The sequence below is a fragment of the Anabrus simplex genome, chromosome 6 (genome assembly GCF_040414725.1).
Source record: "Anabrus simplex isolate iqAnaSimp1 chromosome 6, ASM4041472v1, whole genome shotgun sequence".
NCBI lineage: Eukaryota > Metazoa > Arthropoda > Insecta > Orthoptera > Tettigoniidae > Anabrus > Anabrus simplex.
In genome coordinates this window covers 106,239,788-106,311,876 of record NC_090270.1, presented here as the reverse complement: position 1 = coordinate 106,311,876, position 72,089 = coordinate 106,239,788, and positions in this window count along the sequence as shown.

Sequence of the window (72,089 nt, the reverse complement as noted above, 5' to 3'; positions counted from 1 at the left end):
GAAACAACGTGAACCGTGTATATGAGCCTTAGAAGGTTGGCCATCTTGATACATAATTGAAAAAGAATAGATATCTCGCGTCGTTGTCATTTTATTAATCGCTGAAGTCAGCCAATCAGATAGCTTCGCGGGCGACTTCAGATGGGCTCTGCGAGGCTGTGTTGCTATATCTGCATGTGGTTTATGAGCGCCAATAGAAAAATAAACTTCTCTAGGGGAGGGATTTGAACAAGGACCTCCCTGTTGATAGGCTTGGCCCATAGAAACCACGCTACAGTGGCATTGGCTGAAACCTACGGTGTGTTAGTGTTTGATGCTCATTTCTCGGCATGGCACTCAAGCCCGACTAAGCCACGTGCAGAATTGGCAACACCGCCTCGTACAGCCCATTTAAATTCGCCCGCTTAACGATCTGACTTGCTAACTTCAGCAGCCGACAAAACGACAACGGCGGAAGATATCGACGTAATTTTTTCAAATTACTTATGAGTAAATACAGTAGAGACAATACGCGACAGTCTCCGAGATATCGAGGGGACAGTGATTAGAGCTCTGTCTAGCGGAGTGACCTGGAGTTACTGATTCTGCCATAAGAGCACGTGTATTTGTTAGTGAAGTTTTTGGCGTTATTTATGCGTTTGCATTAAGTTGACATAAGTAAATAGTAGCGTGTGTCATTCCTTTATATCTCCTCTCGATATGACTGGAAGGATATGTGCTGTGTTTGGCTCCAACAACTACGAAGTGCAGAAGGTTTCGCGTTCTTTCTTCTGTTACCCCAGTTGCAATGAAATGTAAGTAAATATTGTGTTTACATATATATTCTTCCAGCTAAAAAGAGATTTTATATTACTTCCTAAACTTCTGACATGCGCGACACATATTTTAACTGGCTTAAAATATAATCAGCTTATTTTATTGTATAGTGCAGCAGTTAACCATCAATACCGATGTCGATGTGTTTTTGTAGGTGTAATCTGTGAGTTTTGATTTAATTCAGATAAAATCATATGCGTATATATGTGGCTGGTTGTGTTCCAAGTTACCCCATTTGGAGTGCCGTAATGCGTTGTCAAGCACTGAAGAAAATATGGGTGACTTAAGAAATGTACATATTTTGTTGAAACAATATGATGATATAAATTTGCTATACACTAATGTAATGGCAAATATTGCTTATAGGAAAATTTTGAATGTTTTTTAGGCTAAATTTATTGATTTTCTTTCTATTAGTAGGCTTCAAATTAAGAGGAAAATTGTCCAGCTCTTAAATGTTAATTCATTGAATCATGTGCGTAAGGAATGTGCCGATATTTTTATTGACAAGTGTCTTAATGTATGTTACAATGTTTTTTAAATGAGTAAAAAGACAAATCTAGCCATGAAAGTTCAGGCAGGTATGCTAAAGCTAAAAAAGTAATGCATACGTACACAGCAGTCCATTTCACATCTTGATTATATGTCTAATTTTAGTCTTTAAATAATAACCTGTTAAATAATTCTTCATTCATTTATCCAGAATTGCTTTAGCAACGTTGAAGTTAGTATCTTAATAACACTTTCTTTCTAGACGTACTTTATTTATCCATTTCCGCATTCCCATTGATATTTGAAAGAGCGAATTTTCATGTCACGTCACTAGGAACGCCACTTGCGAATTGTCTCCCAGTTTAACAAGGCTAAATCCGGAAGTGTCACATATTGTCTCTACTGTATTTGTTATAAGTATGACCAACGCTGTAACACTCATATACTCAGTTCACGTTGTTTCCGACCACTAAACACGGAATGGAATCGAATGATGGGCTAGATACTCAATCACCAATTAAATGCAAGAGAAGGGTGTCGAATAGTGCTGATTACAAACGTAACAAAATAAAGATAGCTAAAGTGAAAGGGTAAACTGCCTTTAAAAGATGAAGCAGCTTTAAATTTTTATGCTCTTTGTAGTGGCACAATAATGAATACATTTATAAATTTTGATATATCTGTCTTCCCCTTAGTTCCCTTTTTGATATGCAGTTAATAGAATTGGCTTGTACGTTACATGAATTTAAATGGTTAGCGTGCTGGCCTTTGGTCATAGGGGTCCCGGATTCGATTCCCGGCAGGGTCGGGAATTTTAACCTTAATTGGTTAATTTCCATGGCACGGGAGCTGGGTGTATGTGTCGTCTTCATAATCATTTCATCCTCATCACGATGCGCAGGTCGCCTACGGGAGTCAAATCAAAAGACCTGCATCTGGCGAGCCGAACTTGTCCTCGGACACTCCCGGCACTAAAAGCCATACGCCATTTCCATTTCATTCGCCTGCATTAATAAGTTCACTGTGCTAGTGCCTTAACGTCAGACTAACACATCGAAGGTTTTCGGCGACGCAAGAATGCGAAAGGGCTTCGACTGGGAAGCTAGCATCCGTGGCCTTAACAGCCCCAACACATGCCTGACGTGAAAACGGGAAACCACGGAAAACCATCTTGAGGGATGCCGACGGTGAGATTCTCAACCACTCTCTCCTGAATGCAAGCTCACTACAGTGTTCAAACAGACTGCAGAAATGACCTGGATTCATGAATTATAAATAACAATCACTTTTACAGCTAGAGTTAGGAATTTTATGTACTGCACCTTAATGCTTTGTTACTATTAAAATATTCAAATTGACTTGTCTTACAAGGAAAACATGAGATAATCAGTTTTAACTGTGTTTTAGTTGCCTCTTTTTTCAATTTTTCTAAATGCCAGCACCTCAACTCTATGTCAGCACCTTTTAGCACTCTCTTCCACCTCATGTATTTGTTCCTTTGCCACGTTTTTATTCCCATAAAAATCCAACAAAGGAAATCGAACGTCCGTGGCTTAATGTACTTTTCTCTCGTTGATTGCTTTATAAATGGACAAACTCTCTTAGTCTGTATGTTTTTGTTAGACGTTACGGGTTTCAACGTGGTATCACATTACTTAAGCTTCCGCGCAGATATGTTAGGCGAAAGCTTTCAGATTAATTTGAGATTCAAAAGGCAAAAGTCAACAAATCAGTTTGCATTTTATCGCACTGCAGTTAGGCGAAACCTTTCGAACAGGAAGAAAAGGGGGAAGGTGAAGTCAAATAGACCAATTAGCAATCCCACCACTGCTTAGTGAGGAACGAATTTAAACGGTTGTAATTTTTGAGTCCTTTTTGTGTCGGTGAGACGTATAGCAAATTGTAAAAATAGTAATAATAATAATAATAATAATAATAATAATAATAATAATAATAATAATAATAATAATAATAATAATAATAATAATAATAAATAACTGTGAGTTGGAACTGCTGTTAGCAGCCTTTTTAATGCGAATTTATGTCCGAATTGGTTTTGGTACAGTTTGTAATGAGTACTTACCTTTTAAATTTGCCCTTTTTTCACGTTTTAAAACTAAATTATTGCAACTTTCGTACCTTTTTATGAGCCAAATTTTGCACCTAAAATTTCTAGCTCTAGTTATAACTGAAGTAACAAGTTTACACAATATCTTTAAAGGTGCGTTGCGAGGTACTCTTTCCGAGAAATTAACTACACAGATATATAATACTGTCGTGGAGAAATTAAAATAGTTTTTCTTTTAGAACTGTGCTAATGGGTCTGAAGTCATTTCTACAGTCATAGATTCGTTGTGATCGATGGCATGGTTTGTTTGAAAATACAAGGAAATCGAACGTGTTTTCATCGGTCATTATTAACGCAAACACAAATTCATAATTAATTCCCGTAAAGAAACATTTTGTGTACGAATTGTAGCCTCGACCGTCTGAATAATATACTTGTTAGCCGCACGAAAACGGCGATCACTTCTATAGGCAGTGCTGATATTGTGACAATTACGTTATCTGACCTTCATTCATACAATTTATAATTCAGTCAGTATGGCTTTTATGTTTGAGCTTATCACTAATCCAATTGCACGTAACTGAATTGTTCTTAATTTTAGAATAAGCAAACTCCTGACCTTATTCCGAGGTAAGCAGCTCGTGTCACCACACCCCTATTCATGGTGAGCTGATGTAACATTTTAACATTATCTTTGTTTATTTCGTAACTTAATTAATTAATCACTATATTAGCTGCCTCAGTGGATCAGTGGTAGAGTGTCGGTCTTCCGATCCCAAGATAGCGGATTCACACCCGACAGAGGAAGTTAGATTTTTGAAGGGCCGAAATAAAGTCCATTCCATGTCGTACGATGTCACCATGTGAAATATCTCTGGTGACACATTTGGTCCCCCTGTGGGTGGGGGCGGTGGAATAACACCCACGGTATTCCCTGCCTGTCGTAAGAGGCGATTAAAAGGGGCTCCAGGGGCTCTGAACTTTGGAGCGCGGGTTGGCGTCCACGGAGCCCTTAGCTGAGTCCTGTCATTGCTTCCACTTACTTGTGCCAGGCTCCTCACTTTTATCTATCCTATCCGACCTCCCTTGGTCAACTCTTGTTCTTTTCAGACCCAGACGCTATTAGGTTTGCGAAGGCCAGGGAGTCTTTCATTTTCATGCCCTTGGCCCTTGTCTTCCTTTGGCCGATATCTTCATTTTTCGAAGTGTCGGACCCCTTCCATTATTTCACTCTGATTAGTGTTATAAAGAGGATGGTTGCCTAGTTGTACTTCCTCTTAAAACAATAATCACCACCACCACCTGACACATTTGGTGTTTACCCTACAAAATTCCTTAAAACTCAGCCATAGACAGCCCAAGAAAATTTGGTTTACTCTGTCATCCAGTAGGCCTAGAATAAAACAGGACGTCGAAATTAACGAGCAGACAGCCGGCTGGCGTCAAATTAAGATGTCTGCACCCGCTAGCTGAGGAGGTGGTGGTGGTGATTATTGTTTTAAGATGATGTATGGTATCTGAGGCCATGCGGTTATTATATATATATTGTACCAGGAACCGCCAGCGGTCTGGAACATAATTTATTTCAGCATGAGGTACTGCGAAATAAACAAAGTCACAGCTGGAACTTTCGAGAGAGAGCGAGTAACTACGTCCCGAGCTTCACGCAAGGAAGTGACATTACTATGACGCGCCGATCACGTGTACAGCGCGTGATGGCATGGAAAGTAATGGTATAAAAGGACAGGGATTCGCCAAGTAAGTCAGTTCATAACTCGCAGCTGAAGGAACAACACGATGTTGTACGCGAGTGACTACGCTGAGGTTCGAACATAGCCGCTACGAGTGAGGTTCGCCGGTAAGAACTCTGCCGTAATTGTCGTCAAAAGACTTGTATTCAAAGTGCTACTTTTGGACTTACAAATTTTTCGAAAATTAAAATACGAACTTAGTTTTCACGAACTACTAGGACTATTTCGAGAATGTGTGACAGTAAATTAAACTGTGGTATAATGTTTTTAAACTTCAACTCAGTCGAAAGCAAGTGTGTGGAACTTGTACTCCCACCAGATTTATCTTTAACTTGGAACATTTGTAATTTAAAAGCGGGTGCATATTAACGCAATTTTCCAGTGAAATACATAAATACTTAGTCTTTTAAAGCAAGTAACGCAATGAAAGTGTTTAAAGATTGGTATTTAATACAAGTGTGATTAACTCTAAACAGCCTTAAAGCATTCGTCTCGGGTGAACAAGACATTGCCGCATTAGACGACTTCTTCAAAACACTGTAGCTATTTGAACATACAAACATGCATGTGTTTAGAACACTTCTACTGTTGTAAATATACCTTTTCTTCGCGTGTCATACCAATGATTATATTAGAACTGTGTTTTTCCTCTGAACAGTTATTCCGATAAATGAGCTTTCGTAATTTTGCTGCTAGTGTTAAGAACAGTGAACAAGTGCACATAACAAAATACCGTGCATACATTTGTGAAGTGCAAATACGACTTATTTTGAATGGGACACTACCAAGCAATCACAGTCAGTTGAATTTTCTCGTGCTCGCTACACTACACAGTGACGCGCGAAATCCTGACGAGTGCCTATTTCTCGTAATTATCATATCTGCCTGCCGCTACACAAGCTGATTCTCGAGTCGACGTGGGACGTGTCAACAAGGGAATGGAACTGCAGTATCAACATGGGATATGGAACGTGGTGCTATGGTGATGACTTGACGACACCGGCTGCCTATGGTGACAACTTGCTGTTCGCTGACCAGAAGCTGTCTACATTCCAGTCCTGAGTTCCAGTAAAAACAGGTGATATGAAGTGTATTTTAAACCACTTTCAAAACAAGTGCATAAAATTCCACAAAACAAACTTTCTTCTTGCCAAGTGGAATAGTAAAATCAGTGACTTCGTTTAGCAGCTTTACGAACAATTATTACAACGCTCATTGGAAACTAGACTTTTACTAAATTCTAGTTTGCGTTATTTTCGAAGTGTAAAATTTTTCACACGTATAAAAACTTTTAGGGAGAACTTCACAAACTTTGAAAGTGAAAGAGTATTTATTTTAAAGTGAAATTCATTATTTAAAAAGACTGTATGAAACAAGTAATATTTATTATTTAAAAAGACTGTAGGAAACAAGTGAAATTTATTATTTAAAAAGACTGCAGGGGAACAATTCAGTATTTGGAATTTTGAATTTGATCTTCTGGTGACAGACATTCATTTCAGTTAGTTTATGGTGACTTACGTAAAAACAAATTATTTTCAAAACCTCAAGATAAAGGCAATCTTTTGTGGATATCATGTTTTTAAATCAGGCAAACATTGCATTACGAAAATTTTGTAAAATAACTTACTTTAATGTTTAAATAATTTGCCAACGAAACAAATATTTCGTGAAATGGAGCAGAAATAATACAGTAGGAAACATTGCCCATAAATACATGATAGTGAATAAAAAGAGCTTTAAGCCCACCTATTATTTTGCTCTGCGTACGCCTCTCTGTACCTGCTCCATAAGAGCCGTCCACCCCTACGTAAAGATTCTCATGCCCAGATCCCTAATCATTTCCCGGTACAATATATATACATTCGTTTAGCCCCTTAAGGAGCACGTGGAACCATTAAATAGCACTGGTATTCTTCATCTTCTTGTTCTTCTTATCTTCCCAAAACTTCCTCATCCTTTCACTATGCGCCTGCCGTCTTTCTTGTGTCCATGAGTTTTTGAGTTTCAAGCTTTTCTCAGATGGATTCTTGGGTGCAAATTTATGACTGTTGATCTTTTGTCTGTATGTACTCCTTGTGGTTGCCATTGGATCAACGTCGACTTCTGCGAGGTCCTTTTGTGCATCCACTAGCCAGCGAACTTTGGTTTGTCGGTTTTCATTGATAATAAGAAATATTTTCTTAGTCAGTCGTGAGTCATCCATTCGTGCTAAATGTCCATAAAATTTCATACGCCGTTTGCGTGCGACTGAAGTGAATCACTCAGTTAATGCATAGAGTTCTCCGAGCTTTTTTGCATCCATATACCCTCTTGAAACTTGGGCCCGAATATCTTCCTCAGTACCTGTCGTTCAATTTTCTCAATGTCCTTGATGTTAATGGTAAGTGCTGATGTCTCAGTTGCGTAGACTGCCTCAAGGAGGACAACAGTGTGGTAGTGTCGCAGTTTGGCTTTTGTGGATATTGATTTCTTATTGTAGAAGTTCCAGGTGATTAGATATGCTTTACGTAGTTTTTCTGCGCGCATTTTTTTGGCTGCTTTTTCATTGCCTGAATCACGAATAATTTCACCCAAGAACTGGAACTGTTTGACTTGCAAAATGTTGCCATATTTGGTCGCTAGTGATGTTAGGTGTGTGCACTTGGAGTCCATGTATTGCGTTTTTTCATAAGAGATGTGGAGACCACTTTTGATTGCAATCTCGTGAGGCTTATTGTTATTATTGTACCGGGCGGTACACCTCCACGTCGCTAATTTAAAATTTGCGCCAGTTGAAACTCCTCTGCTGGAGGAAGTCTGAACTTTATCTACGGTATTAATTTTCTACTTTCTCAGAAGGTGTCACTACCTGGAAATTTTGAAGTTTTTGAACTGTGTCATTTTCGACGTATTTTTGTTTTGCTTGTAGTAAGAAGTGTGAACTTTCTCTTCTAGAGGACACTACTGAAGATCAACAATAGTGCACCCTAGTGCGGAGTGAAAGAATTGTTCTTTTGGAGAAAATTTAATTTCAAAAGTTTGTTCTTTGCTAAATTTCTTTCAGTCATTGTTTAAGTTGGCAATATTAACCCTTTCTTTCCCCTTGTTTTGAATTTAGCCAATCCCGAATTTCTTGAATTAATTTTCCACCAATTATGTGTTTCTTCTTCATATTGTGTAGGGGTTTTCTTGGTTAGCCAATAAAGTTTTTGTGGGAGGGTGTTCTCATTCCCCAAACGCCTCGAACTTTCCGCGAGAGTATATAAACTGCTGATTTTAGGGTCTCCGGGCCACTTCTGTTCCATCTTTCTGTGTGTAAAGTACATAGCAGGGGGCGGGAAGCGCCTCTTTCTCCGGCAGCGGTCAACAACAAGGTAATGGCCGATTAATTACTTCTTTTCTTGCTTGCTCAGCAGTTTAACTCTCGGGGCGGGTCCGAAGTTTTTCCATTATGTAACCTTCCTTAAAATGTAAAGAAACTTGTATCTATTCTATCTTTTAAACTACATATTGGGATAGAGAGTGCTTAACCCTCTCGAGCTCCCACTCATATTGTTTTGAGGTGAACTTATTTTTTTTCTCAACCTATTCTTCTTTAACTTAATGTAAATTGTTTCCTTCTTAAGTCACCTCTTTAGTATGGGATTAGCCCTTGTATTAACGGCCTAGTGCCAAGTAGGTTTTAAACACAGCGTATTAGGAGCGCAAGTTCGCCTCCTCTCAAATTGTTATTTTAGAGGTCATGTAATTAATCTTTTCTCACTTAATAGACCTCAGTAGGTTGGGTATTTTACCCCTGTGTCTATGTCCAGAGAGGACAACTTGAAGGTGGAGTTTGGTGTGGCCTTTTGAGATGTTTAAAGTTTGAGAGCGAGCGGCTCTTTCTTGAAAATTGAGTGTTGTATGCCTCGAGGAGGCTTTTCTGTGTAATTTGGAGCAAGTGCTCCTGAGCATGAATGGGGTTTTCTGCCCCTCTGTTAATACTTATTTTGAAGTAAGGTTGGGCTGATTGCCCAAGCATTGTGAAGTTCGGGGCCCGAAGCCCAAAACTTGTAAATACTATTGCTGCTCTTTGTTGCCTTGCTACTCTGTACCTGCCATTCTTGTTATTTCTGAGTTTGAAAAGAAAATATAACCTTGTTAAATTTTAAATTAATTTTACTTTCGTAGCTTGAGACCTGTTCACTACCCCGCACCTTCTTTCACCTCTACCTACCACTAAAATACGGTAACAAGTGGTAGCAGAGCATGGTTGAATGGGTCTCAATTTAGCCTCTTTTGACGGCTAAATATTGTTTTGTTCCGAAGTCTAACAATTTTCCCAGTTGCTGGAATTTTCTGATTTTTTCCAAATTGTTCTGTCATCATGCCCGGCCCTCGCGATGTTCTCCATCTTAACTATTTGCGCAAAGAGGAGTTGATCTATGAGTTAACTATCAGAAATGTGCAATCTGGAGGCACGGTTGCAGTAGACACAAATAAGCTTAGAGAGTCCCTTGATTTGCCCATTTCCATCCCCACCTTGGGAGAGAAAGAAATTGACGACTCTCTTTCCACGATCGTCGAGAATATTACTGGGCTAGCATCTGTAGTTAGTTTTTTTGATGAAAATGATCCTTCTCCTAATCAAATTAAGCGTGTGCAAGCCAGGCTGTTTCATTTTTCAAATAGAGTTAACGATCTGTTGTCTCTAAAGTTGAATGATGTTCAGAAGAAGGAAGCTAGTACGCTGCTTGAAAATATTTCTGAGTTATCTAGCAAGGTCACTCAATTGTTAACTGGGGAGGTTCCTCCCAAAAGCGATCTACCCACCACAGTGAATGTAGGTAGCGAGGAAGAGCCTCCTAAGGGAGAAGTAAATAGGAAAACCATCGCTGCTCAAACAACCTCTGCCCCATTGGACGAGTCTGAACGCCGTAACTCATTAAATAATGTACGTTCTGAATTAACTTCCTTGCCACTGAAACCTTTACCTACTATGTCGCCCGGGTTCAGCAGTTTGCCTCATCCATTGGCAATGTTGCTCAGAGGTATCTCTAAGTTTTCCGTTAATACCACCAGTGAAGTAATTTCCTTTTTAAGATTTTTAGTTGAATTTCAGGATCATGCCCTTGTGTTTTCTCTTTCTCCATGTCAAATTTTGCAAATTATCTATCCCTATGCAATTGGCATTCTCTCTGATAAAATAGTAAGAGCCATTGCCGAGCAATCATCTATTGAGGATTTCCACGCCCACTTGCTAGCTAACTTCATCCCGGCTAGGGCCAGGTCCTCCCTTATTCAGAAGTACTATTATCGTGTACAGCGTTTGGATGAAAACTTGGCAGACTTTATCCAAGATATTAAATTCTATACTAGGGTGTTTGCTCTTCATTTTCCTGAAGACCAGATTGTACAGGCTATTGTAGAAGGAATTTCACCATCCTATAGGTCATATTTGTGTTTCGCGGCGTGCCCGCAAACCTTCTCGGAACTTGAAGCATTGGCCGTTTCAGCGGAAGGGGTTAGATACGCCGATTCCTTGCGTGTCGCGAAAGAACCCCCACATTCCTTTAGTAATACTCGGCCTCCACCTCGCCGATCAGTCACTCCTCGTAAATGTTACGCTTGCGGGTCGCCTGACCATCTGCGGAACAAGTGTCCATTGATCAAATCTAGTACGGCAAATAATGGAGCTGGTTCATCACAAGGCTGTTTTAAATGTGGGGCTTTCTCACATATCGCCAAGAATTGCCCAAATTCAAATAGCACCCCCTCCTGCTCAACTTCTGGTGTAAATTCCACCAATGCCAATAATAAAAAACGACTAGTGGTTTCGGCTGAGTCGACTAATCCTTCTTCCCGAGGCTCAGCCCCTGTAAACAGGTCGAAAATTCAGGGAACGATCAGTCTTCAAATTCATCTTTTGAATGCCCTAAAGAGTGTCTTAGGATTGCGGCGGATACCCCCGCACCGGTCCCGTTTCTCAAATTGAGGTAAATAACGAACCTATAACAGCTCTATTAGATTCAGACAGTGTTTGTTCTATTATTTCGGCCGAATGGTATGCAAAATTGAAATCTGTTTGTAAACTACCTGACTATGACTCATCTCCTGTTCAATATGTTTCGGCTAATTCATCCCCATTAGAAATTCTAGGTTCTTTACAGGTCAAAATTCGTATTTTTAAATTTAGATGGAAAATCAAATTGTTTGTGGCCAAGCACTTGTCTTGCCCCATTATATTGGGAGCTGACTTCATTTCTCACACTAGTCTTGTGCTCGATCTCCAGAGTAGGTCGTGCTCTTTCAAATTTGCGTTTAATTGTAAAATCCCATTATTGAAATGTAATTCTGTATCATGTTCATCTATTTCGCCTACCCAGGATGAGATGTTGTTAGACCTTAGACATCTACCTGAGGAGCAGGCTGATAGTATTCGTAAATTATGTCAGTCATTTCCAGAGGTGTTCTCTGATACTCTTGGTGTTACTGACCTTATCGAATACAAAATTGAGGTCACGGATTCGATTCCTGTCCGTTTTCCACCTTATAGGCTATCGCCACCTAAAATGAAGGCTCTGAAAGAAATCATCGATCAGATGTTGAAGGATGGTATTATTAGGCCCTCTAAGTCGGCGTATTCGTCGCCTATTTTTCTAGTCCCGAAACCCCAGGGGGCTTCAGGCCTGTCATTGATTATAGGGCTCTCAATCGGAAGGTGGTGTTACAATCTGTGCCCCTTCCCGACCTTCATTCTTGTTTTTCATGGTTCCGTAAGGCCAAGTTCTTCACCATCTTGGACTTGAATCAAGCCTACAATCAAATTCCTCTAGCCGAAGAGTCTAAACATCTTACAGCGTTTGCCACGGACTGGAATTTATACGAATACAACCGCGTGCCTTTCGGGCTCCCCACGGGAGCAGCTGTACTCACTAGGCTGCTAGATAGGGTCTTCTCCGACATCAAATTCGAGTACTTGTACCACTACTGGGATGATGTCGTCGTATTTTCAGAGACTTTTGAAGAACATCTAGATCATCTGCAAGAAGTTCTCGATCGCCTTCGTAAAGCTGGGTTAACTGTCAAGTTGTCCAAGGTTGCCTTTGCTAAGCCCTCTATGTCATTCCTAGGGCATATTGTGTCACCTGATGGTGTAGCAGTCGATCATTCGAGAACACAGGCCATCCGTGATTTTAAACCCCCTAAGGACATCAAAGGTATCGCCAGGTTCATTGGAATGGTGAATTTCTTCAGGAAGTTCATTCCTAACTTTGCTAATAAAGCGGCGCCCTTGAACCTTCTTCGTAGGAAAGGCATCAAATTCGAGTGGGGACCTTCTCAACAAGCCGCTTTTGAAGATCTTAAATTAGCTCTCTGTAATGCCCCTGTCCTTGCTATGCCTGATTTCTCAAAGAAATTCATTGTCCAAACCGACGCGTCGTCGTCAGCAGTAGCTGCAGTCCTTCTTCAAGAGACTGAACTAGGGAGGCGACCCATCGCCTATGCATCTAGGACCTTGTCGGCTCAAGAAGCCAAGTATTCCATCTATGAGCTCGAAGGTTTGGCAGTCTTATTCGCCTTAGAAAAGTTCCGTCTCTATCTGGAACATGTCAAATTCGACCTGGAGACAGATAATCAAGCCTTAAGCTGGGTCTTAGGTAGGCCGCGTCGTACTGGTCGTATAGCCCGTTGGGCCATCCGTATTTCTGCCTTCCAATTCGATGTCCGGCATATCAGAGGTACCGAAAATGTTGTTGCTGATGGACTCAGCTGAATGTTTTCCAACGACGTTGAGAACCATGAACCGGTCGATAGTTCAACTCCTCCCGAGTCCATGCTATCTGATGTTAATGCCATCTTAACAGATGCTCCCATGCTCTTTAGGGATATCGAGAAATACCAACGTGAAGATCCGACGCTGGCTCCGATAATGGAAACCCTTTCTTCTGGGGAACATGTTGTCCCTTATGTTCTGAGGAATGGTGTTTTATGTTGCCCTTCGAGGCATGATAAGATGATGAAGGTTGTCGTTCCGGCTGTGCTTGTGCCTATGATCTTCAAATACTATCATGAGACCCCATTAGGGGGGCATCTTGGAATCTTTAAAACTCGTGAAAAGATTCGTGAAAGGTTCATCTGGAAGGGTATGCACGGTGAAATCCGTGAACTAGTAAAAACTTGTAAATCTTGTTTGCTCAGTAAACCCACCATGTCCACCAAGGTAGGCCTTTTGTCTTCTCATCAAGCGTCGCGCCCCATGGAACGCCTGTATATTGATTATGTAGGACCCTTCCCCCAGTCTAAGGGAAATGCTAACAAGTTTTTTTTTGTATGCGTAGATGGCTTTACGAGATTTTCCTTGTTATTTCCGACTAAGCTGGCTACCGCTCAGTCCACCATTACCTGCCTAAATTCTATTTTTGCTTCTTTTGGTCCGTGCCAATATATTGTGTCTGATAATGCTGAGGCGTTTACATCAAATCTTTTTCGTAAATTCTGTTTTGACTTGTCCATCTCTCATGTAACTACTTCTGCTTATTACCCTCAACCATCTCTGGCTGAACGGGTTAACCGTAATCTCAGGTCCGCGCTTATTGCCTATCACCATGAAGATCATTCCAGGTGGGACACGTCCCTGCATTGGTTAGCTTTTGCTTTGAATTCGGCGGTTCATGAATCACATAAATTTACTCCAGCCTCTTTGATGTTCATGTTTGTTCCCAACACGCCGCTCTCTAACCTCTGGTCTCTGAGTGACATTCTACCTGAGACAATAGATCCGGACAACATTAAAGATCTGTGGAAGAAGGCTAAAGCCAATCTTAAAGTGTCTCATGAAAAGGTTAGGGAAAGGTATGATCGTGGACGGAGACCCACCCATTTGAAGGTAGGTGACCAAGTAATGGTCAAGAATTTTGTTCCCGCGGGCAAGCTTGCCCCCAGATTCCATGGGCCGTGTGTCATTCTCGATTTCCTTACGCAGGTTACGTTGTTATTGAGTAATCCAGCCACCGAGAGGATATTTAGTGTTCACCTGTCACAGGTGAAACAAGTGTAAATTTTGTGTTAACTTGCTGCATATAATTTAAAAGGAATATGAAGGTTATATATATATTTTTTTGAGTTTCACTTTTAAGGCTTTCTGCCCCTTCTATTATATTTTGTTTCATATGTAAGCATTTTTGTGAAACCTGCCCCGAACCGTTAAACTGCCATCCTGTCCTTCCCACGGCCATTACCACGCTCCCGTCTCCTGCTCCACTACACACAGTGGCTCGCATCTGAAATGAATTTCTGCACGCCGCTGGCCCCTCAACCTCTCCACAAAGCCTGTGCCCTAAAAAAAAATGGTGGTCCAACAAAATTCTGCCGCCTAGCTTTAATGTTTCAGTGCCCCCGCAGCCGCGCGGCGCTGTACCGCTACTGGAATTGAGGAAGGGCCCCCTCTCTTCCAGCGAGGTCGACCAGTGTACGGCGAGCCGGAGCCCTCCTCCCGGCCAAGGCTGATGTGCGGCACACGACCTGCTACTTGCCCGCAGCCTGTATATGTTCACCGCGGGCGCGGCGTGCTTCAACACCACTGCTCCCCTCATAGTGCGGGCGAGCGGTATCTCAGGGTACTTGAGGGGTCCGAGCGGCCTCCTCTGGACACAAGCTGCAACGGCCGGTCTGGCCATCCAATTTAATTAACTACATGGACAATTACTATCAGCAATTACTACACCTGAGAATTCAACAACAATATCTGGTGGACTTAGCAAATTTTTCCTCAACTTTAAAACTAAAGTTTTCCTTCTCAATTCAACCTTCTACAAACATTAAGACAGTACTACACCAGTTACAACAAAAATTTTGAAACTGAATCAAACCACATTAAGAAAATCTTATAAATACTTCTGCAATTAATCTCCATATCAACATCAAAACTTGGACCTTGTTTCCAAACAAATTGCATGTGTCACCCCTGGAGGAACTTTTGGGGGGGGAGGTCTGTACCGGGCGGTACACCTCCACGTCGCTAATTTAAAATTTGCGCCAGTTGAAACTCCTCTGCTGGAGGAAGTCTGAACTTTATCTACGGTATTAATTTTCTACTTTCTCAGAAGATGTCACTACCTGGAAATTTTGGAGTTTTTGAACTGTGTCATTTTCGACGTATTTTTGTTTTGCTTGTAGTAAGAAGTGTGAACTTTCTCTTCTACAGGACACTACTGAATATCAACAATAGTGCACCCTAGTGCGGAGTGAAAGAACTGTTCTTTTGGAGAAAATTTAATTTCAAAAGTTTGTTCTTTGCTAAAATTCTTTCAGTCATTGTTTAAGTTGGCAATATTAACCCTTTCTTTCCCCTTGTTTTGAATTTAGCCAATCCGAATTTCTTGAATTAATTTTCCACCAATTATGTGTTTCTTCTTCAAATTGTGTAGGGGTTTTCTTGGTTAGCCAATAAAGTTTTTGTGGGAGGGTGTTCTCATTCCCCAAACGCCTCGAACTTTCCGCGAGAGTATATAAACTGCTGATTTTAGGGTCTCCGGGCCACTTCTGTTCCATCTTTCTGTGTGTAAAGTACATAGCAGGGGGCGGGAAGCGCCTCTTTCTCCGGCAGCGGTCAACAACAAGGTAATGGCCGATTAATTACTTCTTTTCTTGCTTGCTCAGCAGTTTAACTCTCGGGGCGGGTCCGAAGTTTTTCCATTATGTAACCTTCCTTAAAATGTAAAGAAACTTGTATCTATTCTATCTTTTAAACTACATATTGGGATAGAGAGTGCTTAACCCTCTCGAGCTCCCACTCATATTGTTTTGAGGTGAACTTATTTTTTTTCTCAACCTATTCTTCTTTAACTTAATGTAAATTGTTTCCTTCTTAAGTCACCTCTTTAGTATGGGATTAGCCCTTGTATTAACGGCCTAGTGCCAAGTAGGTTTTAAACACAGCGTATTAGGAGCGCAAGTTCGCCTCCTCTCAAATTGTTATTTTAGAGGTCATGTAATTAATCTTTTCTCACTTAATAGACCTCAGTAGGTTGGGTATTTTACCCCTGTGTCTATGTCCAGAGAGGACAACTTGAAGGTGGAGTTTGGTGTGGCCTTTTGAGATGTTTAAAGTTTGAGAGCGAGCGGCTCTTTCTTGAAAATTGAGTGTTGTATGCCTCGAGGAGGCTTTTCTGTGTAATTTGGAGCAAGTGCTCCTGAGCATGAATGGGGTTTTCTGCCCCTCTGTTAATACTTATTTTGAAGTAAGGTTGGGCTGATTGCCCAAGCATTGTGAAGTTCGGGACCCGAAGCCCAAAACTTGTAAATACTATTGTTGCTCTTTGTTGCCTTGCTACTCTGTACCTGCCATTCTTGTTATTTCTGAGTTTGAAAAGAAAATATAACCTTGTTAAATTTTAAATTAATTTTACTTTCGTAGCTTGAGACCTGTTCACTACCCCGCACCTTCTTTCACCTCTACCTACCACCAAAATACGGTAACAATTATTATTATTATTATTATTATTATTAATTTAACAATTTTATGGTTGATAATATAGCACGTATTTCGATATTTTACATGTAAGAAATAGAGCTTAATTATAATTTACACAATTTTATAATATACGTCTTCATTATTCTCTTCATTACAGAGGTTACAGCCTTTTCTATTTAAGGTCCGTACCGAGCATTCAGGAATGTCCTGACGACGTTGCAGATCTCCAAAATCGCAGCCTTTCGTGCCACATTGTGAGTGTAGATGGGGAGCTGTAGTATCATTAAGTTTTCTGGAAATGATTTTGGTGGGAGTCCAGTCGGAGAAAGGAGAAAAGGAAGAATTGTCACTCTGTCTTGTTTCCAGATCCTTGCTACGTCCATAGCCGCAGGAGTATATTTATCGACCTTCTCCCTGTATTTCTGTTTCATACTGTAGTAATTCGGGATAGCGATGTTAATCAGGTATGTGTGTTGATTTTTTTGTCTGTTAATGTTATGTCTGGTCTATTGTGCGGAGTTGTTTTATCTGTTTGTATCGTTCGATGCCAGTAGAGTTTAAAATTTTCATTTTCCATTACACTTAGTGGGGAGTATTTGTAGTAACGCACTCTGTTCTGGATCAAAGATCGGGTCAGGGCAATGTCTTGGTGTATAATTTTGGTTACATCATTACGTCTGTCAGTTTACAATGTTGGCGCTAGTAATCTGCAGTTCCTCATGAAATGCTCAGTGGTTTCTGGGCTGCTGTTGCATTTCCTACACTCGTCATTCTTAGTAGTAGGATCTTTAAGGATGTGTTTCCTGTAACTCTTTGTTGAAATCACTTTATCTTGGATCGCCTGGTTGAATCACTCGCTTTCTGGAAGAAACTCTCCGCTAGGCAGCCATGAATTTGAAAGTAGTTTATATAAAATTTCTCACCATTGCTCTGGCTATAATACGTTCCATGAAGTTCTTTACTAGTTCACCTCTCTATCTTCTTCCTGTACAGGATGCTCGTGTCTTTGATATTTATGAGGTTTACATGCAAATTCAAAGGGATGTAGTTTAGATCTGCTTAAACAACAGCTCTATGTAGAATGCTGTCATCTGTCCTGCAATGAAAGTAATTCATCACTTTTATTACTTGTTGGTTGTGTAGAGCTATCCTCTCTCTTCTCGCTATTGTAATTCTGTATATGAATTTATTAGGATGCATCATTTTGTGCTTAGTAAGCATTGTCCTGATTGTGCGATTGATGTTTTCTAGATCTGTTTGAGACCAGTTTAGAATGCCAAATTAATGTGTCAGTACAGCTACTTTAATTATTATTACATAACTAAAATATGATATGAAAATTATGAAAGTAACCATTAACGGAAAATATCACATAAGGTAACGCCTTGTTAATGATATATTATGTACATTTAAACAATATTTACCCAACATTTAAAAAAATACTCTAGTGGTACAACTTGTTCTAGAGTATTATTTCAGAATGTGTACAAATTTATATAAACCTGCTCTGTCTTTACACAGTGTTCAAAGAAAGTTTTGCCTATAACGATTGCACACGGTATATGTCACCCTCACCTGTGAAAATTCAGACCAAAAAGGAGGAGAAGAGGAAGCCTCACACGATCCCCTCAGAAGTCTTGCAAACCATCTTCCAGCTATCCTCCTAAGGGCCCGAAATCGAGGGATCAGGACCGAAATCCTTCGACACCCTTTCTCCCAGGAAGAAGGCTCACCGTTTCCGATCAGCGAACTCACCGTGTGAAGATTGCTTAGCCGCCGTGTCTCCCTATACTGGGGAAAACATGGAGGTAGAGCCAATAATAAACGGAGATGTTGACTACGACGACGGTGGAAAATCGCAGTTAGCTGGACGAAAGAGGGGCAACCAATTGTCCTAATTTCGTCACCTGTTTGGTCCACACAGTGGCACTGGAAGTATAATAATTATCAGCGTCGCCTACTTGAGTTGCATCAGCTATGCTGCCACCATAGTCTGTCTACAGGAATCTCTTCTGAGACCTGGACACGACGCCAGTATGAGAGGGTACTATCTTTATTCCAAGGACCGAGTAGCTCTGGATGGTGCGACGGTGGGGGACGTTTGTACCCTAGTCTGTTCCAATATCTTCAGCGAAGAAGCGCACCTACCAACCCAACTGGACGCAGTTGCAGTTCGCACTGCCTTACCAGTAATGACAATGCTGTACAACGTGTATTTTCCACCAAATTGCGATTTTCACGCACATCTGCTTCGAGATTTTCCTGTGCTATGGATTGAAGGACAGGACATTCAATTGTGAAGCACATACAACCTTACTCAGTTCATTGTTTCTTGACTGTACCGTATATATGTATATTTGTATGCAGTTCTTGTTGTTAAAAGTGTAGTACCCACACGCTAAATAAATAGACGTGGGGAGTTTACTAATCTGATTGAAGGCATCGTTTTCATTTTACTTCAGCTGTTCCTGCTCCTCTGAATAAGCTACAAGTTGATTTCCTTGTTGAGAAATTTGTATGCTTCGTCTCCAGTCACATCATTTGCTGTGGCACCAGAAGGTGTGTCAGCCCATTAAGGAGATTATCCGTTATATTAACTGGACTTCATGGCTATTCCTATAGAATCCAGCTCACAATTTATATATTAAAAAACCCATGGCACTACAGCCCTTGAAGGGCCTTGGCCTACCAAGCGATCGCTGCTCAGCCTGAAGGCCTGCAGATTACGAGGTGTCGTGTGGTCAGCACGACGAATCCTCTCGGCCGTTATTCTTGGTTTTCTAGACCGGGGCCGCTACCTCACCGTCAGATAGCTCCTCAATTCTAAGCACGTAGGCTGAGTGGACCTCGAACCAGCCCTCAGGTCCAGGTAAAAATCCCTGATCTGGCCGGGAATGGAACCCGGGGCCTCCGGGTAAGATGCAGGCACGCTACCCCTACAACACGGACAATGTATATTATACATATGTAAATAAAATTATAATTTGATCTGTAGACTTCAGACATCTTTTACTTATACTTTCGTTTCATCTCGGAATAGGCTAAAAAAAAATTAGAAAGCAGGTCCAGCTCATTTGTTCATTTTTTGGTGATATTACGGGAAAACGGCTTAATGGAACTTCCAGTAGCTTTGCGCTTACAGTAAATTCATGGATATCCACATTGCGCACTAGGCCATGGGATATATTATTTGATTAGTGCATAGATACGTAGCAATATTAAGTAGGCAATGCAAAAAATGACAAATTTATTTATTAATCGAAAAACTGTACAAAATTAGTGGAAATAAAATTGCCAATATTTTATATTTCATTTGAATTTTATAATAATGATGGAGATAATAAATCATTTCTGTAATTATCAGTTCGTTCCAGTACCTAACTTGTAAAAAAAGGGAAGGCAATTTTCAGTATGTTATAATTATCTAATAGATTATTGCCGTATGAGCTATGATAGTGGATATATTTTCCGAAAACCATGGAAGTAATTAGTGGGACGTAAATTGGATAACATTAACATTAAAGCCCTTGATAGGCTAGATCAAGGGGATGATACTGTGCGCTATTGGACTAATCAAAAGAAAGTGATTGAAAACAGAACTCTGAACAGTATACCTTCTAAATTGATGTTGTGGCTAATTTTGGTGCTGTCTGATGAATGTGTGTGGAAATACAGGCATCGAACCAATCCCAAGCTGCTTTTTTAAAAAATCGATTTATATAGGTAGAGGGCGACCTCGACAATTGAGTGTACATTCACCACGTGGTTATGCTACTTTGCTAAGCGTATGTGGATTGTTACCAGAAAGAACACGCGGTTCACAATTTCCGAAGTAAAAACCTGTTAGCCAAAGCTGTGTCGAATTTGGTGCAGACTACTTCCAGCGAAGTCTCTGAGATACGTAGTGGAGTCAATCTTTTAATATAATCTGACTGTTAACAGCTTTTATTATTTAGTACAGTATAATATTATAACCAGTCACTGACAAAAATGAAAGAAAATTTTAGTCTGTGAAAATGTTACATTTTTATTTGACTTTCAATGACCCCCGAAGCCAATCCACGGAGCTCAGGTTAAGAAATCCCTGTTCTAGATCTTGAAATAGCTGTACCAGCAAGAGAATGGGACAGAATAATGACTGTGTATCAACGTAGTAAATTACTTTCGTGTTTTTCGGTATGAAATGGCGTATGGCTTTTAGTGCCGGGATATCCCAGGACGGGTTCGGCTCGCCAGGTGCAGGTCTTTCTATTTGATACCCGTCGGTGATCTGCGCGTCGTGATGAGGATGAAATGATGATGAAGACAACACATACACCCAGCCCCCGTGCCATTGGAATTAACCAATTAAGGTTAAAATCCTCGACCCGGCCGGGAATCGAACCCGAGACCCTCTGAACCGAAGGCCAGTACGCCGACCGTTCAGCCAACGAGTCGGACATGTTTTCCGGTAATATCAAAGATTTACATAAATAAGTTTTTAACGAAAGGAATTCATTAGTGTGTGTCAGTTGACGCTTCTTGAAATTAACCGTAATGAAGTAGTGGTGTTTATTGTTTTAAGAGGAAATAACCTGACCTAACCATCGCCTAGTAACACTAATCAGAGGGAAGAAATGGAAGGAGTCTGAAACTTCGAAAAATGAAGGTAGCAGCCAAACGAAGACCAGAGACATGATGGGTGTGAACATGAAAGACTCCCTAGGCCTCGCAACGGCAATGCCGTCGGGGTCTAACCGAAATAAAGGATAACTCAAACCCCTACGTAACATGTTATTTGCGGTTGCATGTGATATTAGAAGTTGGGAATATTTCTTGTAGCTGTTTCGATTATATAAGAAAAATGTGTGTGGACGTTTGGGCAGATGAAAGTCGTAATACGACCTGCACATGACGAATCTGAATAATTGAAAATAGTTACGTTTTACCGTTTGTCGAAACTGTTTCTAAGGAAACGAACTAACCTATTATTGACACGAAATATATTATTGTGTGCAAATAAAACAGCTTTCAATACAAGCGATGTAGAATATTATATCAATTGAGCGTGATGCATCATCGACATGAATGAGATAGTGACGCTAGATATTCTGAAATGTAGCCTACATATGTTCAGAATGGACTACCAGAAGAGAGTATTTCACTGCCTAAATCACCAGTTCCATGATGACAAACAATGTAATTTACGAGATAAACTCAGTTTTTGGTTCTTATGACCTTACTCCTTAGAGTTATGTATTCTTAAGTTCTCATAAGAAATAGTAGGAGGAGGAGAAGCTTTCATTCTACTCTAAAGTCAGAACCAATTCGATGTTTCATGGTTAACAATTATACAAGGCAGAGGCATGTTAGTGTTGAATATGTCGCTTACTGTGCAGTCCGCATTGATTTTATATAAGAAGGCAAGCATTCTGTGTTCTGGTAGCGAACAACGAAGCAAGCATTCATAGGGGCGGTGCCCGTCCGGAAGGATTCCGGAGGCGACAAAGCGCACAAACTATCTGGATGGTCGCCACGGGTATTGGCGGGGAGGTGCCATCACCACTGTGATGCTCGCTGAGTTGTTCACTGTACCGGCACTTGTTATTCGAGGTAAGGTATGCGTCCGAAATTATTTCGGAGGCGACAAAGCGCACCGACTTTTTGGATGATCGCCACGGGTGACGGCGGGGAGAGGTCGTCACCGCTATAATAAGCTTCTTGCGTTACGCAAGGAAGCAACATCCCCTCATCGTATTTGATGATGTCCTCGATGTGACAGCCCAGAGGTTTTGTCCCTAGGAGATGGGTATGGTTCGCGTACGAGAGTATTTCGGGAGCGACAAAGCGCATCCATTCTTTGCATGGTCGTCACCAATGCAATGTTTTGCTGCCTTAGTCAGTTAAGCTAGAACTGGACGAATTCTCCTCAGTTGATTTTAAGTACATGTTAGTGGAGTGCTTATATACCTATATTCCATTTTCTTTGGTTACGAGACTACAGCCGAGTCCCGGAGATGACAGAAGTATTAACTTCCAAATGGACATCCGCGAGGATTGTGGGGGCGTGACGTTCACCGACTCTGGATACAATTTGCATGGGGGTTACGGCGGCTAGGAACTTCTTTTTTACTTTTTGCTTTACGTCGCACCGACACAGATAGGTCTTATGGCGACGATGGGACAGGAAAAGACTAGGGGTGGGAAGGAAGCGGCCAGATCTTAATATTGAGGTACAGCTCTAGCATTTCCCTGGTGTGAAAATGGGAAACCACGAAAACCATCTTAAAGGCTGTCGACAGCGGGGTTTCAACCCACTATCTCCCGAATACTGGATACTGGCCGCACTTAAGCGACTGCAGCTATCGAACTCGGTGGCTAGGAACTCTCACCACCTTCAGACTGCAGACAAATATCCGAGTACCTTCTTTCTTTTTAGCTAATGTACCAGTGCTTCGCTACGGTACTCAACAGTGTATACGGATTTCTACGTAAATTACTGTACAAGCAGTGAGTAAGATTTTATTAAATTGCATGCCTCTTAGCGGTATCCGAGAAACACGACATGGAGCTCCCCATACGTTGTTTCCAATGCAAGGTGCGCGTTGGGGGAGTTTTGGTGATAATAGAAGGCCACGTTTCCTACTGCCATTCACAATCAAGTTTCGGGAGTTTATACTATAACGGCAGGCTCACTTGCCTACTACCATTCACAATCGAGTTGGGACATTTCATTATAATGACAGGCCCCTCTTCCTAATGCCAGTCACGATCGAGCTGGGGAGTTTTAATTAAAATGGCAGCCACATTTGCTTACCGGCAGTCACAATCGACATTGGAAGTTTTGATGACAATGGTTGGTATCCTTGCAAACTATAAAATGTACGTGTAAAAATTACAAACTTTACCTACAAAATGCAGGTCTATTTAACGTATAAGGGATCGAGATAGTCAAAAAGTTACAGGACTAAAGTTGTAGATCTCTCCAAATTGAGCAACGATTGTGCTATCTGTTTTGTGATACAACTTACCGTTCAGCCACCAATTATCCTGTACCGAAGGTATGCACCATCATTAAAATTGCCTCCATATTTCGATATTTTTCGGTGCCAAAAGTTACATATTTGAACATATTGGATTTTTTTTCTGTCGGATACAGGCTAATCGTTATAATTTTGTCAAATTTTAATTTTCTAGCTCATTTGGCTAATTCGGCGGAGGAGGGGGTGTTAAAACTTAGGAATTTCAGGAAAGTATTAAGGCCATGAAAACTATAGGTCATCATTTTGGATAAATTTCTCCTCCACTGGGTGGAAGAAATGTTTACACTTGCGTTCTTATACTGAGCTCCAAATTTCAAACCCGGAAGTGGGTTTGATTCTACATCAGTTCGAAGGTATGTGAAGAGATGTCACTCGTAGGAAGCTGGAAATCGTATCGGTAGATCTACCCGTACGTAAATAAACTCTTGCGGCACAAAATGTTCGGCTCCTCGGTGTCTTCGGAAACTTGGGGCGTTAAGAAATATTACTAATAGCAGCTTCAGGTGCCCTAGATTTTCAATGATGTTATCTTTGCCTGCTATCAGCACCGTTCCCCCAATGTCTTCCTAAATCTTTCTTCAACGTGCCTTTATTATAAGTAAAAATTTACACATTCTGGAGAAAAACACTTAAACTATTATAGGCTGATCTAACACACCCTATTAATGAAATAAATTCCTCCGAGTAGCGTAGAAAATTTTCCTGTCAAAATGAGAATTAGTTAGTCTGGCAGTCGAGAATTTTTCTCATCATATCTTAATGCCCGCACCTTGTTGTTTGAGTCATCAGTCCATAGACTGGTTTGATGCAGCCCTCCATGCCACCATATCCTGTGCTAATCTTTTCACTTCTGCGCAACTTCTTCTTCTTCTTCTTCTTCTTGTTTTCCTACAGCTTTTTCCCCACATATGTGGGGTCGCGGGTGCGAACTGCGTAGCATATGTGGATTTGGTCCCGTTTTACGGCCGGATGCCCTTCCAGACGCCAACCCTATATGGAGGGATATAATCACTATTGCGTATTTCTGTGGTGGTTGGTAGTGTAGTGTGTTGTGTGAATATGAAGAGAAGAGTGTTGGGACGGACTCACACATCCAGTCCCCGAGCCAGAAGAATTAATCAGAAGCGGTTAAAATCCCAGACCCGGCCGGGAATCGAACCCGGAACCCTCTGAACCGAAGGCCAGTATGCTGACCATTCAGCCAACGAGTCGGACTTCTACGTAACTACTGCATCCTATATCTGCTATAATCACCTTGTCATATTCATACCTTGGTCTACCCTTACCATTTTTACGGCTTACACTTCCCTCAAAAACCATCTAAACAAGTCTTGGGTGCCCGCATTAGAATGTGAAATATTCTCTCGGACACCAAGCAACAAAAATTCTGGCACTGTTCCGTCTGTAGACCACATTTCAGTAGAGGTCTACGCCCAGCACTAACGGTACTCCAAGAAAAAGGTTGTTTTAATATCTGTAGGTGCACAATCCCCTACACATACGTCACGACACTGTAAACAGAAAGAATGTTGACGGCGTAGGTCACATTTTAGAAATAATCTAACACAGCACAAGCGTGAGCAATCCCGCGGCAAGATGCCAAATAACGTGTGGGTGGTGTTCACTTCAGGATGTTATAAGAAGTCATGTGCAACCCCTTTACCCCTGAAAATAGTGACATGGAGGAGACCTAGCTCGATAGCTGCAGTCGCTTAAGTGCGGCCAGTATCCAGTAATCGGGAGATAGTGGGTTCGAGCCCCACTGTCGGCAGCCCTGAAGATGGTTTTACGTGGTTTCCCATTTTCACACCAGGCAAATGCCGGGGCTGTACCTTATTTAAGGCCACGGCCGCTTCCTTCCACTTCCTAGGCCTTTCCTATCCCATCGTCGCCATAAGACATATCTGTGTCGGTGCGACGTAAAGCAAAAAAAAAAAAAAAAAAGACATGGAGGAGGAGAAAGCATTCCAGAGAAACCTAATCACTTATCTAGGCGTAGACAATATGACGACGGAAATGCTAGCGATTTTATATATTTTTTTCGAATAGCAGGATGGATCCCGCACAGTCCATTATGCCAATAGCCTTCCAATCTTTCCTAACTTCCTTCATCCAGTTATTTTCCGTTAAACCTGTCACATTTCGTACCTTCCTTGTCAACTTGTTATCATCCGTCCTCAGCAAATGTCCCACGAAATTCAACCATCTTTACCGTAATGCACTTGAAATTGGAGGAGTTGGTGGAGGATCTATTGTTCAATAGAAATGAGTAGAGAACATGGATCCACATGAGCGACCACGCATGTCTGCGGGACTAATCATGCTGGGGAAGATCAATTCACTTCCACTATTGAAATTACTAGCCACGCAGTTGGCCACCTATCAACGTAATTTTACATTTTAATGGCCGCTTTTAAATCATATAAACCTTGCCGTTAAATGATAAATTGATGATCCTTCCACAGTTATTTAATATTACCTTTGCGGTCTTTATCCCTAATCTTACATTTTCTTTTCATCTCCATCCTTAGGATCTCGAGTGACTTGTTCAGCAAGTCTTCGTTCTTCCCAGTACTTCTTCATTCTTTCACTCCTCCTATTTCTCTCCTCTTCTGTGATGTGGACCTCGGTCTTCGTATCGATCCATTTGTGACTTTCGATGAGCTTGTTGTAAATAGATCTATCCCGCACAGTCCATTATGCTAATAGCCTTCTAATCTTCCCTAACTTTCTTCATTCAGTTATTTTCCGTTAAACCTGTCGCATTTAATACCTTACTTGTCAACTTGTTATTATACGCCCTCAGCAAATGTCCCACGAAACTCAACCTTCTTTTCCGTAATGCACTTGAAATTGGTTCTACACTCTCCTGCCTTGATTAATGCACCCATATTTCATCCTGCTTTTTGGTACCCCATATATCTCTCAGGATATATCTTTCCTCCTTTTCCAATCTAATAAAAGCTCTTTTGTCCAATATCATGCAGCGTTCCGGATGTTCATCGTATAGTGTGGCAATTTGGCATTCCTCGATAGGTTCTTCTTTCCATAAGTCGTCTTGGCCGTGCTTCGTAGTTTCTGCAGGACTTGTGCTTTGTCTCCGGCTCTGTTATTATTCTGTAGTTTACCTGTTATATTCTCATATAGTTACCGGAAGCTGTCGACTCTTTCTATACATGATCTCCAACCTTCCAGTTGGCCCTTGCATTTAGTACCTTGGTCTTCATGTACGATATCGTCAGGCCAACCTTCGCCGCATTCTCAGCTACGTTTGCTAGCGCAAGCTTCGCATCTTCTTCCTTCTCGTGTAGCAATGCCATATCATCTAGGAAGGCTAAGCAGTCCACTGTGGCGTTGTGTTTGATCTTGTATCCAATCTGCACACCTTTGATACCCATGATTTGGTTCAACTGTCTCCATTGTTTCACCACTTTGTCCAGAACCAAGTTGAACAGTATTGGTGAACGTCCATCACCTTGTCGGACTCATGTCTTAATTTCGAAGCTGTTAGACAGTGTATTGTGTCATCTTACTAGGAGAGTTGTGAATTCTAGAGTAAAAAAATGCAAAGTCATCTCCGTGCAGGCCATGGAAGCCCTTGGAGGGCTGGAAGGTAAAGGCTTCCACTATCCGTAACCTCGGCACTTCATGGAGTAGAGTGGTTAGCTCTACGCCCGGCCGCCTTTGCCCCCAGGAATTAACCTGGTACTCATTTTTGTTGTAGGCTGAGTGAACCTCAGTGCCATGTGCTCCTCCGGAAGTGGAAATCTCTTTTTTTAAATTTTACGACTTCCTGACGGGGATTCGAATCCACGTCCTTCCGGGAGAACCGAACACGCCTTTACCGGCTCGGCCAGGCAGCCCATGAATTCTAGAGTGCCCCTTACTGATGAAAGTGTTGTTGTATCCAGTCCTCTGGCACACAGGGCGTCGGGTATTGTATTCCTTCCTACTGAGTCGTGAGTTTTGGCGAAATCTACAAATGTCACTATATTATTTTTTCCTTTCGTATGTCTGTGTTATATTATCTCTTTCCTTAAACCACTTTGATATTCTCCTATGCTCGATTCAAACTGTTCTTGGACCCTATTCAGTAATAATCTCGAACGTATATTGTATCCAATGTTCAGTAGTGAGATGCTTTTGTATTTATTTATCCAGTATCTCTTTATCTCCTTTCTTGTGGATTGGTATGATTATGGCTACCTTACATTCATTGGATATCTTCTTTTTCATCCAAATGTTCATTATTATGTTGAACATGCTGTCTTCCAATGCTCAACCACCCCATTTGATCTCCTCTGCGCAGATACCATCACTACCTGCCGCCTTATTATTCTTGAGAACCTTAATTGTCTTCACCACTTCCGTTCTGGTGGGTGCACGACCTTGGTTGATGCCTTTGGTGTACTTTAGTGTCATCCCTCTTATAGGTGCTTTAGTGTTCTGTAAGTCCTTGAAGTACCTCGCCATTTCCTCATACACGTCTATCTCTACTATTTTCAACTCACCGTCTTGTACTTTCACAAAAGGGTTATCTTGCCTCGTAACCATTTATCTTGATTTTCATTTCCATGAAGAAAGTTTATGATTGTTTTTCTTGAAGGTTTCATCAGATTCTTCAAACTACTCATTCCGTCCATATAATATGTATACTTTATGTTGTGTAATTTATTCTTATTTATTTCAGGTACCTACCTATTCATTGAGGACTCACGTTCCAGGTAGGCGGGGATATGGACTACACCAACTTATTATTAATGTTTTTCTTAACAACAAATGCTTCACAAATATATCGCTCACTGAATGCGAAAAATGATCTTCATGTTATAAACGGCATTGAAGCTATCTGCAAAGCTTATTTTGTGAACGATAGTACCTATGTAGCGTTCTCCGCATCTGGTTTAGATATTAATTTCCACTCGGATTTACTGTTACTACAACTTAATTTGGAACAACAGAGAGCCATAATTATGCACAACTTAAAGAACAATATATGCCAGCTGATGGCAATGCATTTTTAAATAGATTGAATGGTGTACTAATACTACTGGATTACCACTCTCAAAGGGATGATATATATGAGCAACTTAGAGGTTTGGAGCAATGCCATGTTCTGAAATCTCAAGTGAAAGTTCTTGTTGTCGTTATGGAGCCCCTGAATACCACAGAACAACAAAGGATAGCCCGCTATGTTTTGGAGGAAGCTTGGAAGTTTTATGTGTTAAACATTGTTGTACTGATTCCACACCTGCAGACAGTATCGAATCCAGCAATCCAAACATACACGTGGTTCCCATTCAGCCGTTTAGGGGACTGTGGCGAAAAGATTAAGGAATTGGCTGTTATCAATGTAATGCTGGAAAAGGGATTTGAAAATAATGCGAATATATTTCCGAAGAAAGTAACTTATAAAGAAAGTAATTGCAAAATCAAGGTTTCTACCGCCGTTGCAGGACCTTATGTAGGAAAAGAAATGTGTGAGCACACTCAAAATACATCCAGACTTATTTACGTCGGAGGATTGGAGATTAAACTGTTAAATATGATTGCTGAATCGTCTGGTTACCACATCGATTACAAGGATCCTCCTACCACAAATCCATGGGGATCAAGGCTGGACAATTTGACTAAGGTGGGAATTCTGGGTGATATAATGGATAAGGTGGTAGATATCGCTTTTTCTGGCTTTGGAATGACGGAAGAACGTATGAACGTAATGGATACCACTGTTAGTTATGCTAAAGATAATTGGGTATGGTTTGTTCCTTTAGCCAAGGAAATCCCTCCCTTGGAATCACTCATCGTCATCTTCAGTTTCCAGACATGGATGTTAGTGATTCTCTCATTCGCCATGCATTCAGTAGTAATGCGTATTTTCCAAAACAGGGAAAATAAATCTGAAATGTCATATATTAGTTTCATTCCTGGGCTTAGTCATTGGTCGATCTTATTGGGAATATCGTTAAAAGTTTTACCAAAAACAATAAGAATGCGATCTATTCTTTTCTTGTGGATATTCTATAGTTTTTCAATTAATTCTGCCTATCAGTCCAAACTTGTCGGGATCGTAACAAACCCAGGGCGGGAAAAGCAAGTCTCTACCATTGAAGATTTGATAAACTCGAAATATCGTTGTATATCTTTACAAATGATGCGCAATATACTAGGTAGAATCGATGATCCTCTATCAAAGATTTTAAGTGAGAAATTAGAGGAATGTGAATCCTTTACTGATTGTGTTCGTAGAGCTCTAGAAGATGAGGATTGCGCATTGTATATAGAGTCTTCTTATTTCGAACGAAAACTCTATTATCGTGAATATAAGACAACGAAGGGAGGTTTCGTAAAGTTGAAGGATGGGCAGATAGATAGTTATGTTGTAATGTATTTAAGAAAAAGTAGCCCTTACACTGAACGCTTTAACTATGTTATTTACAGTCTAAAGGAATCTGGAATTCTTCTGAAATGGTGGTTGGAAGAACTAGCATATAGAATGAGACCGTTCTCGAAAACTGATACAAGAGTAGCTTTCTCTCTCAACCATTTAGAGGGTATCTTTACTGTCTACCTGTTGGGCGTGTGTGTTTCATTTATAGTTTTCATATTAGAACTCGTGGTATAAGGAGTTCCATCACAATAGCTGTAGATCAGGCTTTTCTATTCCGGAAGGTATCTACTATCTTACTTTAGCATTTAACATACAGGTCGGTTTAAGGGCTCCATAGTACCACTATCACTGCTCTGACTGTAGTTCAAAATGGAAGAATATCTCTATAATTCGGCCAAAAGAGTATAAGTCCAATTTTAGTAACAGAATTTATTTTGTTCCACCACTGAGTAAAACTTCGAAACTACTAGCACAATTCTTTCATAAGATACCACCAGGGCATATGTGTGCAAGTAGTATAAATGCAAATTTGTGATTGAATAAAGTGAACATGTTATTTTATGTGACTTGCTACGATGGACAAATTATTTGTTTGTGTTAGTGAATGAATTTACTTTTATATGCTTCGCCAGTGCCTAAAATTTGATATTTTGTAGTATTTGCTCTGAATATTTAATGTAATGTATTTTGAAATAAATTGATGTGTGTTATTTTAAGGGTCAATCTACATTAGTTCACTATAGTCTGTGTCAGATGGAAAGCGTTTGGTCCTAGAAAGCCTTTGCGAAAATTGTCCAATTAAGTGGCTGATAAATTGTCGCTGTATTGCACTCTGTGGTACATTTAATTGAGTTAAATATCACTTGCGCTTGGACTAAATATTTCATCTTATAACAACACACCCAATGGAAACATCTTCCCGTTTAACACAGACTATAATATTGTTTTTCCTGCTTTGACCAATACAATGATAACATAATATAAATTTACTTAGGTAGTGGGTTCGAACCCCACAGCCGGCAGTCCTGAAGATGGTTTTGCGTGGTTTCCTATTTTCACACCAGGCAAATACTGGGGCTGTACATTAACGGCCGATTCCTTCCTACTCCAAGGACTTTTCTATCCCATTGTCTCTACAAGACCTATCTGTGTCGGGGCGACGCAAAGCAAATTGTAAAAAAAACATAGTTGAACTGTTGAGAGACCAGACTAACGAATGGTTAATCGAAAGGGGGGTAGCAGCATTTCGGAAGTTGCAAGGGTGGCAGTCTAGATGGTTGACTGATATGACCTTGTAATAATACTCAACATGGCTTAGCTATGTTGATACTTCTACACGCCTGAAAGCAACGGGAAACTACAGCTGTAACTAACTCCCGAGGACATGCAGCTCTCTCTGTATGAATGATGTAGTGATGATGGCTTCCTCCCGGATAAAATATTCCGGAGGTAAACAAGCCCTCCATTCGGATCTCCGGGTGGGGACTACACGAGAGGGGGCGATCATCAGGAAGATGGATACTGACATTCTACGAGTCGGAGCGTGGAATGTTAGAAGTTTGAATCGTTGTGGTAGGTTAGAGAATCTGAAAAGGGAGATGGATAGACCAAAGTTAGATGTAGTTGGTATCAGTGAAGTTCGGTGGCAGGAAGAACAGGATTTTTTGGCGAGGCGACTACCGAATTATCAACAAAAAATCAAACAGGGGAAATGCAGGAATTGGTTTTATAATGAATAAAATAAGGCACCGGGTAAGCTACTACGACCATCATAGTGAAATAATTATTGTCGTCAAGATATACACCATACCAATGCCCACCACAATAGTGCAGGTCAATATGCATACTAGTTCAACGGATGATGAGGAAATAGAAATAATTATTCAACCTTCCAGCCTTTGAATGTGGCACCGGCAAAAATGAATCCCAGGGTCGCTAAACGGGTAATACCCACAGAGATATCTTCAAATCATATAATTAACCTTAAATTATTGAGCTGGAGGGATAAGAGAGAAGATAAATTAAATAAAAAGATCTGAATGAGAACCTTTGGTAAAAACACAATTTTATTAAAATAAAATTTAAACTTTGGCAAAGAAAAAATAAATCCCTACACAAATAAAAGAATTTGGCTACCATTTGCTGTACATGGATACGTCACTCATAACATCGGGTCAACTAGAACCATATTATAGTCTAATTCATCTGTAAAATTTATTTAATTCACTCAATTAATCACTCCAAGTCATTCATTAATATCTTTATCTATTGAAATTCGTCGGCCTAAGTATCAAATTAATTTACTTCCGTCATCAGTTATACCATGAAGAACAACAATCTTGTTACTGAATTCCAAATTCATCCAACTATATCTCACTTACTTGAACTCTTATTACATCTCATTATCATATACCGACATTAATTTAAGCAACTTGTTCCTTTTATACATCTCGGTTTTTATTATATTTGATTATCACCATATTTAAAAAGAAATATTATACTTGACCATTATTACATCGGCCACCTTTACTAGAATGTCCTTTAAAAAAATCAAAATACATCCTTCTATACATGAACTCTTTACTTCGTATCCACTCTTCATTCTATCCATGAATCATTGGAAGATATAAAGTTCTTTTTTGAATATAAATTATTGAATTTGATACTGAATCATTAAATCATTATACTTTCAAAATTATTAAATTATAAAAATATTATTATTAAAATTATTAAATCATTACAATAAGTTCAATCACTAAATAATTAAACTGTTCGAAATTATTAAATCTAAAATTATTAAATCATTCTTTTATATCGGCTTCCTCCACTCATCTATATACACCTAACACGGAATACAACCCGGATCGATAATTACCCCTGACGTAAATAAAATTAAGTTACCATTCTGTTTTATCAATTAAAAAATTATTTCACATATGCATATTCAGCTGTTTCACTAATACATAAAGTAAACATGAAATTGTAGCGAAGGGACATTAACTTGAATTTCCACCAAAAATTAATCTACACTGACTCTATGACAATAGGACGAAACTTTTTTGCCTCAAACATAACAACCACTTGAAATTAATTCACAAAATCAAACACAAAGGTTGCAACCACAAATCAAAATTTGCGTTGTCAAATACACAGTAAATACAAGTCACATATGCGGCATATAAATCAGTCATTACTCATAATTACCACGAACATCATCTTCATTAACCTGGTCGGGAATCGAAGTTCCGACCACCTGGATCGCAACATTACAGTGACTTATAATTTCCTATCTTTCAATGGAATATCGCGAATAATATTTTTAAATCTCTAATCTCAATGTGCTGCTCCTAAATCATTCCATCTGAATTATTTAATAAATTACATTATTATTCTTTCATTTTATGACCCTAATCAACGTAGTTTAAATCTCTCTTTAACAAACACGCAGAGCAAGTAAGAACATCTTATCTGGGAACGCGTAATATTCATTTATTTCACACGCACGGCGTTTATTTCTGTCAACTCAAACTAATATATCTCCGTTCTAATTAACTCCATATGTTCCCCTCAAAAATCATTTTCCATATAACTCAGCTCCCTTTGGCCTACAATATCAATTTCATTAGCATACAACGTTTTTAATACACAATGTCTATCACACACTTTACATGTCCACTTGTTCAAATTCTCACCAGGATTCGTCATAACTTATCGAGAAACAATTTACTTCGTTTGCCGGCACTATATTCAAATATCTCGTTCCATAATATCATTGGTTCGTTACCTGCTACTGGCATTTGAATGTTACAGGTTCTACTTCCAAGCTAAGCTCAACTAAATCACAAAAATGAAATATATGACAGAATATCTATTTTCTCACAGCACATTTTAATTTACTTGTCAAATACATGTTACTTATAGATGAAACGGACTCTAAATATCCACTGTAATGTGCATGACTGGTCACTGGTTCATATCCTCATGATCATTAAAACAAGAATAATAGTTAACACCACCTTTCCAATACTTATCTTTCCTATATTTAGGAAATAAACATTACAACAGGCGTCGTAAGATGGGACATGTTTCGCTTAACAGTCGTAAGCATCATCAGCCGAAAATAAGTCTTAGCCTAAAGTTAGGCCAGGGCCCTGAACCTAGTGTCCTTAACATATATGGCACCCTAAGAATCAACATTTATATTTATAAAATGAAAATGGGCTTAAAACTAGTGTGAAAAAAATGGAATGTTACAACATGGCTAAAAGAAAAAACACAATCGAGTTGAAACAGAGGATAAGAACAGAAAGTAGGCTACAATACAGAGCTGGTAGTGAAATAATTAAAATAATTAGGATATCATTGTTACCAGTCAGTCAATCAGAATGTTCAAACATAAAAACAAGTTAACTCAGCCATGATGAACACTCTTATATATTTTCACGCTTGTTTTTATGTTTGAACATTCTGATTGACTGACTGGTAACAATGATATCCTAATTATTAGAATTATTTCACTACCAGCTCTGTATTGTAGCCTACTTTCTGTTCTTATCCTCTGTTTCAACTCGATTGTGTTTTTTCTCTTAGCCATGTTGTAACATTCCATGTTTTTTCACACTAGTTTTAAGCCTATTTTCATTTTATAAATATAAATGTTGATTCTTAGGGTGTCATATATGTTAAGGACACTAGGTTCAGGGCCCTGACCTAACTTTAGGCTAAGATTTATTTTCGGCTGATGATACTTACGACTGTTAAGCGAAAAATGTCCCATCTTACAACGCCTGTTGTAATGTTTATTTCCTAAATATAGGAAAGATAAGTATTGGAAAGGTGGTGTTAACTATTATTCTTGTTTTAATGTTCATATCTGATGTCCAATACGGTCTACAATGAGATTTATTACTTGTAATATCCTCATGATGTCAATGAATTCTCTCTCTCTCTCTCTCTCCGATTACAATTATTCATGCAACATGCCAAATAAATAAATAAATAAATAAATAAATAAATAAATAAATAAATAAATAAATAAATAAATAAATAAATAAATAAATAAATAAATAAATAAATAAATAAATAAATAAATAAATAAATAAATAAATAAATAAATAAATAAATAAATAAATAAATAAACTATCACTAACGTACCCCAATGACTATAAACACGTACTGAATGCCATCTATTCTAATTAATATATTTACACACACGAATATCATGTTAGAAGATCACACGTCATTTTTAAAAAATCAAAGATCATAACTCACCACACGTTTCTTATTGTTATAGAAGATCATATCTAAACACAAATTTCTTATTGTACACATATTCATTCCCCCAAGGCATCAGTATTAAACTTTACTCCCTATATCTAGCTAACCCTTACTACATTGAAAAATAAAGTTGAAATTAACCATTTCATGCAAGGAAATTATTTATAACTATTGCCGACATGCATATGTGAAATAAAATAAATCAGGAGGTACTTATCGAATCCGGCGTCGTTGCATGTCAGCCATACAGCATTAAGGCTTCAGATCGGCCTCCATTACTTGGTTCACACCATCATACCGGTAGCGTTACCGTGTACATAATTGCCTTCCTCGACGTCCATTTCCTCGACTCTTGTTTTGTACAACATTGCACACGACATCACTCGCATTTTTACACTAAAATACGCAAAGAAAAGTGTTACGGAGATATCCGTGGTAGTTAGAGGTGAAAGAAGGTGCGGGCTGGAATAGGTCTCAACTACAGAATTAAAGTTAATTTAAAACTTTAACAAAGGTTATATTTTCTTTTCAAAATCAACAATTAACAGAGTATAACAGGTACCAAGTAGCAGATCAAGGAATTAACAATTTACAGTTTGTTACAAGATTTGGGCTTCGAGCCCCAAGTCTAATTTCTGGGCTCACAGCTCACAACCACAATTGCTAAAGGGCAGAAAACCCCTAAGTACAAGGAGCACTTGCTCCTAATTACAATGTTAAGGAAAAGAGCAGACCCGCTCTCAATTTTACAAGCCTATCAATGGCTACAACAAACTTCATTACCTTGTAGATGAACTGCTGCTTGAAGAAAGAGGCGCTTCCCGCCCCCTGCTACATATTCACACACTAAGAGATGTTACTGAAGTGGCCCCGAGACAAGAAAACCGGCAGTTTTTATACCCTCGTGGAGAATTCGAGACCTTTCAAGAATGAGTAGACACACCCCCTCAATTTTATAGGGTCGCTAAAAGTTACACATCAACATCGAGAAAGAAAGACACTATTGGTCAGAAATTATTTACAAAAATTAGTTATTGGTTAAATTCAAAACAGGCGGAAAGAAAGGATAACTGTTGCCAAACCCCAAACCACAGAACAAAATTTAGTAAAAACGAAACTTATGAATGCTAAATTTCTTCAAGAAAGTTCATTCCTTTACACCAGAGTGCGTTATCAAAGTTTTGGTAGTGACATCTGTTAGAGAAACCGTTGAGTTAATACAGTTTGTTAAAGTTCAGGCTTTCTCCTGTAGAGAAGTTTCAACTGGCGCAATATTTGAATTCGCGGCGTGGAGGTGTACCGCCCGGTACAAAAAGTATACATAAATTATACACAATTTCACATCACAATCTTGTCACAGTTTAGTAAATACTCCATCTCTGCAAACTTCCGCGATTTTCACCTCTTGGCACTGCAAAGCGTCCCGTGATTTTACGCCATTACGGCCCTTACTGCCCGACGAACAGGTTTGTAAACGTGAGACTTTATATCCCAAAAATATTAGCAATTTGTACTCCAAATTCTCTTATAATAATAAATCCAGCGGGTTCAGTTATGCGTTCTCAATATAGTATGTATTAGGCTGAGAAATGCTCAAATTCCCGTTCCACGGCGAACACCACCCATCTCCGTCCGGGTCGTTCCAAATCAAAAAGCAGAATGCGTCTCCTGGACTGCGCGTGGGTTCCTGTCGTTCGCATGTCTCGCGGCATAGAGCTTAGGGAATCCCCTAATCAGTTGCATAACATCCTGCCTTTAATAGCCACATTCATAAATTACAATTTTTTACTAGGATGTATCGTCTTAATTTTCCGACTACGTGGAAGTCTGAATCTTCTTCTATACTATCTCCCTGCGGATTTTTATCAATATAGTGGGGCTTTCATGTTGGCGTCCATATTTTTTCTTACTCAGCTTCGAGTGCGCTGTGCTTAGATTCGTTGTTCAGAAGTCCTACCAACTTAAATTATGAGTAGCTCTGTCGAACATTTTCTCTCTCTCTAGCGTGGAAGATTCCATTGCTTCTCTCTTGTGCAATCAAATGACCATGACACGTGTACTATCTGACTACTGACTTGAGCAAGCGGGATTACAACATATATCCGGCTTCTTGTGTAACTCCACTTCATTATTCCCGTAACTTTATACCCTTTTTAATATTATAGGGCAATTATAATGAACCAATTTTGTTAAATATGAAGAGACAGTTGATTTAATACAATATGTAAAAGTTGACGAGAATCTAATAGTGATGGGAGGCTGGAATGCAGTGGTAGGCCAAGGAAGAGAAGGTAATACAGTAGGAGAATTCAGATTGGGGCAAAGGAACGAAAGAGGAAGTCGCCTGGTAAAATTTTGCACTAATCATAATTTAGTCCTTGCCAATACTTGGTTCAAACACCACAAACGACGGCTGTATACGTGGATGAGTTCTGGAGACACTGGAAGGTATCAAATAGACTTCATTATGATTAGGCAGAGATTCAGAAACCAGGTGGTGGATTGCAAAACTTTCCCAGGAACAGACGTGGACACTGACCACAATTTGTTAGTCATGAAATGCCACCTGAAGTTGAAGAAAGGAAGGAATGTAAGGAGATTAGATTTAGACAAGCTGAATGAAAATAGTGTGAGGGATTGTTTCAAGGAACATGTTGCACAAGGACTAAATGAAAGTCTGAAGGACACAATAGAGGAAGAGTGGATAGTCATGAAAAATGAAGTCAGTAAGGCTGCTGACGAAATGTTAGGAAGGAAGGAAAGATCAACTAAGAATCAGTGGATAACTCAGGAGATAATAGACCTGATTGATGAATGATGAAAATACAAGAATGCTGGAAATGAAGAGGGCAGAAAAGAATACAGGCGATTAAAGGATGAAATGGATAGAAAGTGCAAGGTAACTAAGGAAGAAAAGCTGAAGGAGAAGTGTAAGGACGTCGAAGGTAGTATGATCCTAGGAAAGGTCGATGCTGCATACAGGAAAATCAAGGAAACCTTTGGAGAAATGAAATCTGGGTGTGTGAATATTATGAGCTCAGATGGAAAGCCACTTCTAGGGAAAGAAGACAAAGCAGAAATGTGGCAGGAACATATCCAATAGTTGTATCAAGATAGTGATGTAGATGATTTGGTTCTGGAACAAGAAGAGGCTATTGATGCTAATGAAATAGGAGACCCAGTTTTGAGGTCAGAGTTTGACAGAGCTGTGAGTGACATCAATAGGAACAAGGCACCTGGAATTGATGACATTCCCTCTGAATTACTGTGTGCCTTAAGAGAAACCAACATGGCAAATTTATTCCATTTAGTGTGTAAGATGCATGAGACAGGAGAAGTGCCATCCGATTTTCGGTAGAATGTTGTACCCATTCCCAAGAAAGCCGGTGCTGACAAGTGTGAAAACTACCGCACCATTAGTTTAGTATCTCATGCCTGCAAAATTTTAACACGTATTATTTAGAGAAGAATGGAGAGACAATTTGAAGCTGAGTTGGGAGAAGATCAATTTGGCTTTAGTAGAAATGTAGGAATATGTGAAACAATCCTAACTTTACGTCTGATCTTAGAGGATCGAATTAAGAAGAACAAGCCCACGTACATGGCGTTCGTAGATCTAGAAAAGCCATTCGATAATATTCATTGGGCCAAGCTATTTAAGATTCTGAAGGTGATTGGGATCAGATACCGAGAACAAAGAATTTTCTACAATCTGTATGAAAATCATTATGCAATGATGAGAATCGAGGGCTTTGAAATAGAAGCAGCAGTACAGAAAAGAGTGAGGCAAGGCTTCAGTTTGTTCCCCCCTCCTTTTCAATGTTTATATAGAAGAGGCAGTAAAGGAAAGCAAAGAGGAATTTGGTAAGGGAATCACGATCCAAGGAGAGGAAATCGAAACCTTGAGACTTGCCGATGATATTGTTATTTTATCTGATACTGCAGACGATCTCGATAAGCTGCTGAATGGTATGGACGAAGTCTTGGGTAAGGAGTACAAGATGAAAATAAATAAGTCCAAAACAAAAGTAATGGAGTGCAGTTGAATGAAGGCATGTGATGCAGGAAATATTAGATTAAGAAGTGAAGTCTGTAGATGAATATTGTTACCTGGGTACTAAAACAACTAACGATGGAAGAAGTAAGGAGGAAATAAAATGCAGGCTAGCACAAGGAAGGAGGTTCATTCTTAAGAAAAGAAATTTGCTCACTTCATACATTGATATAGGAATTAGAAAGATGTTTCAGAAGACTTTCATCTTGAGCGTGGCGTTGTATGGAAGTGCAACATGGACGATAACTAGTTCAGAAAGAAAGAGAATAGAAGCTTTTGAAATGTGGTGTTACAGAAGAATGCTGAAGGTGAGATGGATGGATAGAATCACGAATGAAGGGATACAGAGTCGAATTGGTGAGAGAAGATCGTTGTGGTTTAACTTGACGAGAGGAAGAGATAGAACGTTAAGACACATCTTAAGATACCCAGGACTTGTTCAGTTGGTTTTCGAAGGAGGTGTAGGAGTTAAGAACAGTAGGGGTAGATCAAGGTATGGATATGACGAGCAGATTAGAGCAGATGCAGGATGCAATACTTACATAGAAATGAAAAGTTAAGCACAGGATAGGGTGGCATGGAGAGCTGCATCAAATCCGTCTATGAACTGATGACTCAAACAACACAATCGGTAGGATAGTTTTTCGTCAGTTTAGGATGTTCGTGTAGTTGTACTTTTCTCCAAGACAGTAATCAGCAAGACCATCGCCAGCTTGAAAATCATTAATGATAAAGAAGTTGCATTTTCTTATATATATATAATAAGAGTTTTGTCTGTACATTGCTCAGAATTTAAAAAGAATTGTATTTCTGTATTGGTCGAGTCCACAGTAACAAGAAAATGCACTTTTTAATTCTCCATAATTTCTGTCTGTCTGTCTGTCTGTCTGTCTGTCTATTTTTTTTATATGTATGTACGCGCATTGCGAGAAAACGGCTGAAGGGAATTGAATGGAAAACGGGATGTAAAGTCGCGGAATAAGTCGATATAATCTAGGCCATACATATCTTTATTCACGCTGAATGTAACGATTGTTTAGGAGAAGGCCTAAAATTCAATTCTCAAACATTTATGTTATTAGTGGTCCTACCGATAAATGCTACATAACTAAAGTTATACAATATCATTTATGTCTTATAATTTTTTTTGTTTGCTATTTGCTTTACGACGCACCGACACAGATATGTCTTATGCCGACGATGGGATAGGAAAGGTCTAGGAAGTGGAAGTAAGCGGCCGTGGCCTTAATTAAGGTACAGCCCCGGCATTTGCCTGGTGTGAAAATGGGAAACCACGGAAAACCATTTTCAGGGCTGCCGACAGTGGAGCTCGAACCCACTATCTCCCGATTACTGGATTTATAAATTTTTACCATACTGGCTATGATAATAGAGATATTAATGAATTTGGATTTTTGTTGCTAAGTCCACATCAGCGCCGAGTCACGAAGAAATGTGTGAACAGATTTGAATGAAAATCGCTATGTAAAGTCGGGGAATAAGGAACTACAGACTACGCTATAAATAATTTTGTAAGATGTCTTAATATCACAGATTTGGAAGAAAACTAAACGTGAAGCTCTACAATGTTTAGTAAAATGCTCATAAAATTGATCAATAATAATATTACTTTGATCATTGTGATGTGCTTTATGTCTTCTTCTGCCACTCATCTCCGATAGATCGGATTAGTGCTGCTACCAAGTGTAACAGCCTGCCTGAATATTGGTGGGAAGAAGCTGAGGAGTTAGATCTCTCTGCTTTAGCATGCCATTTCTCTGGTTCATAAATTTTCTGATACTACTGGTACGTAACACACTGGTTCACCACAGCATTCCAGCTATTCAATCCCTACTCAGAGGCACTCATTAGAATGACCACTGTGCACATTTAACTGACTAATGGCAGAGGAGTGTTCGCGGCTGTCTGCTGCCTGCTTATTCCAGTATTGGAACTTTGGACTGTTAGGTCGACAGCGTAATATTGTTCGTTAAAAGTGAGAAAATGCGAGGTTTTTCATTTGATCGAGTATTTTATATGATAAAATAATATTGCTTTTAATCGCCACATTCCTAAAGAGGTCCTTGTATTGACCTATGTTGACTTCAATTGGGAAAACCACAAAGACAGTCTTTCTAAGAATTCCGTAGCGAAGCACGGGTACGTCAGCTTAGTTTGTCTAATAAATACAACATCGACAGAACGAATTTGCTACCACATAATAAATTTACTATGAAAGAACTGTAGCGTCAATCGTCTGAATGATATAATTGTTAATCGAACAAGAATTACAATTTGTATAGCGGCTTCTTTGTAAAGGCAGAACTGACATTGTACTTATTGCGCTGTTCGACATTTGTTCATACTACTTACGTATTTTATGAATTCAATGTGAAAGTAATGTTTGAACTTAGCAGAATAACACACTAATGAAAACATACTTAAGTGAATTGTTCGTAATTGCAATTTTCAATTAAATATATGTACTCTGTAGGTAGCAGTTCTTCTTCAGATCTTTGTATAACTTTAGTTCTTGTGTGTACGAAAATACAGCTGACAAGTTACTGATTTAAATTTGAAAGGATAGACCTGCGGATAGTTAACCATACATATTTCCTCAGAAACAACAGGTTGTGTTATTTTTAAAGTAAGTGTTCTAAGTTGCTGGGTTAGGAAAATATTCAATTTTTAAGTTGAAATTTGTAAAAATCGATTGTGTGTATTTTTTGCTAGGAAACTTCGAAGTACTGATCTGAGTAAAAAAAAAAAAAAAAAAAAAAAAAAGCTTTATAAAGAACAAATTGCATACCTTTATCGAGATCTGTTGGTTACTCAAACCTTATGACAGTCTGTTGTGCGGAATAAGTAAGTGGAGTTCAGGTGGGAGCGATAAATATGATACAATTGAGAAACTAAATGATCTGCGATCGATTAGCACATGGAAACAAAGACAGTCTTCTTGAGAATTCTATAGCTAAGCACGGGTACATCAGCTTGTTTGTCTAATAAATACAACATCGACAGAACGAAGGCTGGCTTTCTGACCTCAACTTGGCAGGTTCGATCCTGGCTCAGTCCGGTGGAGTTTGAAGGTGCTCAAATACGTCAGCCTAAGAAGATAAAAGAGTTGTTCATGGAATGTTCTATGTAAATGTCTTGTTTTTGTCTTGCTATCTGACTTCTTACTTTTTAGTTTAGGGCAGGGCCTCTCAAAAGCCGAAAATCTCACGCGTGCAAACTGGTGCGCAGAGTTCTTGTGCACAGTGCATCGGTCCCGCTCGGCTCGGCTCGGACCAACGCTTCATCTCTGGGCTACTCGGCTAAGCTCGGCTCAACTCGGCTCAACTGGGCTCGGATTTGGAGCGCTACGGAGCAAGTGAGGAAGATGAAGACGGGGTAGCGAGTGAGACAGGCATGGGGAAAGAGAGATACAGTGCTATTACTCCGAATCGAGGAGTGGGGGTCTGCACTCTGGTCAACGAAGCGAAGTCGTCTTTTGCACCGTGCACAGTGCAGCACCAGTTGGATGTACTCTGAGAGGCCCTGGTTTAGTGTCTTTGTTTACTAATTGACTTCTTCGGAGTTTTATGGTACTCATTCTTTCATACATAGTTGGGGATTAGAGAGTTTTGCCAATTTTCGTCTCAAATTAATGAACTGCTAATTAGCTTTGTTAAAAAGCCACGATTAAATTCAAAGGTATTCAAAATTTTTCGTCATAAAATGTCGAGCAAAAGGTTGAATAATTCGGTGAACCTTTTGTAGCAATGACGACCTTACCAACCATATTTAAATGTACACTCACAGTTACAGCGAATTTGGTTATAATTCAAGTGATGCGGTTTTAATACACGGCACTGTTAAAATGGAAATTTTATGAGCGTATCGGTACAGACTTTCCTGCATATAAATAATCCAATTTTTATAATAATAATAATAATAATAATAATAATAATAATAATAATAATAATAATAATAATAATAATAATAATAATAATAATAATAATAATAATAATAATTCCAGGCTGAGTGGCTCAGACGGTTGAAGCGCTGGCCTTCTGACTCCATCTTGGCAGGTTTGAACCTGGCTCAGTCCGGTGGTATTTGAAAGTGCTCAAATACGTCAGCCTCGTGTAGGTAGATTACTGGCAGGTATAGGAACTCCTGCGGGATTAAATTCCAGCACCTCGGCGTCTCTGAAAACCGTAAAAATGGTTAGTGGGAGGTAAAGCAAATACGTTAATAATAATAATAATAATAATAATAATAATAATAATAATAATAATAATAATAATAATAATAATAATAATAATAATAATAATAATAATAATAATAATTCTCTCATGTATTAGTCGTATAGAAGAACTGTTACGGTCTATACAGAAGATTTGCTTTTTCACGCCATCTCTTTCTGGGTCATCCCCCCAGAGATCTCTTCCCACCGGGGCAGTAGTTTATGACTGGTTTAGGGATCTTTCTTCTGTTTATCCTGTTTAGGTGTTCTAGTCAATTTCTCTGGTATTCATAAATGTATTCATATATAGGTTTGCTTTTAAGCTCATTCAGCACTTCTGTACTTCTTTTGTGTTCCCACTTAGTGACACCTGCTGTTCACCGCAGGCATTTCATTTCAGCTGTAGTTATTCTTCTCTCATCGCATTTCCTCAGGGTCCACGCTTCACTTCCATAGCAAAGTGCAGGTCTTGCCAAGGTTTTGTAGATTCTTATCCGTGTGTGTTTTTGAACTAATGATGGTATAAAAACTTTATTGATGATTCCCAAACATTTGTTGAATTTGAATTTTTTTTCCGGGTATGTCCAGTTCTTCAAAGAAAGATAGTTTGTAGCCGAGGAATTTAAAATAATTTACAATTTCCAAAATGTTATTATTTAGGCAGATCTTGATTCTTACTGGCTCCTTCCCACAGAGAGCCAGGGGATATTTCCATTGAGTACTTCTCTGAGACTAGGTTTAGGTTATACATTGAAAGCTATAAATCATCTTCGGAGGTGGCGACCAGCACTGTCATCTGCAAATAATACTGTATCCAGCTGTAGATTTCTGTTAATCCGGATGGAACCATGTCTTGTTTCTCTATATTCTCGCATGAGATCATTCATACAGATTATGAACAGGAGAGGGGAAAGACCACAACCTGTCCTACTCCCGTGTTTATTCTTTTCCACTCCGATAATTTATTGCTGACCTTTACGGAAATCGAGTTATGTTTGTAAAGGTTACTTATGTTCTGTACCATCTGTTGTGGGGTGTGATCAGATATTGAAATATTAAGTAAAGTAATGCGGTTTACGTTGTCAAAAGCTTTTTTGAAGTCCACAAAGGTAATGTGTGTTTCTACATTATATTCCACGTGTTTCTCTAGAAGGATTTTCATTGTGAAGTAGCCATCGCAGCAAGATCTTCCTTTCCTGAAGCAGAATTGTTCCTCTCCCAGAATGTTCTCATAGTGTTTGTATTGTTTATTTTTAATTATCTTGGCATATATTTTATAACCAGAATTTAATATACGCATGCCTCTGTAGTATTCAGTCATTTTTGTCACTTTTCTTGAAAATGGGTATAACTAATGCTTTATTCCAGTTTTCAGGTGGGTCTTCTCCTTTTCAAATTCTATTAAGGTACTGGGTGAATCTTTCTTGGAAAGATTCGCATGAATATTTGAATAACTCCAAATTTAAGCCATCTTCCCCAGGTGTTTTACTTGAACTTTAGTGTTGCCAGAACTGCAACTAGTTCTACCATTGGAATGTGTTCGATGTGTGGATTGTCTGAGCGAAGTGTCTGAATAGGTGAGATTCTGTGGCCATAAATTTGAAAAAGATTTGACCAAGTGTTGCTGGAGATTGTGTTGATTCTGAGTGTGTCCTTGGTTTCCGTATTTAAATGTTTCATTTTTTTAAGTCTGTGGTTGTGGTCTGGTTATGTCATTTTCTAAATGGAATACTAATTCTTCCAAGTTCCTCCTATGTTATTTGCGCACTTTCTCTCTTTGCTCGCTTTCTGTAGTATTCTATTTTATCCTCATCTTTCTTGGTACATAAGTACTTCATGTAGACTTTCTGTTTCTCTTTGATAATTTCTTTGATGTTTGCATCCCAAATTCTGAGTCCCCTGTTCCTCTGCCACTTCGTTTTGATGCCAAGGCTCTCTTTTGGCTGCATGTTTTAAGATGGTTGTTAGGTGTTTCCATTCCTCTTCAACATTTTCTACCGTTGGAGTTGATTGGGTTAATTCAGCCAGTCGTTGTTGGTAGAGCCATCTAAAGTAATACAAGGATCATGAAGAAGTTGCTCTTTGTAGAGATTGATTTTGTTGGTTTCTTCATCTTGTTGTGGTATCGAGGTTTTATTCTGGGCCTCGAAAAACACATATCTAAAACCATCTCTGCTAGTTTGTTATTGCAAATAGCATAATCTAGTATTGGTCTCGTGCCTCTTGCCTCCCTATGTGTATTTATGGCAGTCTCTGTGTTGAAAAAACATTCCTTACCTTTAACTGATTGTAAGAAATCCCGTTGTTGTTACAGACTTGTCCGCCAAATAATAATAATAATAATAATAATAATAATAATAATAATAATAATAATAATAATAATAATAATAATAGAGATAATCTACCTGATAGCCGCCCCAATTAGGGAGTTAGAAGATCGGCCTCCTAATCAATTAATATGTTGTAGAAAGTGAGTAAAAGGGGCCTCAAGGGAGCGTGGGTTGGTGACCACGGGGCCCTTAGCCGAGTCGTGGCATTGATTCTACTTACTTGTGTCAGGCTCCTCACTTTCATCTATCCTATCCGACCTTCCTTGGTCAACTTGTTATTTTCTGACCCCGACGGCATTAGGTTTGCGAATCCTAGAGAGTCTTTCATTTTCACGCCCTTCGTGGTCCTTGTCTTTCTTTGGCTGATACCTTCAGCTTTCGAGGTGCCGGATCCTTTCATTTTTTCTCTCTGATTAGTGATACATGCAGGATGGTTGCTTAGTTGTACTTCCTCTTAAAACAATCATCATCACCACCACCACTTTGGATTTTGTACAGCATCCTCGACGAAATTAGGGCCCAATATTTCCTGACTGGGCACGGCGCACCAACGTGCTGTGAAGGGGTTTCTGTTCGGGTCATTCAAACCCTGAAAAGCGAGTTGTTTATCGATTTATGTAGCCATCAATGTGAATATAGCTTTCATCTGAAAACGATATGCTGCAGAAAAAAAAATCTGGATCCTTATGCATCATGGACAACATTGGGCTGCAAAACCGTAATCGACCTCTGGAACCTGTAATTTATGGCATTTATTCCATATATACGGTTCTTTAGTTTTAGAAAAACAATTTGTTATTTTGTATTAATATTATAGGAGATTAGGTTAGATAAAAATATAGAATATAGTTTAGAAACAAGTAACGCCATGTTTATTGTAGTTTACATAACGTAGTTGCCACTGTAATTAGGACACTAAGTCCTGTAGTGTGCAATAAATAAATAAATAAATAAATAAATAAATAAATAAATAAATAAATAAATAAATAAATAAATAAATAAATAAATAAATAAATAAATAAATAAATAAATAAATAAATAATAAATAAATAAATAAATAAAGTAACCAGTCCTTCCCGTTGGAAAGAGCATTGCATTAACTCCAAGTATCCAAGTTCGTTTTCTTCGGATGTCATTTCTTGATTTGAAAGCTACATTTATGTATTTTTATCCTGTGTAATTAACTCTTACTTGTCTGTTTTCAGGTACCTACTTCATGACGAGTGATGTATCATCTAAAGTGGAATATGGAGTATATAACATTCTTAATATTGTTCTTTACAAATGCATATAGTGGTCTTATAGCCTCAGAAATATATCGCTCACTGAATGCGAAAAATGGTGATGTTATAAACGGCCTTGAAGCTATCTGCGGAGCTTATTTTGTGAACGATAGCACTTACGTAGCATTCTCCGTATCAGGTTCAGATATTGATTTCCACGCGGATTTATTGTTACTACAACTTCAGTTGAAACATCAGAGAACCCTGATTTTACACAACTTAAAGAACTATATGTGCCAGCTGAAGGCAATGCGCCTGAATAGAGTAAAGAGTGTTGTAATACTATTGAATTACCACTCTCAAAGCGTTGATATCCATGAAGTTTTTAAAGACCTGGAGCATAGCCACGTTTTGAATTCTCATGTGAAAGTTCTTGTTGCTGTGTTGGAGTCTTTGAATACCACAGAACAACAAAGGATTGCACGTTGTGTTTTGGAGGAGGCTTGGAAGTTTTATGTATTAAACATTGTTGTAATGATTCCTCAGCAGCAAAAGGTATCGACTCCAGTAATGAAAATCTACACTTGGTTCCCATTCAGTCGTGAAGGTGACTGTGGCGAAAAGATTAAGGAATTGGCTGTGGTTAATTTATCTTTGGATACAGGATCTGAAAGTATTGTGAGCTTTTTTCCGAAGAAAGTAACTTATAAAGAAAGTAACTGCAAAATCAAGGTTTCTTCCGCAGTAGCAGAACCATATGTAGGGGCACAAAAGTACGAACATATTCAGAATTCATCCAGACTTATTTACGTCGGAGGATTGGAGATAAAGCTGTTAAATGCACTCGCTGAATCGTCTGGTTACCAAATCATTTACAAAGATCCTCCTACACCAAATCCATGGGGCTCAAAGCTGGACAATTGGACTAAGGCGGGAATACTGGGTGATATAATAGATAAGATAGCGGATGTCGCTATTGCTGGCTTCGGAATGACGGAAGAACGGATGAATTTAATGGATACCACTGTTGGACATACTGACGATAGTTGGGTCTGGTTTATTCCTTTAGCGAAGGAAATACCTCCCTTCGAATCACTCATCGTCATTTTCAATTTCAAGACGTGGATATTACTGATTCTCTCATTTTTCTTGCATTCGGTAGTAGTGTATTTTCTTCGAAAGAAAGAAAAATCCAAAGTTTCATATAGTAGTTTCATACCTGGACTTAGTAACTGGTCAGTCTTGTTGGGAATATCGTTAACGTATTTACCAACAACAATAAAACTGCGATATGTTGTTTTCCTGTGGATATTCTATAGCTTTTTAATTAATTCAGCGTATCAATCCAAACTCGTAGGCATGTTATCAAACCCAGGGAGGGAAAAGCAAATCTCTACCATTGAAGATCTGATAAATTCGAAATATCGTTGTGTTTCTGTAACAATGATGCTCAATATACTAGGGAGAGGAGATGATCCTGTATCAAAGGCTTTAAGTGAGAAAATAGAGGCTTGTGAAACCTATAGCGATTGTGTTCGTATAGCACTTGAAGATGAGAATTGCGCATTGTTTATGGTGTGGTCTTATTTCGAACGAATCCTTCACAATCGTGAGAATAACACTAGGAAGAAAAGTTTCGTAAAGTTGAAGGATGGTCGGATAGGTAGTAATGCCGTAATATATCTTAGAAGAAGTAGCCCTTACACTGAACGATTTAACTGTGTTATTTACAGTCTAAAGGAATCTGGAATTCTTCTGAAATGGTGGTTGGAAGAACTGGCATATAAGAGACCGTTCCCCAAAACTGATACAAGAGTAGCTTTCTCTCTCAGACATTTAGAAGGTATCTTTATTGTCTATCTACTGGGCGTGTGTGTCTCGTTTATAGTTTTCACAATAGAACTCGTGGTATGAGGAGTTCCATCACAGTGGCTGTAGATCAGGCTTTTCGATACCGGAAGGTATCTACTGTCTTACAGTGGCCTCAACGTAGGAAGGTGTCTAGCTTGCACATGAGCGTAAGCATATTCTATCGGGAGATAGTGGGTTCGAGCCCCACTGTCGGCAGCCCTGAAGATTGTTTTCCGTGGTTTCCCATTTTCACACCAGTCAAATCCCGGGGCTGTACCTTAATTAAGGCCACGGCCGCTTCCTTCCACTTCCTAGACCTTTCCTATCCCACCGTCACTATAAGACCTATCTGTGTAGGTGCGACGTTAAGCAAATAGATAAAAAGAAACATATTCTTTCCCCCACCGTGCTCTATTCTGATAGTGATTTATGTATAAACTCCATATAAGTAAATGAAGGAATCAGCGACTAATGAGGTATTAAGTGAAAAAACGAAATTTGTTATAATGTGAACACTTAACAAATTTAACGTGTAGATTTGCCACATTTTAGAAGGTATTTGACATTGTTTGTTCCTTTCATATTTTTCCTCGCGAAAAATACTGTTTAAAAAAAAGGATTGTTACCTATATTTCCCAACCTTTGGGCTAACATATTAGAAAAATATGCCAAATTTAAAACTTTTTTGATAATTCGTTAGGAGGTGCATGGGTACCTTTTACCAATGGCAAAATGAATTATTACTAATTCTTCCGCGAACGGGTATTTTTCTACCCTTTGCTACTTTCCTAGTGTACTCCCGTAAAAAAATTGTTATTGTTCCATATTATGCTAGTATCCGTGTTATTTGACCTGGTGACATGTTTGTGCGTTGATGTCAGTCTTTGGTAATTTCTACCCAGCGCGCGTGCTAACGTACGTTACAGTGAGTTTTAATTTTCTTGTTGATTTACGTTCGCAGTTCGCAGTGGGCAGACTAGCTTAGTTGTGGAGGGGCATCTAGCACAACTATGGTTTAGTGTGGTGTAATGTAGTTGGATCGCTCATACCGATCCGATGTGTTCATATGTTCATGTTTGTGAGAGCTATTCAGCTCCCGTGAAATGTAGCGGTCACCCATCCATGCGGATTTTTAGACCTAAGTTGCTTAACTATTAATATCTCCGATTAGGAGTTAAGGTATGAAATTATTAAAAAGGAGTGAATAGCGCCGGCGTTGAAGTCGTTGAGCTCAGTGTATCACGTGGTGGAGCAGAGGATATAAAAACAAGTTTAGTTTAGATGTTAGTCGGGTAGTATACTCCCTGATAGGCAAGCCTATACACTAAGGGTATAACCTTACTCTTTCTCTCCTGTTAATACTGAAGGTAAGCAATTTTTTAGTTATTTTCTAACTGTTGGCTTCTCTTCAGTGTCGCTATCCATACAGTTTACGACGTCTTACAGTTACTATTAATCTGGCACGTCGGCACGTTACAGTCATGGTTTATTTAGTGATTTGCCAGAATTACGTTATGCCCCTTCCGTATTGTTAAATCACTATAATTAAATCATATTTTCTTTTTCTGGGGGATTTTAAATCTGTCTGGGCATTACCAGCTAAGTAGAATTGTGGCATGTGAATGGAATGACGATCACAGCATTTTATTAATTACGGTATTATTTCGTCCAGTACTTTCGTATACAACCTGTGACAATAAAGTTTGGTGAATGAGGTCAAAACGGTCGATCCGGCAACACTGGTGAAACGCAACGCTGCACCCGCATAGCAGTAGGTTTTGACCACCTGCTCCCAATGTTGTTCAGATGAGCATCGTGTGTGTGCCGTGTAAGACCTGTTTGACACAGTGCGTGTTTAGTTCGTTGGTTCTGAACTGTGAACAGGAACATGAACGGCCGAAAGATCAATGTACAGTTCTGTTTTAAGCTTGGCAAGACACCGAAAGAAACGCATGCGATTCTGGTACGTGTTTTTGAAGATCAAGCACTGTCCTTGAAGTGTGTGCACGACTGGTTACCCGTTTTCGGGGAGGCCGGGAAAGTGTTCCTGACAATCCCCGTAGTGGAAGACCGGCGAACGCCGTCAGTGACGAAAACATTGAGAAGGTGAGGACATTAATCACGAACGATCGGCGATTAACTGTGCGTATGATAGCGGATGAACTGCAGATTAACCGTGAATCTGTGAGACAAATCGTTAGCCAGAAGTTAGGGGAGAGGAAAACATGCTCTCTTCTTGTGCCACATCACTTGACTGACGGTCAGAAGCAGCACGTTTAGAGGCTTCACAGGATTTTGTCGAAACGGCGGATGCGACACCAAATTTCTTGAACTGTATCGTCACTGATGATGAAACCTGGTGTCTCAGGTACGACCCTGAAACGAAACGGCAAAGTATGGAATTGCGTTCTCCGGGATCCCCTCGTCGGAAAAAGGTCAGAGCCGACAAGTCACGCAGCAAAACGATGCTCATCACCTTTTTCGATAGTCAAGGCATAATCCATAAGGAATTTCTACCGGAGGGAACGACGTTTCGATCATCATTCCTAAGGAAGTCCTTGCAAATTTTCCAGGACATGTATCGCCGATCTCAGCAGTGCATAATTATGAGAGGGGACTGTTTCGAAGGACAGTAAAGTCACTGTCGTGCATTGTTCATCTACGTATGTTGATAGTACAGGACTATTCACCGAACTTTATTGTCACAGGTTGTAGAATTCGATTAGGATGTCTATGAAGCAAGAAGAATCTGCAAAAACTCCTCCGAAAAGGTAAGCAACATTATTTACTCGCGCAACATTTAGTGATATTTGGTGTTACGGTGGTGATGAGTAAGGAGGGAGTTCTCCCGGTTCCGGTAATAGTGCCAACTGAATGGAAATGAAATCTGAATTGAATTGATAATATGATCGATCGTAATGAATTTTCTAAACCTTTATTAAGCCAACAACTATGCCACACACATTATATAACATTTCTCGATGCAAATCTTGTTCCTAGCATGAATTCTATAGTTTGGCTTTGCTGTGTAGAAGAACAACTGTACTAGTACATAAAGCGTACGCCAGATGTCACACAGCGATGCATAAGCGATTCATAGTTTGTGTGTCAAAGGTTGCCAATACGAATCTCAAAGATAACCGAGGTCAAGCGATTCAACACAAGGGAGCCCATGTATCACTAAAAGTTACGCGAATACTACCTCCTCCATAAAGATCAATTCCGTTCAGTTGGAAGGAAATATCGTTATCAACCTAACTTAACGTAACGTTGTCTTGTCACGACTCTCGTACGGTTTGCAGACTTAGCCTTTGTGTATTCTTATTGACTTACGGAATATGCAAATGTAATATATTTGCTTGTCTTAATTATGCCCTCATTATGAATATCTGTATTGATAATTTATTATCATTTATTATCTGCGCACCTTTTCTGGATAGATTTACACCCTAGTGCTGAATTGGTCGACCTCGGCAATCTTCGAGATTCGTACTGGCAACCTTTGAAATACAAACTATGAATCGCTTATGCATCACTGTGCGACATCTGGCGTACCCTTTACGTACTAGTACTGTTGTTATTTACGCAGCAAAGCCAAACTATAGAATTCACTCTAGGAATAAGATTCGTATCGAGATGTGTTATATAATGTTATACAATGCGTGTGTGACACAGTTGTTGGCTTAAGATAACAAAGGTTTTGCAAAATTCATATCGATCGATCATATTATCGATTCAATTCTGATTTCATTTCCATTCAGATGGCAGTACTACTGGAACCGGAATTGCTCCCTCCTTACTCCTCAAACCCGTACACAAATCTATCGATAAAAAGTGCGCAGATAATACTTTGGTAAAGGAACCTCCATTATTGATAATTACATTGAAGTTAGTTTGTTGATGGTTATGTCTCGTGATTTCAATATGTAGTCATGTTGGCAGCAGTGTTGAGTCATAAAAAAAAGAAAATAGGGCGGCGATTTGCCTTTTACTGTATAGCCTTACGTCAAGAGTACTATAATAGTAGTTTAGTTACGACAGAGACAGAGAGAGAGAGAGAGAGAGAGAGAGAGGGAGACGCCTTAGAACAAGCAAATAAGAAAATAAAGCTTTGTTTGGATTTTTATACCATGCTGATATGCTGTAATCAGCACATACATTCTTTTTATTTACAAAACTGCTTCCCAATTGAGGTAGCCCCAAAGGACTCAATATGCCCACATGACAATAATAATTAGCATTACAATTACAATTGCAATATTAAAATATATTATCTTATACAATTTCAAACAACACCTAGAGGGATGGATTAAGACGGTAAGTAAGTATTCGTCAACTCTTCTTTAGTACTATGCTGACTATTTCATTTCGTAGAGAAGTTGACATTTGATATTTGTTTTCGAAATTCCTTAAAAATATCGAGGTATAGCACCTCGTGCTCCTATCAGTAGACCTATTACATCAACACGTTTGAGCTTATACCTGTACTTGAAATAATTAACGGTAGGTTCATAGAGAGCTTTCTTTTCATTATCCACCTCATCAGCTTTTTGAAGACCAACCTCGAATCGGACAGAAGGGTCAATTATTTTGGCATGCCTAGAAGTGTTAGAATATGCAATAATATTAACTCTTTCAGTAGATCCATCTGAGGAAACGCATGCGATTTCTTCGTAAACTTGCGACCCTTTCCGTCGCAAAGCGTTAGCGATCTTAGACCTCACCATGTGATGGCGTGAATTACTTAGTAACGTTCATCTATCACAGAATCTTAAGACATGCCCAAGTGGTTCCTTCTCGGTGTAATGTCTGCATCGGGTACCGTCTGAAGATCTGCACGCATCCTAACGGATTTAGTAGGTCATGTTATAGGTAGAACTGAGTAGAACTTCGTATCTCCTAGCACAAGTGGGTGGGGGACGCAGATGAAGAATACACCCACGGTATCCCCTGCCTGTCGTAAGAGGCGACTAAAAGGGGCCCAAGGGCCTCTCAACTTTGGAGTGTGGGTTGGCGACCACGGGACCCTTAACTGAGACCTGGTATTGCTTCCACTTACTTGTGCCAGGCTCCTCACTTTCGTCTATCCTGTCCGACCTCCCTTTGTCAACTCTTGTTCTTTTCCGACACTGACGGTATTATAGTATTCGAGGCCTAGGGAGTCTTTCATTTTCACGCCCTTCGTTGCCCTTGCCTTTCTTTGTCCGTTACTACATTTTTCGAAGTGACGGATCACTACCTTTGTTCTTCTTTTTTCTCTTTATGTACCCCCGTGTCCGCCTCTGTGGTGTAGTGGTTAGCGTGATTAGCTGCCACCCCCGGAGGCCCGGGTTCGATTCCCGGCTCTGCCACTAAATTTGAAAAGTGGTACGAGGGCTGGAACGGGGTCCACTCAGCCTCGGGAGTTCAAATGAGTAGAGGTGGGTTCGATTCCTACCTCAGCCATCCTGGAAGTGGTTTTCCGTGGTTTTCCACTTCTCCTCCAGGTGAATGCCGGGATGGCACCTAACTTAAGGCCACGGCCGCTTCCTTCCCTCTTCCTTGCCTATCCCTTCCAATCTTCCCATCCCTCCACAAGGCCCCTGTTCAGCATAGCAGGTGAGGCCGCCTGGGCGAGGTACTGGTCATACTCCCCTGTTGTATCCCCCAACCAAGAGTCTGAAGCTCTAGGGCACTGCCCTTGATGCGGTAGAGGTGGGATCCCTCGCCAAGTCCGAGGGAAAAACCGAACCTGGAGGCTAAACAGATGATGATGATGATGATGATGATCTACCCCCGTGTGGGTGGAGGACGAAGACGAAGAATACACCCATGGTATCCTCAGCCTGTCGTAAGAGGCGACTAAAACGGTCGACCAAGGGATGATCAAATTAGAACCATGAAATTATTTGTGATTAGTACCACCACGCGGGGAACACCATGGGTCGCTTTTACTTGCGCGTAGTACCACAATGTTGGGTAGCAAATAGGTTTGTGATTAGTAACAAACGTGGGCACGACGGCTTTTACAGTACCTGTGATTAGTAGCACTATATGAGCGACACCATGGGATGAAGGAACCCATGGTTCTGGCTTGCCTATGATTAGTACCCCCTATATGAGAATGACCACGGGATAGTACGAGTTCTTGTGGTTAGTACACTTAGGTGATGAACACCATAGGTTTGTGTTGCCTGTCAAGGGTACCGCAATGTGCGAAACACATTAAGTCTGTAATACAAGTGCGAATTTCATTACCTGTGAGTCGTACCATAATGTATGGAATACCGCGAGTCTACGCTACTCTTGATTAGTACCGCAACATGGGAAATACCAAGGTACTACTTTTTTTAGCGATAAATACTATTATGAGGGCCGATGACCTGGATTTTGGACCCGTTTCGAGAACGAGCATATTCTAATCGATTCAGCACCGTGCTATATAAGCAGTCCCTTGGTCCGTAATACTATTGTTTTGTGCCAGCTTCTGTGCATGTGAGGCACTGTGGGTCGGATCCACTGATCGTTTTAACTTCATATCAATCCATCCATTCATTTTTCGTCCTCACGCTTTGAATTCTGGTCAATGAAGGATTTTGAACTTTTAACGTGTCATCTCATTTCGTCTCATTTCGTACCATTAGGGGCCGATGACCTAGATGTTAGGCCCCTTTAAACAACAAACATCAATCAAATCAATCAGAACAAGTCTTGTAGGATATTCCACCAGGTCAAAAGTGCGGGAGTAATACGAAAGCATAACTTTGACTGAATAAAGGAAGCATGTCATTTTATGTTACTTGCTATGTTATTTATTTATTTCATCGCAATTCAATAGTTGCCTAAGGCAGAGGTCTACTTTATTTCTAAATGACAGTACGCAACTGTACGCCCCCTCTTTCTCCGTAACGCTTCCGCTCAGTGGATTCCTTCCCACGTTGAGGCCACTGTACTTTAGCATTAAAAAAACAAAGCCGGTTTAAGGGCCCTACAGTACCACTATCACTGCTATGATTGTAGTTATTAACGGAAGAATATCTGTGTCATTCGACTAAAAGTGTACACTCCATTTTCAGTAACAGAATTTATTAGAACTTCGTAACTCCTAGCACAATTCTTATAGAATATGCCACCAGCTCAAAAGTGCGCGACTAATACTAATGTATAACTTTGATTGAATAAAGGAAACATGTCATTTTATGTTACTTCCTATGGTATTACTTATGTATTTTTAGTCTTTTAAACATGCCTGTGTCGAAATACTAGGTAAACATGCATGAATAATCAAATTATGACCTGAAAACACCTACTCGTACCGCCTCTTCATCATCTATTGGGGCACAAAGGGTCTTCATAGACCTACGTGTGGAGCTCTGCAAAAACAGGGCTCACCCATTTCTTATCTATCTATCTATCATCATCTATTCCCTCTTCCTTTCACAGTTCTTCTTCTTCTTTTCCTTCTTACCAATCTTTCTCTTCACCTCTCAATTGAAGGCGATATTTCGGTGTACTGTAGAAATATATATATTTTCTAAACTTTTTCCTAAGTAGTAGTTATAGTACTCATTATTCATAATTATATTCTTAATGTACTCTACGTACGATTTATATTATATAGATGATATGATCTTTTTATAAAGTGTGGTTACTTTTGTTAATGCTATTATTGTTATTACTGTTCATATTATCATATTATTGTCATCGGTTGTTATTATTAAGTGTTCTAGGTTAAGAATGGTTAAGTGTAAGAAAGGGAGTACATCCCTAACTTTGCCAGGGTAAATAAAACTTATTATTATTATTATTATTATTATTATTATTATTATTATTATTATTATTATTATTATGTTATATTTAGAAGTATTTGCTATACATAAGATGTGTATGTATTCTCAAATAAAGTTATATGTATCACTTTATTTTTCATTAGGGTAATCTACATTAATTCGCAACACCACGTGTCAGATGGGAAGTATTTTTCTCTAGAGATGCTAGTGAGAATTGTCAAATGAAGTAGCTGCTATGTAGGCACGTTATCCCACCAGGTCAATGCAATGCTTTCTGCGGAAAATGTATCGGCGTTAAATATCACTTTCTCAAGGACTATGTATTTTAACTAAAAAAAGAGAAAAAACAATGACGAGGGAAACTGCTTCCCATTTGGCACAGACTGCAATTCTGTTTCCTGCTTTTACAAAGGTATTTATAAAGTGAGATGAAACTATTTATGTGTCTTTAATTGATCTCATCTCTTCTATTCATCTCGATAAACTTACATAAGTGATTCATCTCGCAGATGATTACACTAACGTTAAGCGTACCTTCTGTCATGTGCCATTATTGTATATCACTTTCTATTCACAAATTTACATCTAGTTTCTTCACATAGAGACCCCTGTGAGTGCGACGGTAGAATACTTCCACGAAATCCCCTAGTGTCTCAAGAGTCGACCGAAGGGGGAACTCCCGGGATTCTTATCTTGGGAGCTCAGGTTGACGACCACGGGGTCTGTTGTTGAGTCTGACATTGCATTCACCTACTTGTCCAGGCCCCTCACTTTCGTCTTTCCTATCCGACCTTCTTTGGTCAACCCTTTTTCTATTCCGACCTCGAAAGTACTTGGTTTGTGAGGTCTAGGCAGTCTCATGTTCACGACCTTCTTGGAACTTTGCATTTTTTGTTGATATTTTCATTTTTGTAAGTGTTAGATCTCTTCCATTTTCCCCTTCATTTCTGTTAAGAGGGGATGGTTGCGCAGTTGTTTTACCTTTTAAAATAATTATCAGGACCACTCTTCAAATTGCAAGTCCCTGTTTTATTGGATGTACTAGCATATGTACCTGTCTTTGCACGGGAATTGGTCGTCGATATCACGATTCCTTCATGAATTTATGCGAAGTGACATCCCTGTATTCAAACGTATAATACGGCGTGTTAAACTGATGGAAAAATGAAATGGCGTATGGATTTTAGTGGCGGGAGTGTCCGAGGACAAGTTCGGCTCGCCAGGTGCAGGTATTTTGATTTGACACCCGTAGGCGACCTGCGCGTCGTGATGAGGATGACATGATGATGAAGACGACACCTACACCCAGACCACGTGCCAACAAAATTAACCAATTATGGTTAAAATTCCCGACCCTCCCGGGAATTCAACCCGAGACCCTTTGACCAAAGGGCAGCACGCTAACCATTTAGCCATGGAGCCGGACTGTCAAGCTGATAATCTTCTACGAAAGCACGTGGCAGTAACGTGAAGTACGATAAAGCTGAACAAAGTGGAGACAGAATAGGGTAGGTCACAGAGTTTATTGAACTATACAGTTCCTGGTCCGAAGTTGTGCGTAATTCTCCCTACTTCTCGGTTACATATTGTTGTTCATCTAAAACCGGAAGTGGCATTGTGGCTGAAGACTCATGAAACCAATCGTTGACGATAACCTTTCTTATTACCTGTTCTATCGAAAAGTGTAAAATGGCTCTTTAATTAAACCATTTAACTCAACTTTAAATGATGTGACTGCGTGTAAAATAGTCCATTAATGATGACTCCTTTGTTATCCTCGTATCGAAAAGATGTACACGAGGAAAAGAATTTTTAGAAATTGATTACCATTAACGCTGATCGTTTTCCATGAAGGTTGGTCATGTATATGTATACTCATACAATGAGTACGGTATGAAAATTAGCCTTTCGAAGACTAAATTGATATCAGTAAATAAGAACTCCAAGAGAACTGAATGTCAGATTGGTGATACAAAGCTGGAACAGGTCGATAATTTCAAGTATTTAGGATGTGTATTCTCCCAGGATGGTAATATAGTGAGAGAGATTGAACCAAGGTGCTGTAAAGCTAATGCAGTGAGCTCGTAGTTGCGATCAACAGTATTCTGTAAGAAGGACGAAACTATCTTTACATCGGTCTATTTTCAGACCAACTTTGCTTTATGGGGGCGAAATCGGGGCGGACTCAGGATATCTTATTCATAAGTTAGAAGTAACAGACATGAAAGTAGCGAGAATGATTGCTGGTACTAACATGTTGGAACAATGACAGGAGGGTACTCGGAATAGAAGATAAAGGCTAAGTGAAGAATGAAATCGATGGGTGAAGCTGTGCGCATAAACCAGCTTCGGTGGTGGGGTAATGTGAGGCGAATGGAGGAGGATAGGTCATTTAGGAGAATAATGGACTCTGTTGTGGAGGGTAAGAGAAGTAGAGGGAGACCAAGACGACGATGGTTAGAATCGGTTTCTAACGATTTAAAGATCAGAGGTATAGAACTAAATGAGGCTACAGCACTACAGTCCGTCTCACCACGTTTGAGAGTCGGAGTATGCAATCTGTGCGAAGTTTGGTTTTGGGAACGCACTCCCTACATGAACATCTGCACAAAAATTAACGTTGTTCAACTTACGTAATTTGGAAGAAAGTTAACAATCCTAACATATGATGCGTTTGCTCATTATTAGCAAAATAATTTGTATATTCCTTATTCTTCTTACTTGTATATACAAATACGTTACATCTCCCAGACATAGGGATGCAAGTCACTTGACGGAAGAGTTTGCGGAAAACGACGATCCGTTTTGAGCCCAGTAGCTCAGTGTTTGCTGATCCGAAGCACATGTGTCCAGTTAGCGTGTTTGCTTGTTCTAAGTATATTGTGAATAAAAATAATACACAAAGTTTTTCATTGATATTTTTTAATTAATTGGAAGTGCCAAAGAGAGAAAGAGAAAGTGCCGTAATTGTAAACCATTTGTAAACCAGAAACCACTAACGAGTGGCGAGAAGACGCGTGTCAAATGTGTTTTTCCAAATTTCGTGTAGAAAATCCTGGAAGTACTCAGGATGAAGTAACACGAGCAGTGGCCGCTGGAACAGGTATTTCTAAGGCGAGCATTGGCCTTGCTAAGAAATAATTTAAGGTTGACAGGAAACTGGTTACTCTCAAGAGAACACGTAAAGCGACAAAGCTAAGTGAACAAAAAGGAAATTTTTTTTGAAAGACGAATCGCCAATGGGCGCTTACTGAAAATAATGAAATAGTGTTGTGGAAAAGAAAGTATTTACGTCAGATTAAGAAATTTCGTGAAGAGGGTATTTGTTTCCCTGGCATGGGTAAATGCAGGGCACACTACTACGAACATTTGGAAAGATGAAACTATAACATCTAGTAAAGATGGATATCTTAGGCGATTATCGAGTGGGTTGAAATCTCTCTCTGGCAAGGGTAAACGGCTTATTGCTCTTCACATAGGAAATGAAAACGATTTGCTCAGGCGAAACAGTCTAATGCAGGCATCGTCAATTGAGAGCGGAATGCCTTCGGAGCCAGTTTGTCCCAGCTCTTAAGGGACGAGAGCAGCCTAGCGAGCAAGTAGGGGAAGAAGTAGGGTAAGTGCATGACGTAGTATGTACTGAAGGCCAGTGGCGCAAGTACAGTACGGCCGCGGTATGCAACCCGCCTGACTGCTGCTCTCTTGTCACGTGACCAACGCCCATCCCGAGCGGAGCAAGTAACACCGGCTCCCTAGAGCAACTACGTGATGACGTCTGGTCTAATGAACGAAAGAGAAACGTTTTGCAACAGGTAATACTTAGAATACACGTGCTTGGGATTGCTTTCTTCGACTCTTAAACGTGGTAAGACAGACTGCAGTTGCACATAGATGATTGTGGCAACGTTTAGTAAATTCAGAGAGGCTTGCAGGAAGAACGCTGAAAGGCATTCGGTCTATAATGATGATGTATGTATGTATGTTTTATGGGAGGGTAAAATCACAGTGTCGACTTCCTATAAACCCCCAAACCAATCCGGGATTTAGAAATAATATTGACCCTAATATCTACCACAGGGCAGATATATGGTAGAAACGTATGGACTAGTTTCCTAGTTACAAGCACTCAACAAACGGATGAACAGAGAAATCGTCAGAAAAGCAAAAAAAAAAAAAAGTTCGCTCGAACTTAAGAGTGAAAAACAATATTGGCCCTAAAACCTACCCAAGAACATGTGGATTCTAAATATGAAAGTTTTGTAGAAGTCAAGTCAAGTGAACAGTGTGTTCAAAAGTTTGAGTGTCATATTTACTTCCACATAATACATACCTCCCATCCTGAAGGGAAGGGGTCCTCTTTCATCTTCGAAGGATAAATTTCTTGTACAATTTTTAAATGTCCGGTCAAGAATACTTCAAATTTAATGCCTACAGTTTCTTTCAGTTATAATGTCAGAGTTTCATGTTATCTTTTGAATTTTCGCAGTAAGTCTCACTCGTTAAAGTTAATTCTTAAAGAATATATTTTGTTTTTACCAAATATAATAGATTGTTTCATTTCTATAGTAGATCATAAAACCCCACATTTTAATGGGGAACCAAACGCCAATCTCCTTTTCCCCGAACCGATATGTTATACTGTCTAAGTAACTTATTACCTCACACCCTAGAGATATTCAAGACTCTCATTCTATTATCGCTACATCTAGTTCGCGAGCATTTTTAGAATGATGTAATCGACAGGATAGTGTTTCATCAGTATATGATGTTTATATAGTTGTACTTTGTCTTAAGACAATAACCGCCACCACCACCATCAATGCCAGCTTGAAAATCATTAAGGAGAAAGAAATAGTATTTTCTCATTAGTCTTTAATAACAACGTGGACAGAACGAATTTGCTTCCATTAAAGAAATTTACAGCGTACAAATTGTAAACTCGATCGTCTCAATGATATCATTGGTGGCGATCAAAAAGGACAATTAGATTAGCGGCTTCTTTGAAAAGGCAGAACTGACATTATGACAATTGCTCTGTCTGATATTTGGTCATAAAATTAATGTAGTCTATTCATTAATTCAGTACGGTACTAATGTTTCAACTTAGCTAAATAATACACTAATTCAACCAAACTTAATTGAATTATTCGTAATAACAATTTTGAATTGAATACGTGTCTTCTGTGTGTAGCAGTTATTCCTAAAATCTTTGTGTAATTTTTTCCCTTCTGAAAGTAAGCACATTTGAATTTTTTTTTTCCATTTAATAGCAAAAGTATTGGCCAGAGGATTGTATGTCTGTTGTGTTATATTTAAGTGTTCTGAGTTACTGGGTCAAGGAAAATATTCAGTTTTTAAGGTGAAGTTTCCGACAAATTAGACTGTGTGTATTTTACGCTGAAAAACTTTGAAATTTATTCCAGGCACTCATCTGATTTAAAAAGATCCTGGATGAAGAACAAATTGAATACTTCCATCGTGGTATGTTGATTATTTAAATCTTATGAAATTCTGTTGCGCGGAATAAATTAGTCGAGTTCAGGTGAGGGCAATGAATAGGACGCATTTGAGAAACTAAATGACGTGCGATTGCTTCGCATATGAAGACCAAAGGTTTGCTAAGAAAATTAAAATTCTACGTGAATATCTTGTTTTAGTCTTGTTTCTAAAGTACATTATCTGTCTTTTTACTTTTTAGTTCAGTGCGTGTATTTGATAGTTGACATCTTGGGAGTTACAAGGTCATCAATTCATTCATAAAAGGATGCGGAAAAAATCTTGAACGTTACCTACGAGCTTTAATCCTTCTTTAGATGGTTCTGTCAATTTTCGTGGCAAATTCGTTAACTACAAATGAGCTTTGTTAAAAAGCAACAGTTAAATGCTATAGGTTTTTAAATATATACTTTGTAGTATATCGGGCAGAGCTATGTAACAATGACGACACTTACCAAACGTATCTAAGAACAAACTCAATGTTACAGTGAGTCTGGTTATAATTCAAGAAATGCGGGTGTCCTATGGGTTGTAACTAATCCGATTTTCAAATTAATAATAATAATAATAATAATAATAATAATAATAATAATAATAATAATAATGACAATAATAATAATAGTTAACCAAGTTCAGTGTGGTGCTGTGTGGCGTTTCTTCTTGGAGTCATACTATCTGTGAGTCATGTATGCCGTTCACGAAGCGCTGGTTGAATTGAGTATTCCTTTTACATTGATTGCATGGCTTTTCTCCTTCGTTCTATTTATCCGACATCTTTTGGAGGAATGGAGTATTTTTTAAGGGGGTCTAAAAGGTAGACTCAAAGCCTCTCAAATTGGAAGGAGGAAGGTTGAGCAATTTTGGTGTCACCGGCGGCGGCTGCATGGTGGTCGTTATGGCCACGGGGACCTTAAAGTGTATCTAATATCAGTTTTATTTACTTGCACTAGGCTTCTCACTTTCATGCTTCCTACCCAACCTCCATTGATCAGGTCTTGTTCTCTTCAGATTCCGACAGTATTAAGATTGTGAGCCCAGGGTGTCTTTTATTTTCATGCCCCTTATTGCTCTTTCCCTTTATTTTGCCGATACTGTAATTCTTTTAAGAACCAATTTCTTGGCTGAATACTTGGGGCAGTATCCTTTGCTTCAGAGGGCTCCGATTTCGATTCCCGATTGGATCAAGGATTTGACTAAATTTGGGTAATTGCCCTAGTTTAGGGACTTGTATTTGTGACCTTCTTAATACACAACTTCATTCACATACAACATATCACTCTACTAACCACCCCCGTGTGGCTGGGATTGGTAGAATATATCCACGTTACCTCCTGATTGTCGTAAAAGGCGACTAAAATGTGTGCACTGCATTTTTCCTCTTTCTAAAATTGATTGAGGTTGTGATAGCAGCCTTCCACGCCTCCGGTAGTACTCCTGTTCTCCAAACTTCCGCAAGAAAAGTATGGAGCTCAATCAAGAATGCTTCACCAGTCACTCACACAAGGTCTCCGGATATTTTGTCAATCGCTTCAGCCAATATTGTTCTGCAGTTTGTGCGTCGCTATTCTAATTTCTTCCAAGTTTGATTCTGCTACCAGCGGTTCATAATAGAATGAGAGTCATGAATATCTCTAGGGTGTGAGGTAATAAGTTATTTAGACAGTATAACATATCGGTTCGGGGAAAAGGAGATTGGCGTTTGGTTCCCCATTAAAATGTGAGGTACTGCAGCTGTATTAACGTTCAACAGCGTTTCAAAATATCGTTTTCATCGGTCGGGAACCTCCTCTGGCTGAGTCAGGATTTCATACAAAAATATCCGACCAGTAAATTAAAGTCTTCGAAAGACGGCGCAAATTATTTTATTCCTTTCAAATTTTGTTACATACTGCGAATGTGGCTAACTTACCTGTCTGTCTCAATCTCTTCAACCGAATTCACCACGAACCGTTTCTTTTGCGTGTAGAGGACGTGGATGGTCTCTTTTATCTCAAGTAAGTACTAATCATTGTGGTGTGGATCTTGGAGATGTGTATGACGGGCGTTCTTTATCTTCTCTACTGCTATAGTGCAGGAGTCATTGAGCCAGATTCTTTTCGGACTCCATCTCTTTCTGTGGATCACCTGATCTGCTGCCTCAAAGATCTTTTTGAGTTTATCCCATCTTTGCTCCACAGAAATTTCTTCTTCTTCCTCTAGGAAATCCATGTTTTGAAACTTATTTTGAATGCAATTTGTTATTATAACCTAGTGTACACGTCTTTCAACTTATTGAAATTCCAGCTCTTTATATCTTCCTGCTTAATCCGCGAGTTTCACATAGCTAATCGTTGTCTTAATTTGTAGACGACTGATCCGCGTCATAATCTGTTCCCCATCCCCGATAGCTGCGCATATTGGTGACGTCGCTTTAGTATCTCTTCTGTACTAGTACATGGTCTATTGGGTTCTTGGCAATGTAGCCCGTCGTTACGCATCTTATTTTGTGGGCCTCCTTATAACAAAAAAATATACTGTTGACATGCTAAAGCAAAACTAGATAGCTTTATACCATTCGTATAATTCTCATTAAATTTGGAATGGGGGTGCTTTAGTAGATCGTAAAGTTCGTCTTTGCTTTTATCTACACTGTCGTTAGTTGGGACATATCAGTTTGTAATGGACAATTGAAAAAACTACCCATAATTTTAATAGAACCCAGCTCACAGGTTCGACACACACTGTATAATGGATTTTTAAAATTATAATATCTGCGCTGAACTCATGGCGATTTGGTCATTGCAATAAAAGAATGTATGACTTCGATTTAACTGTACAAAACCTATACCTGACCAACGAAATATAAATTGCACATATATCCACCTTGTAGCATTTAATCGCACGTGATAACACAATACTGGACATTCTTCATTACAAATCACAAATCATTATGTCACCTTAGTTATTTTATTTATTTATGTATTTATTTATTTATTTATTTATTTATTCGTGTTAGTGGCACAATATTTCAATAGGGTTACTGGAGTGAGAGAATCAGCTCTCGAGGAAAAGTCCTAGTCCGCTGCCCAGAAGACACTGGATGTATAACAATATCACACATAAATATACCGTTCTGGTAAGTTTCTCTCGTGTCCCCCGTCACCTCAGTACAACAACTAGACAACTTAACAATAGCTATTATTGCAGGAAACCTGTTTGGAACTTTAATCCTTCAATGCATGCAAAGTTTTTGAATTAATTCTGAAGTGCTGCACTTATTTAGTTTGAAAAGGTCGGTACTTTGAGGTTTGTACACATTTTCTTTTCAAATGTGTTTCCTTTTTACTAAAATGTAGATACCTTCTTATTGCACTGGTCCAGATGGAAAGTGACATACTTGTGACTTCCAAAGTAAACCAACTGCTAACTACCATAAGCATGTTTAGTTACAAGGTTACTTAATAATAATAATAATAATAATAATAATAATAATAATAATAATAATAATAATAATAATAATAATAATAATGTTAAAATCTTCATAAATACACAAGAATTGTTTCAGTCATTCACTATATTGCCGAATCTTCTGAAATATCCAAAAATTATGTTAATCATTCACCCTCAATCATATTTACCATAAAATTGCACATTCAATCTTGTCATTGGCAAAATTCAGTCGCTCACTCACGTCATGATGATTCAAAACCTTTTGGATCTCCTTGGTGTGGTAAATTTTTGTAAAATGGCAGGTATTCTGGTCCTAATGCCAGAGGAACTGACTTGAACAGGAATATCAAATTGTACTTATCCTTTGGTACAGGCAGGATGGAAAATACAAATATTTGGTGCCTGACAATGAGATCTTGCGTATTTTTCTTTTTTGATTTTTACAGTGCAGAGCTCTAAAATCCTCACCAAATTGTTCTTAAATAGCATAACAAATGGACACTGTTTTGTGAAGTTTAGCCAGCACATTATATGCCACCAGACTGGATTCTTCTTCGCTTAGTCATGTGGCGATTCAGATGGTACTTCCAGTTGTTTCGTGAATAAGATAAGGTTTGTCACCCTTTCTTCTTGTGTTTCTGGCAATAGTCTTCCAATCAGTGGGCCAGTTCACTTTTCTTACTATTTATTGCTCTGTATTGATGGTGGAATGCATTGAGTCACATTCCATTTCCCTATGGCCAGCAAACATTAATTTTAAATCAACGGTTTCTAGATTGGGTATTTCCTGAACAGAGGTCAAGCACATTGCAATCACAAATTTGTTTAGATTCTGTCCTCCACAACGTCATTGTAACAGGAAATTTGTTCACCATTGGATGAAGAGATTTGAAATGCTGGTATAGACAGCTTGCTGTCTCAGAGTTTCCTCTTTTTTCCTCCATTTCCGTCCCCATGAAACAATCTCCCTGTTTTGATTTTACGCCATACAATGTAAATTTAAAAATTTCAGTCGTTGCTTACAAAGCAAAGCATCGTTCGTAGGTTCAGTTGGAACAAAAAAAACTTGCTAGATATCGAAGGTTTAGGTTGCAAAAGTCCCTTCTGAGTTTTGTGCTTGCTTCTTGTCTTGTTTCTTCTTCTCGCAAATCCTCTCAAGTGTCATAATTAACTGTAATTTCATCCGTATTGACACCAGGGATATTGCAGACTATGCGCCATGCATAGATGACACTTTTGTTTTAGGATGATGAAAACCGAGATTGTAATCATCTGTAAATATCTTCATTAGCCGCTTCAAGACCATTTTCTGTACGTGCTGATTTGCGCAGGTTGTAATTTAGTGTGATATTAAGCAAGGAATATTTACGTACAATTAGAGTAAAAATGTAACATACCCTTGGCAGTATAGTGGAGGATTTCTAAAGTCGTTGGCCTGGAAATGATCTGAACAGATCTTATAATTCTTATACAAGCGTAATGTCCCTTCTTTCTTGTACACCTTATCCAAATCACTTCTGTGACATTTCAAACCCCACAGATCACACCTACAATATCACTTCGGTATTGAAGGTTAACAGCTGCACTACACAATAAAATATGCGTATTATATTTTAAGCTAGTTAAAATATGGGCCGAGCAGGTCAGAAAATTATGAAGTACTATAAAAATATCTTTGTCACTGGAAGAATATATATACAAACACAATATTACTTACATTTTCTTGTCACGAGGGTAGCGAAAGAAAGACCGCGCATTCTTCTCTACTTCATAGTTACTGCTGCCAAACACAGCACATACCTTTCCCCTCATGTTGAGAGGAGATATCAAGGAATGACACACGATACTGTTTAATTATGTCAACTCACTGAAAACGCATAAATAACACCAAAAACTTCACACACAAATATACGTGCTCTTATGACAGAATCAGTAGTTCTCAGGTCTACCCGCTAGGTAGAGCTGTAATAGCTGTCCCTCGATATCTCGCTGAGTGTCGCGTATTGTCTCTACTGTATTTGGTGTTGCTTAACCAGTTGATTTGTCACAGGATAGAAATGACATGCATTAAATGAGTGTATAACTCTCTATCTAACTTTGATATTTGTTTTGGATTCTAAGTTTAATTGAAAAGTAATGTTACTTTTTATGCGAACACTTATTAAAGAGTGTCCAATGGTTATATTTGAAAATTAATTTATTCCAGGATTATTTTAGATTTTTACCAGGAAAATAACAGCCAGTACAGGTCATGGGTTACGGGACCTAATTCAGTCACTGCTACTGGATATCATGTCAGTTGTTCCCTATTGACATTACTATGAATTCAGCTGCCCACTTCTGAAATCGTTACTTTATAGAATTTATGCCCATTTTTAACTATAACATCCTTACCATTGGAAATAGCATTGATATAACTCCAGGCACCCCTCCACTTTCAGTTCATTTCGATTACAGTACTTTTGTCTGATGCCTGTTTATGATTGTATTTTATTTTGTGTAATTTACTCTTTATTGGCTCTTTTCAGGTACCTAATTCATGACAAGTGATGTTTATTGATGGCCGGGATATGGACTACATCATATTATTAATATTGTGCTTGAAAAAATGTGCATCTAGCAGTCTAATAGCTTCAGAAATCTATAAATCACCGAATGCGAAATTTGATGTTCATGTTGTGAGAGGCATTGCAACGATCTGTGAAGGTTATTTTGTGAACGATGTTACCTACATGGCCTTCACCGAATCAGGTTCAGATACTGATTTTCACGCAGACTTATTGTTACTACAACTTCAGTTGAAACAGCCGAGCACCCTAATTATACATAACTTAAAGAACTATATGTGCCAGCTGAAGGCAATGCGTCTAAATAGAGTGAATGGTGTTGTAATTCTATTGAATTACCACTTTTCTAGGGGTGATATATATGAGCAACTTAGCGGATTGGAACAATGTCATGTTTTGAGTTCTCACGTGAAAGTTCTTGTTGTCGTTGTAGAGCCTTTGAATACCACAGAACAACAAAGGATTGCCCGCTATGTTTTGGAGGAAGCTTGGAAGTTTTATGTGTTAAACATTGTTGTACTGATTCCACACCTGCAGACAGTATCGAATCCAGCAATCCAAATCTACATGTGGTACCCATTCAGCCGTTTAGGAGACTGTGGCGAAAAGATTAAGGAATTAGCTGTTATTAATGTAATGTTAGAAAAAGGATTTGAAAGTAATGTGAGTATATTTCCGAAGAAGGTACCTCATAAAGAAAGTAAGTGCAAAATCAAGGTTTCCGCCACAGTAGCAGAACCTTTTGTAGGAGCAGAAATATACGATCACACTCAGAATACATCCAGGCTTTTCTATGTCGGAGGACTGGAGATAAAACTGTTAAATGCACTCGCTGAATCGTCTGGTTATCAAATTATTTACAAAGATCCCCCTACCGCAAATCCATGGGGATCAAAGCTGGACAATTGGACTAAGGTGGGAATACTGGGTGATATAGTAGATAAGGTGGCAGATGTCGCTATTTCTGGCTTTGGAATGACGGAAGAACGGATGAATTTAATGGATACCACTATTAGTCATACTACAGATTATTGGGTTTGGTTCGTTCCTTTAGCGAAGGAAATACCTCCCTTGGAATCACTCATCATCATCTTCAATTCCCGGATATGGATATTACTGATTCTCTCATTTGCCTTACATTCAGTAGTAGTGTATTTTTTTCAAAGGAAGGATAATAAATCCGAAGTGTCGTATAGTAGTTTCATACCTGGACTTAGTAACTGGTCGATCTTGTTAGGAATATCGTTACAAGATTTACCAACAACAACAAGGCTACGGCATATTGTTTTCCTGTGGATAGTCTATAGTTTTTTAATTAATTCAGCCTACCAGTCCAAACTTGTAGGCATGTTAACAAACCCAGGACGGGAAAAGCAAGTCTCCACCATTGAAGATCTGGTAAACTCGAAATATCGTTGTATATCTTTACAAACGATGCGCAATATACTAGGTAGAAGTGATGATCCTATATCAATGGCTTTAAGTGAGAGAATAGAAGCATATGAATCCGTTATCGATTGTGTTCGTACAGCGCTTGAAGATGAGAATTGCGCATTGTTTTTGGCGCTGTCTGACTTCGAACCAGAATTTCAAATTCGTGAGGATAAAACTAGGAAGACAAGTTTCGTAAAGTTGAAGGATGGTCGGATAGATAGTTCTAATGTTATATATCTTAGAAGAAGTAGCCCTTATACTGAACGATTTAACTATGCTATTTACAGTCTGAAGGAATCTGGAATTCTTTTGAAATGGTGGTTAGAAGAAGTAGCATATAGTAAGAGACCGCTCTCTAAGAATGATACAAGAGTAGCTTTCTCTCTCAACCATTTAGAAGGTATCTTTATTTTCTTTCTGTTGGGAGTGTGTTTTTCGTTTATCGTTTTCATAATGGAATTGGTGGTATGAGGAGTTCCATTACAATGGCCGTAGATCAGGCTTTTTGATTTCGGAAGTTATTTACTACAATATCTTACTTTGGCATGTAACAAACAGGGCCGGTTTAAGGGCATGCAGTACCACTATCACTACCCTGACTGGGGTTCTTAATGGAAAAATATCTGTGTCATTCGACTAAAAGTATATAACTCGTATTTCAGTAACAACATTTATTTTTGGCCCACCAGTGAGTAGAAATTTATAAATCCCAGCACGATTCTTTTAGAAGATGCCACCAGGTGTGCGAGTTGTACTGTGCATAACTTTGATTGAATAAAGGAAACATGTCATTATATGTTACTTGTTATGGTGTGTATTCACATTAATTTGTTTGTGTGTTAGTTAATGACTTTACTTACGTATTTATAGTCGGTGCCTGGAATTAATACTTAGAAGAATGTGTGATTGTATTCCCAAATAAACGGAATGGTGAGGATACAACTTTGTCAACAGTATTGGGGGCCGGACATGTTGTTCCAGGGAGGGTGGTTCCTTTTTCCCCACCAGGGTGGAAGAGCACGCCCGGTCAGTAGCTATAGGTGTGCCGCCTCTCATGTGGATTGGTTACTGCCTGTGTGAGGGGTCATAAGAATAAGTTAAGACATTTAGAGTTATAGGGGTGAAGCTCACATTATGCACGATTTTCCGTCCATGTAAGTATCCACATAGTATAGAGGTGGCGCTTACATGTGGCTTGGTCTACCGCCCATGTGTGTGCCTACATAGTAGATTTAGAATTTTATTCTATTTTATTTTAATTTATTATTTGGTTTGAATGTGAACATGTATTTGGGCGGAAGCCTGGTATGTTCAGCAAATAAATAAATAAATAAATATTCCCAAATAAAATCATATGTATCGCTTTATTATTCATTGGGTTAATCTACTTTAGTTTAGTATAGTATGTGTCAAATGGGAAGCGTTGTTCTTTTGGAGACGATAGTCAGAATTGTCCAATGAAGCAGCTGCTATGTACAGTAGGCGCATTTTCACACTGCGTTGTGCGGAAAATGACACGGCGTTAAATATCACTTTCGCAAGGACTAAGTGTTTTAACTAAAAATGAGAAAGAACAATGACGAAGGAATCTGCTTCCCATTTGACACGGACTACTTTTCGGTGTTTCCTGCTTTAACTAAAGAAGAAATAGAATGAACTGAAACTATTTATGTGGCTTTAATTATTTTATCTCTTATATTCATCTCGATAAAAGTACATAAGTGTTTCATCTGTAACGTTATGCCTACTTGTATATCCATTTCTATTCACAGATTTACATCTTGTGTCTTCATATAGACCCTTGAGCATGCGGCTTCCATGTAATCCGCTGCTTGTCATAAGAGTGGGCTGAAAAGGGAACTCCCGGGAATTCTTATCTTGGGAGCGCAGTTTGGCGACCACGGAGTCCGTGCATTGCATTCACCTACTTTTCTCGGCCCCTCAGCTTCATCTTCCTATCCGATCCCCCTTCGTCTCCCCCTGTGGGTTGGGGTGGTTGAATAACATCCACGTTATCCACTGCCTTTCGTAAGATTTGACTAAAAGGAGCCTCAGAGTCTCTTAACTTGGGGGCGTGGTTTTGCGACTGCGGGCCCTTAGCTGAGTCACGGCATTGTTTCCACTTACTTGTATCAGGCTCCTCACATTCCTTCTTCTTATCCGACCTATCGTACCCATGATCACACCGGAATGTGCAAAACACGGTGGAAGAAGAAGAAGAAGAAGAAGAAGAAGAAGAAGAAGAAGAAGAAGAAGAAGACGTGTATGTTTAGGAACGGATCTCTGCCTGAGTTTCACTATCTGTGTGTCATACAACCTGTGTCTGAAAAGTTCGGTGAATGGTCGCCTAGCTTGTACAACGTGCTAGTTCGGACGATGTGCTCGCGCATACGCATTGCGAGACATGACACCAAGTGCCCCCTGTCGGTCAACTCAACACAGTTAAAC